General features: G+C 28.4%; 8 protein-coding genes across 9 annotated transcripts; 3 read left to right on the top strand and 5 right to left on the bottom strand.

Moving 5' to 3' along the window:
• Positions 1–3,843: 3,843 nt before the first annotated feature.
• Positions 3,844–6,949, bottom strand: LOC105852319 (uncharacterized). The gene is made up of 3 exons (XM_027335649.2): positions 6,061–6,949; positions 5,905–5,936; positions 3,844–5,632 (listed from the first exon to the last, which is right to left on the bottom strand). Exons 1-3 carry the CDS (start codon positions 6,389–6,391, stop codon positions 5,405–5,407), a joined length of 591 nt encoding a protein of 196 aa, XP_027191450.1. The 5' UTR covers positions 6,392–6,949; the 3' UTR covers positions 3,844–5,404.
• Positions 6,950–14,133: 7,184 nt separating this feature from the next.
• On the top strand, positions 14,134–15,649 carry LOC101507623 (transcription factor MYB59). The gene is given in 3 exon segments (XM_012717286.3): positions 14,134–14,358; positions 14,437–14,566; positions 14,976–15,649. Coding segments are annotated over 3 exon segments (783 nt in total). The 5' UTR covers positions 14,134–14,207; the 3' UTR covers positions 15,478–15,649.
• Positions 15,650–19,054: 3,405 nt separating this feature from the next.
• Positions 19,055–21,720, top strand: LOC101507943 (uncharacterized). The gene is made up of 9 exons (XM_004505833.4): positions 19,055–19,248; positions 19,327–19,412; positions 19,534–19,581; positions 19,809–19,897; positions 20,015–20,068; positions 20,667–20,734; positions 20,860–20,909; positions 21,038–21,135; positions 21,373–21,720. Exons 1-9 carry the CDS (start codon positions 19,187–19,189, stop codon positions 21,475–21,477), a joined length of 660 nt encoding a protein of 219 aa, XP_004505890.1. The 5' UTR covers positions 19,055–19,186; the 3' UTR covers positions 21,478–21,720.
• Positions 21,721–22,215: 495 nt separating this feature from the next.
• LOC101508578 (aquaporin TIP1-2-like) lies at positions 22,216–24,079 on the bottom strand. Its single transcript, XM_004505835.4, has 3 exons — positions 23,834–24,079; positions 23,260–23,510; positions 22,216–22,854 (listed from the first exon to the last, which is right to left on the bottom strand). Exons 1-3 carry the CDS (start codon positions 23,964–23,966, stop codon positions 22,480–22,482), a joined length of 759 nt encoding a protein of 252 aa, XP_004505892.1. The 5' UTR covers positions 23,967–24,079; the 3' UTR covers positions 22,216–22,479.
• Positions 24,080–29,566: 5,487 nt separating this feature from the next.
• Positions 29,567–31,220, bottom strand: LOC101508258 (ATP synthase small subunit 6, mitochondrial). 2 transcript variants are annotated; one of them, XR_001144161.3, is made up of 3 exons: positions 31,015–31,112; positions 30,849–30,891; positions 29,567–29,769 (listed from the first exon to the last, which is right to left on the bottom strand). XR_001144161.3 is itself a non-coding variant. In XM_004505834.4 (2 exons), the coding sequence occupies exons 1-2, from the start codon at positions 31,133–31,135 to the stop codon at positions 30,845–30,847; spliced, it is 168 nt and encodes a 55-aa protein (XP_004505891.1). In that variant the 5' UTR covers positions 31,136–31,220. The 2 variants fall into 2 exon arrangements, 1 of the variants encoding a protein (XP_004505891.1); XM_004505834.4 differs by lacking the exon at positions 29,567–29,769 and having other exon boundaries at positions 30,845–30,891; positions 31,015–31,220.
• Positions 31,221–38,882: 7,662 nt separating this feature from the next.
• LOC101508892 (uncharacterized) lies at positions 38,883–41,909 on the top strand. The gene is made up of 2 exons (XM_004505836.4): positions 38,883–39,106; positions 40,528–41,909. Exons 1-2 carry the CDS (start codon positions 39,071–39,073, stop codon positions 41,359–41,361), a joined length of 870 nt encoding a protein of 289 aa, XP_004505893.1. The 5' UTR covers positions 38,883–39,070; the 3' UTR covers positions 41,362–41,909.
• A 2,515-nt stretch (positions 41,910–44,424) lies between these two features.
• On the bottom strand, positions 44,425–46,476 carry LOC101509208 (large ribosomal subunit protein uL23-like). The gene is made up of 4 exons (XM_004505838.4): positions 46,372–46,476; positions 46,212–46,264; positions 45,174–45,537; positions 44,425–44,725 (listed from the first exon to the last, which is right to left on the bottom strand). Exons 2-4 carry the CDS (start codon positions 46,222–46,224, stop codon positions 44,641–44,643), a joined length of 462 nt encoding a protein of 153 aa, XP_004505895.1. The 5' UTR covers positions 46,225–46,264; positions 46,372–46,476; the 3' UTR covers positions 44,425–44,640.
• Positions 46,477–48,397: 1,921 nt separating this feature from the next.
• Positions 48,398–59,266, bottom strand: LOC101509756 (nodulin homeobox-like). Its single transcript, XM_004505839.4, has 18 exons — positions 58,968–59,266; positions 56,989–57,037; positions 56,753–56,878; positions 56,517–56,675; positions 56,202–56,285; positions 55,997–56,125; positions 55,404–55,622; positions 53,625–53,750; positions 53,227–53,322; positions 52,754–52,912; positions 52,178–52,469; positions 51,948–52,073; positions 51,803–51,872; positions 50,270–50,333; positions 49,327–49,854; positions 49,208–49,242; positions 48,980–49,086; positions 48,398–48,897 (listed from the first exon to the last, which is right to left on the bottom strand). The coding sequence occupies exons 1-18, from the start codon at positions 58,976–58,978 to the stop codon at positions 48,602–48,604; spliced, it is 2,676 nt and encodes an 891-aa protein (XP_004505896.1). The 5' UTR covers positions 58,979–59,266; the 3' UTR covers positions 48,398–48,601.
• Between the last annotated feature and the right edge of the window lie 12,823 nt (positions 59,267–72,089).

The raw sequence follows: 72,089 nt of genomic DNA, 5'->3' as shown, positions 1-72,089 counted from the left end.
TCAAAATTAACCTTGAGTTAAATTTAAAAATAGATAATTATTCAAAACTCCATTATTGTGATTGATATTGCTATTAAACATATTTTTTCTGCTAACTCACAATTACAAATTATTGATCAATATGTAACCATTATTGATAATTATTCAAACCCCCGTACTCTTATTGCATCCCAAATTCTTTTTCACAACTTTCCCCATCAATTCCTTCCTTCCAAAAGAAATCTCCCAGTTTAACAAATTAGATAGGAAATATAACGTTGTTTATCGAAATCTCCTCACATTGTTGCCTCAAACTTTTCACCATGTTTTCCTTCCAACAAAATCATTGAGGAAAATAAAAAAGGGAATATAATTTTTTTTAGTAAAATAGAACAAGAGTTAAGATGAAGGAAAATAGAAGAAATAAATAGAAATCGTGACGCATTTTGGACAGCCTCCGTCGCCATCGTGAGTTGTTGCAGTATGCAACCTCCGTCGTCGATAGTTTCTTTTGCACAAGGTTTGAAGGTTTGAGTTTGTGATGAAAGCTTGAGTTTATTTTGGGTCTGTGCGATGAATGTTGAAGCAGATCTAAGTTTTTTTTTTTTTTTTTTTATAATTAAAAAGTAAATGAATTTTGGGACGAAGAACCTAATTTCTTTTAATAAATTTATTTTATGTTTTTGTTATTTTTTTAATAAATTAATTGTTTCTCTATTTTTAATAAATATTTAATGGTGAGTTAGTGAAAAATATGCCTAGTTGCACATGTCGTATCATGAACAACAAAATTTGAGGAGACTAAATTAAAAGTATTTTCAAATTATAAAATTAAATTAAGATAAAAACATTTTAAAAGAACTAAAATTAAATTGACTTACATTTGTAAAGACAAAAACTAACATTTCTCCCACTTATAAAATCATGTAAAATATGAGAATGAAAAAAAAAATATGACGCTAGAGTTAAATCATCATTATTTATTTTTAAATTACATATTATCTTTGAGTAAAAAAATATATCTACCAAAAAATATTAGGAATTATAAAAACTCTGAAAATAAAATAATTTTTTAAAAGAATAATAGATACGTAATTGATATTCTTTAATTGAATAATTAAATTTAAATGATTAATAAAAACTAAAAGGTTAAAATAAAAAAAAACGGCACCCCTTATTTTATTATGTTATATAAAATGCCAAGGCCTTGGGACGAGATAAAATTAAGTGGTCTATCTAATTGGCTGCTCTTTGAATTAAATGTGTCTATCTACAAATTGAATATGTATCTTAAGAATCCATATCAATATCTAACTATAGCAGCCACAATCGTCTATGCTACAACTTGTTCAATTATTGCAAATGATTTTTGTTTAAAATCATTGCTAAGCTTAAGGTCTAGAGTGTAAACTGTTATTTTATTCCTTTTTAAACAATCTTATGTTTTTTTAAACGGTTGATTAGTCATTATATTATTATCATTTTTTCGTTAGTTTGATTATAAATATTGTATTTCTTAATTCTTAATTCAAATTAATTGAATTATCTATCAACCCTTAAACAATTTTGTTGTAGAAAACATAGATCAGCCAGTCAATAAATCAAGAATATTATTGATTTATGTAAAAAAATGCAAAATGATCAACTGTAAAATGGAGAATCATCAGACAGTAAAACAAAGAATGTTTTCTGTTTTCTGCCAAATAAAATTTAAGTATTTCAATTCTAAACTGAACACACACTTTTGTTAATGCATTTCAAAGATAGACTCCTACGTCCAGGGGGACAAAATCCAACTTGAATTATCAATTATTATGAGATGAAAATGTTTACAACTTTCTTAAAGTTTTCTACTACCAATTTTCTACACTGCTTTTGTTAAACTGCAACTTGCATTCTATATTGTTCTTTATTTTTCTTATTTTATTTTGACTTATATACAAGTTGTTTACAATTTATGAGTAACAAATAAAATAGTTACAATTAACTAACTGAAAACTAATTACCAAAAACTAACTCTATCTCCAAAGTCTTTTAATGGAGTACTACATATAACAAATTTCATATTAAATTTTGTAAGCAGATATATTTAAAGTGTTAATTCAATAGTACGATATTAATTTTGTTATCAGAAATACTATATTTAAATTATCTTAAAAGTAGTTGTAAAATAACTATTAATATTATAATTCATAACTTTTTCCTTTTCTAATTGTTTATTTACTTTTTAATTTATTTTCACTAGAAAGCAAATAAATGTATTCCGTATTTTAGACTTTTAGTTATGGTAGTTATTTCTTTATCTAACATCAAATTAATTTTTTAATATTTTAATGTGTTATTTTATATGCATAATTTAAATAACATAAACTTTTAATTTAACAAAAAAAAATTAAAACAATTAAAACAAAGAGTCAAGAGAAATTGAGGAAGATTTCGATGAAGAGGATACTAACTAGTATTTTTTTATTGTTATTTCTAATCAAATTACTTAGTATTACTTCTTTAAAAATCTGTTTTTGAAGAAAATATTACGCTTCATTTATTACGATATATCTATTTAGTCTCACTTTCCTCTTAATTTACAAACTATTAATGCAACTATTTTTAAACAATTTATGTTTTTGAAGAATGTTCCCCATTAGTTTTTTTTCTTGACAAGATGTTTTCCACTAGTTAAAGTTCTATTAAAAATCAAATTAATACATGCTTCATATGTCTCACATCAAATGTCTTTTAAGTTTATCTACATTTCTTAGAAAACACATTGAGTGTAATAATTAATTTCCTACAATAAATGGAGCATTTTTATTTTAGTGAAGTATCTTTATCGATAAATATTAATAGGATAGTTATATGGATTGTACTTAAACTCTAGTTCAATAAATAAATACATCGCTACAATATTTTATTTAAGTTTGAACTTAAAACTTTACAGATGTGTAAATTAATTATTGTGAAATTTATTATATCTTTTAATATATAAAAAAAATAATTATATAAATTGGTATATAATAATAAATAAATGTATATTAGAAAAAAAAATATTTCATTTATATTCTAAAATAATAAATAATATGATATAATAAATATGGTAAAATTAGACAAAGTGAATATATAATTTACTTACATATTTTATGTTGGTGAGAGTGAAATTAGACTGATATTTTCAAATAAGGTTTTAGTTTCAAGCTTTACGATAGAAAAAAAGTTGTGTTTGAAAAGTGAGATCTCTATTGAAGGTGGTATCTGATATTTACAAACAAAGATTAATTATTTATAAAATTGTAGTTTTTTATATAAATATAAATTATTAAAGAGAATACAAGAAATATTTTACCTCATACTACAGTTAATAAAGTCCAATCCAATATCATAGTGGGTGACAACTACCGATCTTTTATGAAGGATTACAAAGAGCTTCCATCATAAAATTGTAGATGTTTTGCACTAATGACATGACTATCAAAATGTCAATACTTTATTTTCATAAATCTTCAAATTTATTTGTTATTATGATGTTTTAAATATTTTTACAAATATATTTCTCATATAAAAGTGTGAGACATTAAATAATATTTAAAAAATAAATATTAAATAAAAAAATTATTTAAATAATAAATGTATTTTAAAAATCATAATATATTTTTTAAAATAAATGAGATTAAAAATTCTTCAAATTTTTTTTATAATTAGAACTGGAGAAAGTATTATTTAATCATTTATAATTTTAAAATACGAACATACCTTTTCTGTCATGGCGAATCAAAAATTATATTTTCACATAACATTTTTATATAAAGAGATTTGAGGTACATACCCATATACATGGTCAAACCAACCATAAATGTTATTGAAGATTTATGATGTTTTAGATTAATAGAAACTCTAATCTTATTAAAAAAGAGATAGCTAAAGGCTATTTATACAAAGTGTTTACAACTATCTTTCAGGTAAGCATACTAACTACAAAAAGATAAAAAGGGGAAAATAGTTACAGTAGAAAAACAAACAAAATTGAAAATTGACTAAGTAAGAGTATCTGCATCAGTCCCTCGCAAGCTGGAATTATATATGTCAATGAGGGGCAGCTTGAAAACAATAGAAGGAAAAGAAGTAAGTGGTAAGACTTTGGTGTGAATGTCAGCGAGTTGAGCAGAAGAAGGAACATGTAGAAGGTGAATGACGCCATGTTGCAATTTCTCACGAATCAAATGACAGTCCAACTCAATATGTTTGGTTTGTTCATGAAAGATAGGATTTCGAGCAATTTGAATAGCTGAGTTACTATCGCAGAGAATTGGAACTGGTGTAGAAAAATGAAGCTTAAGATCTTGAAGGAGATAAATTAGCCACTGAGTTTCACAAGTAGTGTGAGCTAAAGTGCGATATTCAGCCTCTGATGAAGAGCGAGAAATAACAATTTGCTTTTTAGACTTCCATGAAATAAGAGAAGAACCAAGAAATATGGAGAAGTCGGTAACTGATTTTCTGGAATCGGGGCATGCTGCTCGGTCACTATCACTAAAAGTTGAAATGTTGAAGAAGAAGAGAAGAATGAACCTTTTCCGGGGCAGCCCTTAATATAATGAAGAATACGAGTAGCAACATGAAAATGTGAAGAAATAGGATTTGATACAAATTGACTAAGTTTGTGAGTAGAAAAGGAGAGATTTGGCCTGGTATGTGTGAGATAAAGCAAGCGACCAATGAGTCTGCGATACTGTTTTGGATCTAGCTAAGGTGAGCCATCATCTTTAGACAACTTCAAATTTGGCAGCATATGAGTAGAGGCAGGCTTGCAATGTAGAAGTCCCATGTCATTAAACAATTCCAAGATGTATTTGCGTTGATTCAATGAGATGCCCTTCTTTGAATGAGCCACTTCAAGATCAAGAAAAATTTTGAGTGGACCAAAGTCCTTAATTTTGAAAGTAGAATCAAGAAAAGCTTTCAAGGAATGAATTTGATTAATGTCATATTCAGTAAGCACAATATCATCTACATAAATTAACAAAATAGTAATATGAGAGGCATAACTCTTAACAAACAAAGAATATCAGATAAAGATTGAACACAACTCAAAGAAATGAGGGCTGAAGTAAGCTTATTATTCCAATTTCTACTAGCTTGTTTCAAACCATAAATTGACTTTTTAAGTTTACAAACCATATTAGGCTTAGGGGAGTCAAAACCAGGAGGAAGTTGCATATAAACATCCTCTTGGAGATCCCTATGCAAAAAGGTGTTGTTGACATCTAATTGATGTAAATGTCAATGCTTGGCAACAACGATAGACAAAACCAATATGACAATTGTTATTTTTACAACAGGCAAAAAGTTTCTATAAAAACAACTCCTTCAAGTTGAGTGTAGCCCTTTGCAACAAGTCTAACCTTGTGCCTTTCAATAATACCATCAAATTTTAATCATCAGAATTTGCCTTGGTTACATTAGTATAACAAGTAGAAGAAGGGTGTCCTAATCGATAGTGCCATATATGAGTCAAAGGAAAAATAGGAGTAAATGTATCTACGACATGGATTAATGGAGCAGTCCTAAAAGCATCATGAGTATTAGAGTGATGACAAACTAGTTCATATAGGCCATGGCAAAGAGTGGCATTACCAATCATCTTCAAAGTTTTCAAATCCTGAATAACACAAGACGTATTTGAAAAGGTTAAAGTACATGGTGTAAACTCAATGAGTTTACTAATAGAAACAATATTAAAAGAAAACATAGGAATATAAAGAACATTGTATAAGGTAATTGAATCATTAAAAACCACAGTGCCACTATAAGAAGCTGAAGTGAAATTTCCATTAGGAAGCCGAACATAAATAGATTTTATAAATTTGTAACTTATATAAAACGATAAAGAAGTGGCACCGTAATCTAATATCCAAATAGAGGAAAATTTACCTTTTGTATTAACCACTTTCTTGGTTTGGTACCTAAGAGGAAAACCATGGAGAAAGAAACACTTATCAATGGTATGATTTGTTTTCTTGCAATTAGTAAATAACCTAGGGTTATGATGTTTTCCAAAATTGGGTTTAAAATTTGGTTTAGGTTTACCAGGGAAGTATTTGGCAGAGGAATTTCGGGTGTCAACAGCCAAAATAGTAGGATCACACAAAATTCGATTGTTTCCAACGTTCAATTGACGTTCTTGTTGTAAAATCATGGAATAAATATTTGTAAGAGGAGGAAGAGGATCAACAAGAAGAATTTGGGAACGAATCGCATAGTAATTGTCATTGAGACCTTGCAAGAAAGACAAAATAAGATTGTGATCTCGATATTGAGAGACTGTTGTAAATGTGTCGCAACAACCAGTTAAAGAAGAGGAACACGGCAGAATAGGACGAAAATTGAAGGGCTCGTCAGAGATTTTCTTCAGATTCATGAAATAGGTTGTATCAGAAGAATCACCTTTCTTGATGGAAGAGAGATATGAAGTGATTTGAGATATTCTAACAAAGTCACCTTGAGAAAACCAATTTTTGAGTTCTTGCCAAACAGAAGAAGCGTCGTCAATCCATAAAATGCTACTCACAATCTTAAGAGAAATCGAATGATAAAGCCAAGATATAATGAGAGTATTGCAACGCTTCCAAAACAAAAAAATTGGAGCCTTGAGAATCTGGTTTCTTCATTGTGCCATCAATGAAACCGAATTTGTTCTTCATCTCCAACGAAATGCACATAGCACAGTCCCATGCATGAAAATTCGAACCATCCAAGACCGGTGAAACCAAAACAAGAGAAGGGTTTTTATTTGGATGAATATAGAAGAGACTGATAGGTTCACGATTTGAGAGAAGATGAGGTACAAGAAGAGGAGGAGGAGGATTTTGTTGTGGGTCTTGAAGGTCGACCATTGAAACATAAAAAAAAAAAAAAAGATGCAGAGAAAGGAGAAAAATGGAAATAAAAGAGAAAGATAAAGGAGAAGAAAAGAAATAAAAGGGAAAGGTAAAAAAAATTGTTTTATATATAATTTTTTTTTCAACTAATACCATGTTATAGAATAATGAAAACTCTTATCTTATTAAAAAAGAGATAATTAAAGACTATTTATAAAAAATGTTTACAACTAACTTTCAGTTAAACATACTGACTACAAAGAGATAAAAAAGAAAAAATAGTTACAGTAGAAAAAAAAATATAATTAAAATTTGACTAAATATGAATATATATCTGCATCATATATCATATGATAAGAATAAATAAAGTAACATTAAATTAATATTTGTTAAATAAAAGAGAGTAGAAGTTATAAGGTGATTTTGTGATCTAGAGGGATTTGAATAATAAGAAAATGAGTTCAATTTTGTTTTTCCAAAAAAATTATTTGACAACTAATTACTAATCTCAGATATTTTTTAAGAATTGTTAAATAAAAGATGAAAAGCCACGTCTCTTCTCATGTGTTTTGTGCGACTTTTCCTTCGTAATTTCGGAATCTACAACACCACTGTGATGTAGGATATTACAATAAATTAGAATGGGAATTAAATAATATTTTAATTTTGAAAAGATGGAAGATAGTGTAATTGAAAGTGACAATTTGTTGATAGTATTATTTGTTTTTAAAAAGAAACCCCACCACAAAATGCAGTGAGTGGTGTTAGTTTAAGAGCATGTAAATGATGAGATATCCCACTCCACAAACGTACTTATCAAGTTAATTTCAAATCCATGAATTACATTCCTCAAATTGACGTTGTTGAATTACACCGAAGCATGCCTCAATTCTATATCCAATTAGAAACCATTGGGTGTCTCCTTAGTTTAGTGTAATTAATATCCAGTTTCCACCTCCACCATCAGTTTTGGAATGAGATCCAACTTTGGATCTTTCCTTTTTTTAAATAATAATTAAAAAACTTTGGATCTTTCAAGAGGAATCTCATAAGCATAAAATAATTTTGGAATATTGTGATTTTTTTCTTTCTCTATACATATATAATTACACACATATGTGAGATTTACTTGAGATATAACGTCAAACTTAAAAATATAAACATTTTTTAATTATACAAAGACTTAGAAACTATGTGATTTTATGCTAATGTGATAAATAGATGTAGAAATACATCTTATCGTCCAATAATGGTCTACTGTTTAACCTATTTTAACTCAAATTATATATATATATATATATATATATATATATATATTTTTTAGAAGTCGATTTCATTAAAATAATCTAAGTACACATTATACAAAAATTTGTGAGACTTATCCGATTTTTTAAATAATTATGAAGATCAATTATTATTATTATTATTATTATTATTATTATTATTATTATTATTATTATTATTATTATTATTATGTATTAGATCTAGAGCTTTCTTTTAAATTATAAGTTTGCTATTATTTTGGTAATTTATAATTGTATTAGTTTAGATTGACATATTTAAATGTATTATTATGAAATAGAATTGAAGTATAATGTCATATAAATTCAAATTTTTTAAAATGTCATCTTAGATATACAAAATTATACTTAATTTCATTGACATATTAATTCGATAATTTATTTAAAGAGATTTCTTATTATTTATTCGAAGATATTGATATGTAATAAACTTTTAAGTAGGTTAATATATCATACCAAATTTTAATGTAGAAAAATAAAGACCAAATCAAACTTTCACAAAAGCTACACTCGGACATAAAAATTGCTTATAATAGACCATATATCATATTTAGACTTTGAATTTTTTACAGATTATACTGAAGTCTTATATGGTCCGTTTGGTGGTAGGAGTAGGCTAAACAGAGATAAGATTTAAAAGTCTAAGTCTTGATGTCAAAAAATTCAAGGCTTATGTTTGTCTAGTCTTAGGTTTACTTTTTAGGTTTGAGTTTGACTATGATTGAAGTTTGATATGACTTATTAGCATACTTAAAAACTTATTTTATTTTAACATCATTGAATAAGCATTCATAGACATCTTTAAATACACTAAAGAGTTAAAAATGTCAATGAAATTAAGTTGTATTTTGATATTTTAACATGACATTTTGGAGAATATGGCTTTATCCGACAACCTACTTTAATTCTATTTTATAATAATATATTTAAATATCTCAAAAAATAAACAAATTAATATGCGTAAATTATTAAAAATTTAATATTTAACAAAAAGATCAAAGTTTAATATAATAATTATATAATAGTAATAAAAATATTATTTATATTTATTTAAATATGTCAGTCTAATAAACCTAAAAAACTTTTTATGTAGCGTGTAATCTAACATTTTTAACTAAATAGATTTCTTTTAGAAGCTTTTACCTTCTTTTTATTTTTTTATAAAAAAATTATGGCCTAGCCTAGACCTGATGTGAGCTAGGCTGTAGACTCTTGTCGGTCAATCTAACATATTCCCACCCCTAGGTGCACATGATATTAGACACGGTAAAATAATTGTATCATATTATGTCTTAATCTAGTGTACGATGAGATAACATGATATTATAAGTTGATCGTGAAAGTTATCTCATCATATCTCTCTAATTATGATAAAAAGTAATGTATTGATTTACCCTTACACAATATATTTAAAATATACAAAATTGAAATATAATAAAAAATATATATATAAATAACTTTTTCATATTTAATAAAAAAATATTAACAGTCAATTTTTAAAAATATGTATGATTTTACAATTGTTTTTATAGAAACAAAAAAATTTAAAACTAATTGATATAGAATATTTTAAAGTTATAAAAATATAAATATTAACATTAAATGTATATTTTTTGCATGGTTTTGTCTTTTACATATAATATATATATATATTATTTCTTTATTTAAGTAGCTTATCTAACATATATATAGTAGAACTATTTAGTTTATTGTGATTCTTTTTAAATATAAATTATTTATTTATTAGTGTCAATTTTTTTTTTATAAAAAATATTTAATTAATGATTTAATATTTCATATTAATTCAAATAAAATATGTAATTATTTCATCAAAATAATTTATCATTTAAATATAATATTTATATTATATTATATATGATGAAATGTATATAAAAAATATGATATGATAAAATAAAGTTATCTTATTTGTTATTTTTCGTGCATCAATCACATGGTATGCAACGTGTATCGTCTATATCATATATTCCTATTATATTTTATATATCATATCTCGCACATTAAATAGACTCAAAAATTAGGTATTCTGTTTAACCAATTTTCATTTTTAATGATAAAAGATATGATTTTTATAAAATAGATATTCGACTTCGGGTAAGTTTTTATCTAGATCTTTTAAGATTACAATTACCTTACTTTTTGTCCTTATGAGTTGGTCATCTTTCTATTTATTAATTATTCCATAAAAAAATTATAAAGCTTAAATGTTGTGGTAATCATTAGAGGTGGTATTTGGATTGGTGAGTAGCAATGGTCACAGTGGTGATGATATTGAGTGATATATACTAGTGTTAAAACAAAATAAGAATTATAAAATTTATTAAATTATTGTAGTTTAGTTTTCTCTATTTTCACCCATTCACAAAATTAGTTTCTCTATTTTAAAAGTCACTAGTTTTGATTTCTCTATCAGATGTTTTAAACTAAAAAATAATAATAATTTAATGTATTTTAAATAACGTGAGATACAATTCAATGATATAACATTAATTATTTATATATCATTAATTAAATTATAAATATAAAAAAAAATTGTAGTTGAAAGTTATATAACAGATAAGTTTTATGATATTTTATTCCAATTTTATAAGTATAAATCGTGCTACATTATTGTATCACTATACAAAATTGTCTATTTTTAAAATAAAATCAATTTTGTGAATTAGTAAAAATATGCAAGTAAAAAAAATCAATTAAATCTGATTTTGTCCAAATAAGTTTTATTTAAATTTTACTTTTGAAATTAAAATAACCCAAAACATACTCTAAAGTGCTGCTGTTCAATGTCGTGTATAAAAATGTGGATATGTTTCTCTCTTGAATTTAAAATTAGTTTAATCGCAAATCTAAAACCTAAACTTGTAAAAATACTTTGAATCACCTACAAGAAAGTCAAATATTATACTTCCAGTGGGTTAGCAATAAAAAAAAAACATACCAATCAATGGGTGAGAATAATATACAACTCTAAAATATTTCTATAGACGGACTCTTAATTTTCTAAAAAGTACATAAATTTTATAATAATTAAAAATTTGAAAATAAATATAATATTTTAATAAAATTTACTAAAAATAGCGATTAAGACAAGACCATATTAGTTAATCCCACCCATCAATATAATTTCAGAGTAGTGAGAGGCTCATACACAGATCTCAATCCTTAGTATCGACTCTTTCTCCAAATTCTCAATAATTCTTCTTCCCTCTATTCAATACATTTTTCTCTATATATCTCTTGTGTTTGGTGTAGAGGATTTACACTACATAGACATTCAAGTTCCCGTAACAATATTTTTGTCATTTGAATTAAATATTTTAAGATAAGAGGGAAAAAAAAAACTCACAATTTTTCAGTTTATAGAGTAATTTGTTGTAACATTTTCATGATGTCCTCTTATCCTCCACTTTTAAAGTTTGATCCGTCTATTTCAACTTTCACTTTCTACAAATTAAATTTGGGCCTCGTGATACAAAGTCAGGGAATGCAATAATCGATCAACAGAGAAAGAGGAAGACAATATCAAGTTGCTTACTTAAGTCATTTTCTACCACTCATTAACTCTTTTGGATTACCTATAATTTTATAAGAAAATTATAACTTAAAAGACGATTCTCCATCTTAAATGAAATATAAATAAAAATAATAATTGAAAGTTGATATTTTAATTTAAATTAAATTCTTAATTAGATAAATTAATTTTTCAAAATTAATTTTTTTAATATTTTATTTTGAAATAAATATTTTATTTCGGAATATGTATATTCTGGAAAAAATAAGAATCATTTAAGTATTGATTTTGCTTCAGTACGGTAAAAAGTAGTATATAATAGATACATTAATTAATAGTGGATGAATAAGTTGATGGCATATAACCTTATAGCAAATAAATGACTGGTGTATAAACTAGTATATTAAATTTAAAGTATTTAAAGAAATTAGAGGTTAAATGAATTAATAAATATAAAATAATATAAAGTGTATATATATATATATAGCATAAAGATCTGTTAACTCCAATAGTAATTATGTGATGAATTATTCTGTTTAATAATTTAATATAAATGATAAATTTTATCAATCCAACTGTTAAATCAAAAGTTTTTATTGAATAGATTAATTTTACAAGATTTTATAAAATTTTAAAATTATTTGATATTTTATTAAATAATTTCGAATAAACGTATAACAAAATTTTAAAAATATAAATAAATATTAATGACAAAATTACAGAATTACAAATTTTAAAATTTCACAAAATTTTGTATACTTAATCGTTAATATATTATGTAATCAAAATTTGATGAATTGAGTAATTATGCTCCCTTAGTCACCAAAAGAAAATACATCTTCTTCCCTAATGGTCGATATCAATGATAACAAATACATCATGGCCCAAAAACTAGAGAGAAAGAGAGAGAAATTCTGTCTATATGTGCCAACTTGTGAAATGTGATAATGAATCCAAAATAGTAATAAGGAGCCTTTGTTGCTACTTGCTTGTACTATTCCATTCCACTTGTAGTATATGACGTCATCATCCTGAAATGCGCATATCAAATGATGAGTGAGCATGCGTGCACCACATGTACGGTCGATATGCAAGATTGCTTATATTATAATTATTTTATCAATAAAAATTCAACTCCATACTTTTTTTATAAACATAAAGTGGAAAAAAGTACAGTAATATTTTGTAAATTGTATTGAAATGTAATATAAAAAAATAATAAAAATTGCATTGAAATTTGATAACCACATTTATTTTTGGACAACTTTATGTGTGCTAAATTAACACTTATTGTGAGACGTAAGAAGTATATAACTAGCATCCATTTGGACACTAATCTATCCGTCTTTTTATTTTTATATATTGATAGAAAATAGAATTTTGTTAACAAATACCTCTAAGAACAAATAATAAAAAAAATTGGTGACCACATCATATGAGTATTATACCTTGAGAGAAAATAAAAATAGTGATGCGATGGATATGATAAGTTGATAATATGATAAAAAAACATCTTAAATAAATATTAAATCAAAAATAGAAGTTTTGAGTTCAATACACAACTTACAAAACAACTTTTCAACTTTTTAAGAATTAAACACATCATTTTCAAAATAATATTTCTATATTTTAAATAACTTGAGCTTAAAAGTGGAAGATAAAAATAATTGAAGATGTAAATTTTTTATTATTTAAAAAAATTATTTGATTGCTAAAGAAAAAAATTTTATTCGATAATTTAGTATCTTTTTATATAAATTTATAAATACTTGAAAATCTCAATTATTTAATTAAATAAAAAAGATTAAATCGTAAATAAAATAATTTATATAAAGAGAAAATTGAAAAGAAAAAAAAGATTCCTTTTATAAATGTATAAATATCAAAGATATAAGAAACATCGTAACACTTAATTTAATTGAAAAATATCGAAATTATTAAATTGAACACCATGTCTCATATTTTAATCTAGGACTTCATAATTGCATGTAAGTTTCTTTAACATTTTATTTTCAGTAAAAAAAAAAATTTGCCACACTAATATGCTCTTCTGTTGGTTACTTTGATAAAAATAACAAAAAATCCAAAACTTAATATAGTTATTTAAGAATATTTAATTATTATTTTTAAGTTAAAAGTATATTAAGATAATAAAAATTTGAAGAAATAGAGTTAATCCAAAAAAAATAAAAAGAAAAAACAAAAACACCGTAGAAACTATTTTAAGTGTTATGAAAATTTTCCCTAAAACAAGTATTATAGACATTCACGTGCTTTAAATTTTTTATTAGATAAAAGAAAATAATTAAAATAAATAATAAATTTGAAAGAAAAAAAGAATTTAAAAAATTATATATAAGTATATATTAAAAATGAATGATTATTATATTAAAAAACAGGAAGATATTATGGGTTTGTGAGAAAACAGAACGCATATAAATAGTGTCCAAGTGTCCGCACAGGTTCCTTCAAGCCTATCTAAGAAGCATAAATCCTGTTTCCTCTGATAAAAGATTGAAGACTCTAATGGCACAAGATGAAATATCACGAAAAGGGCCATGGACAGAGCAAGAGGACTACAAATTAGCATATTTTGTTGGGTTATTTGGTGATCGTAGATGGGACTTTATAGCAAAGGTTTCAGGTTTGGAAGGTGGCGGGAGAGAGTAATAAATAGGTATTGCTTAGAAGGGCATGCTGCAATTTTCTATGAATCATTAATTCCTTTAACCACTTCAATCACTTTCTCTTGTAGGTTTGAATCGTTCAGGTAAAAGTTGCAGGTTACGTTGGGTTAATTATCTTCACCCTGATCTCAAACGTGGCAAGATGACTCCACAAGAACAACACCTTGTCTTGGACCTTCACTCTAAATGGGGAAATAGGTTTGATATTATTATATAACAATCCTAACTCCTTCTTTTTTATATCAAAATCAAATACATCAATTTTTATTTATTTAAATTACTCTTATACAAAGGAACGGAAAAAGTGTTATTAACTGTCATACGTGTATATTTATAATTTTTTTTTTCTTGTTCATTTAAACTCTTATTACTTTCGTAGTTTTTTTTCTTCTTCTGTTTACTATCTTATTTATTGTCAAGTCAAGTTTTAAATTGCAGTAGCATTGCAATTTTTGATATTACAAACAATAGTAGTCAAATGTAATTTATACAAAGATTTGACCACTATTTTGTAATATTAAAGATTGCAGTATGACTGCAATTTAAAATTGTGACGTTCTTACTCAAGTTTGATTCACATAGCTTTGTGTAATGATATGAATTATAGATGGTCAAGAATTGCTAGAAAGCTACCGGGACGAACAGACAATGAGATAAAGAATTATTGGAGGACACACATGAGGAAGAAAAGGGCACAAGAGAAAAAGAATGAAACACCTTCAATTTCATCATCACCTGAATCTTCTAGTTGTCAATCTTCACATTCATCAAATAATAATAACCATGGTGTGGATTCACATGATGGTTCTAAAGATGGTGGAGAAGAAAGCTTTTATGAAAACCAAGTACAAGAAGATATTGAACAGGGTTACTCTATGGATGATATATGGAAAGATATTGCTATGTCAGAAAATGACATTAATAATCTTGATAAACCTGTTTATGATGGACATAGTAGTGAACCTTTAATGCCTTCTACATCATGGGAGGATTATTCTTCAGACCCATTATGGGTTATGGATGATGAAGAAAACAACTTTTTATTCCCTATAGGTGACCAATATTTTTCCTTCTACGATCAACAAGGGAGTACATTTCTAATCGGTTAATTAATCAAGATTATTCTTTTTTCAACATTTTGTTCATATATGTGTGTTATGTTACTATGTCATAAGAAAGCCTAATTAACCCATATATTATAATATATGTATTTCAAGTCTTAAGCATCGTTGTGTAATCAATCTCAAAAGTTAAATGACAGATGTTTGAATCTTTTAATCATTTAAACGGATGTTCGATCTTTGATAAATGTGTGTGAAAAATATATATTAAATGAGATTAATCCCTTAAAATGATCTTGATAGACTAATAAACAGTATTATACAAGTGATACATCGGTTTAATTATCAAAATATTTAAATGTTTGTGCTTTTACTTTCAAGAAATGTTCCAACATAGAAGTGGTATGTTATCTAATGTAAAATATGAAGCACTTATTCGAATTTAAATTTCAATCTGATTTGGATACTTATCATTATAGCACTTAATTTCAATTTTTTATTAGCAGCCACTAGTTAATGCGTGAATAATCTATATATTCAACATTCCAACCAGAATAGCATAAGATGCATAACATACAAGTCAAGCCAAAGGGGATTGATTGAACATATCCGTCACACGTGTTGTGCTAGTGGAAAGAGACTTGAGTTCCATAATAATAAAAAAAATCTTAGATTTGATTTTGGATGAGTTTTAGGCATAAGAGGTCCACTCCGATCTTCTTCAAACGTAATAATTTATTGTAAATTTTTTATTTTTATGAGTAAAACGATACTTTGATTGACACCGTTGTTATACGAGATATATATTTAATTATTTTTTATTTTTATTAAATTGAAATTATTATTCCAATCATAGAAATAAAAATATCTATAATATCTACGTAAAAAAAATAGACGATATCTGTAATTATATCATAGAAAATTTAAACATTATTAAATACTGTTTTAGTTGATAGTGAACTTTATTCTATATTAGAAATATATACTTTTATGTGTCTTAAAAAAGATATCAATATTACTATAATTAACTCACACATTAATACTACCATAATTAATTCATACATGAAATTTTAAATTTAAATTTATAAAAAATATATAATTTATTAATATTAATAATTACCAATTAAATTAATGATTAAACTTGTTACTTATCGACATCTCCTTTAATACTTTACTCAATAACCAATATTGTATAGAAAGATAATTTGGTTGAGAAATAAGAATCGCATTGTGTCCATAGGTTATTTCAGATAAGTGAATCATTCTTAGATAAATGGCGGTTGATACTTCATATTTACTATATGATAGTTAAAAATATTAAATAAATTTTTACTTCCTATTAAATTTTAATTTTATAATTTTCAAAACTTTTCAAATTTATTACTTTATACATCTTCTATATGCATTTTTTTCTTTAATATTCATCTACCTTTAATAATTAATTTTCAAAACTAGATCAAATCCACGCAATAATCAAACAATTAAGATTGCAAATAATAAAATTAAATTTAAATGATATTGTTAAGTTAAAAGTTTTATTTCAGATATAAATCAGAAACTTCATATGGTGTAAGTTAATTAGAATAAAATTTGTTATATAAAAAAAAATTAAATTAAACGATTTTATTGGAAACAAGTGTGAGTGATTAATCTTAGAGCTATTAATTTCACAAACTCACTAATTATTGGCCCCAGTCCACATGTTGGAGGGGCAAAAAAAAATTGATAGATTAAAAGGCCTCTAAAACCAAAAAATCCTTAAAAATTTATGGGTTTAGGTGGGTTTGTGGGCCCACGTTTTAAAAAAAAATTTGATATTGTTTTGAAAAATTGAATTTTTTTTTTTTTTCTGAAAAATAATTTTTTGATTTTGTTCACAAAATTTTTCAGGAAAAAAGTAATTTAAAAATTTTTCTAATACTTTTTTGAGAAAATAAATATAAAAAAAATTTCAAAAAACATATCTCAATTAACAAAACATTGGGTTTATGAGTCCGTGAGCTCCTCCCTTAAAGACACTAAAATAATGGGCCGTTACCTTAAAAACTTTATTTCAATAGGAGCCATAATATTAGGGGTTTAGTATGGGAATTTGAAAAATTTATCCTATACTCCTATTTTTATACTTATACCCCACAAATTTATGAAATGCCAAAAATACCCTCATTTTGTTTTTTTTTTACAATTTTATCAAATTCAGAGTCATTTTTTTTACAAGTTTTCCGATACAGATGATATAGAAGGTACCGGAAAACTAAAAAAAAAAGTATTACTTAAAAACTCTTTCTTCAACTTTTCCGGTACAAAAGGTTTTCCGAATAATTTCAATTGACAAGTTTTCCGGTATACACCTTTTTTTAACACACAATAAATAATAACTAATACACCATTAATATTTTTAAATAATAATACACCATTAATAATTAATAATTAATAATTAATAATTAATAATTAATAATTAATAATTAATAATTAATAATTAATAATTAATAATTAATAATTAATAATTAATAATTAATATACCATTAAATAATTAATACATCATAAATAATTAATATACTGTAAATAATACACCTTAAAAACACTATAAATAATTAACATATCATTAGTACACCATAATAATTAATAATTGATACATCATAAATAGTCGGCTACGAAATATTGACGAACCCTTTCCAAAACGGCATCATACCGATGGGATTCAAATTCAAAGTCAGTATTATTTCTACAACTTTGCCATCTCTACGTCTAGTCCTAAAAAAATATAGTAAAAATTAAATGAATTAAATAAATACTAATATAATAAAAAATTTAAACAAATAAATTAATTTTAAAAAATATTTTTAAAAAATCAAACAACTAACGGTAACTTTCGGAAAAGTCACTATGAAGTTTGTTGATAATTTATTTTTTCCGGATAACTTGAAATAAGTTTTCTAGTAGTTCCAGAGAACTTTAAATAAGTTTTTCGGTAGTTCTAGAGAATTTGAAATAAGTTTCCCCGATAGTTTGAGCAAATTTCAAAAATGATTTTCGAAAGTGTGTTTTATACGGAAGTTTTTTTACAAATTTGTCGAAGTAATGTTCTGTACCGAGAAACTTGAAAAAAGTTTTCTAAAAAAAATGAATTTTTTGACACTCACTTGTGTATTCCGGAAAGATTGAAATGAGGGAAAAAAAATGGTGATTTTTTGTATATACAAGAATATTTTAGTCTTTTCTTTTAAATTTTAGGGGTATATGAATAAAGGAGGGGTATAGGGTAAATTTTATTGAGATTTTTGACAGAGGATTTGAGACTTTGGGATTTTTTGACAACTCTAGTTAATCTTGATTAAGAATGAAGAAAATGTTGGATATATAAAAGATTACCCATACATCATTGAATTATAGTAATATTCTGAAAATAATAAATTGTGTCAAAATCTCTTAAAGATCTTAAACATTTAACTTCTTGTTGTTTACAAATGGTACATGGTACGAGAACTAAACAGAGATATTGTTGAAATTTAATTCAATTGTGTGATCAAATCTTAAACCTTATAAATATCTAATCTACTTAGGTGGTGAGCGGAGGGTTTCCCTATATCTAATCTACTTAGGTGGGGGATTTAAGGGTAAAAGTTTATCAACATTAAATAACATTTCAGCTAACAATTAAATGGTGCAAAGTGAACCACCTCCACAGGTTATGAATGTTAGGAGTTGGAAGGATTTTTGGTAGTTACTAGTGAAAGGCGAAGATCGTAAAACCAGAATGCCTCAACGCATTTCAACACTCTATCTCCTCGCTTACAACTCTTGTCAAGCAGTTGGATGGTGAGTCACTTACTTGTATTCTATCTTCATTCTTTCCTCTTTAATCTCTCTCATTATTTTACTTTTCGCTTTTCACAGGACCGTTTCGTTAACCGTAATTCTCTATAATCTTCTCTCCACTGCCTCCATCACCGGAACTTATGCTTCTGTCGGAACCTTAATTAGTCAGTATATTATTATTACTAGTAATTAGTTACGCGTTCCTAATGAATTCATTCAATATTTTGTAAAAAATTAAAAAAGAGGGAAAATTGACTGTATGATTAACAATTGATTTTGCTGAAGCTTTTCTGCAATGTGCTGCATTCTTGGAAGCTATACACGGTGCCATTGGTAGGTTTTACTCTCACTCATTCAATGGCTTTGTAAATGTACCATGTTATTAAAGGCGTGTTTAATGTTCGACATTTACACATATAATTAGGTTCAGTTACTTCCATTTTTAAATGATTATCGGTGTCAGTGTCGTGTTCGTATTTGTATCATAGGTAACATGAATTATTTATTTCAAGCATCGATCATAACTCAGAAGTCATGTTTTGTGTGAAATTTCATTCCAGGGCTAGTGCCGAGTGGAGCGTTGCTTCCTCTGCTGCAATGGGCAGGAAGGGCTCACTTTGTGCTTATCATTCTTAGGGGAATTCAGGAGGTTCTATTGCATTCTATTCTATGGATAATTTAATTTTTGTGAGAAGCTCTTGTTTGTTGTGAAATTAGTTGATTCATGAATAACCAATGTTTTTATTGTGTGCTTTGCTTTCTCTAGGTCCAGGAGTTACCTTCTGTTTTTATCACTTTTCTAGTATGGAGCATGTCCGAGGTGATTTATTTATTTACTTTTTTGGATTGGATGGAGTTGTTCATTTAACTTTATTACCGCCATGAACAAAGTTTTAAATTGCAGTTGTGGTAACAATCATTGTTGCATCACAATACTAGTTATTGCTGAGATTCGTAGTCAAGCGCAGCTGATACAGCCTCAATCCTAGTTTCGTAGCATTCACATAGACATATCAAAATCATGATGTTGTAACCCAAACCTAATCATGACCTAGCTTATTTAAACAATTATAAAATATAAATTACAGGACTACCTAAAGCAATTTATGATTTGTAGTGTTAGTGTTAGGTATTCTACTCATGTATTCATCAAGGATTACTATTTTATAATCTATACGAATTGTTTTAGCATAGAAATAATGGGAAAATGACTTCATAACACGTGGGAAACTCAATCTTCTTGGCATTTTTTATTTGATTTCACTGTTAGTGCTCCCAAACATTCCTTTCAAAGCATTTGATGTCTTCTATAGTGTAAAACAGGTTAGGTTAGGTTTCCTTTTTTTATCTTGTATTAATATAATATAACTTGTTAGCATGACTTCAAAATAATTTTGCTGCCATATTTGGAGATGCAGGTCATTAGATATTCGCATTATACTTTCAGCTGTTTAGGAAATTGTCCTTCTTGGATCACTTATATCAGGTAATTTTCTATCTAATTATTTTATACTCCATTTTCTTAAGTGGTTGAAATGAGGTTAACAAGTTATATTATATTAATACAAGATAATTTTCAAGTATATGCTTGCTGATTTATCTTTTAATTAGGTACACTGCGTTTATTGTGCTGTATCCTGTGGGAGTGGGTCCTGGTGAAAGTGAGTTCATATACCTATATCTCCCTCTTATTTCTATGTTTTATTTATCAATGAATTTTAAATTGATATCTCTAAGTGTCATCTCCATTTTTATTAACTAGTGCAACTGATTAATCAATACAATGCAGTGTGGTTGATGTACCAAGCACTTCCAATTATAAAGAAGAAAAATCTCTTTGCGGATTCCTTTTCAAGCCTCCCATTTAGTTATTATGATTTCCTTAAGGTAACCTTTTATATGTAACCTTTTAACACATGTCAATACTCAGTCTCAGAAATTGACTCAGCGTAGAAATTCGTTCAGTTTCATTGCCATATAAAATGTTATTTTGTTCCTTTCGATTCAATTCTGTCAACTTAAGTGATTTAGTTCTGTTTATTTTATTTAGGCCTAGTTGTGACACATCTAGACCTATAAATTGTTTATTTGTTCTTACAATTTATGCTTCATTTCTCTCATCAGGTCGTACTTGTAGTTTATCCATTCTTGTGGTTAATACTATACCTGCATTTGTTCAAGCAGCGGCGTTCAAAACTTTATAAACACCGTGACAAGAAAAGAGCGTGAGGGGTATTATTCGTTGCTTTTGCTAAAAGACTAAAGATATTAACTTTCTGTACCACTGGAGAAAGCATTCTTAAACTTATTTGCATCTAAACTATTTCCTTTTGACTGAATAAAATTGTAGTACCAAATAATGGAATTGTTTTTTGCAATAATGATTTAGATTGCAGGAGCTGGAAGATTTGTATCATAGTGCATATGTTATTCTGCACAGAATTCTACATAATGGATTTTGTTGAAGTTGAAGTTGTGGGATTTTAGAAAAAATGAGGAGAGAAAATAAAAAGAGTTTGAATATTATTGATAATAGTTTTATGTGAATTTGATTACAAAAGACTCAATATTAATCTCTATTTATAGAGAAACATAGACTCAATCCTAAATCAAAAACAAATAATAATAATAAGAGATATTCTAAGATATATCTAATTATAAATTTATCATAGGAAATAACTCAAGATACTTTAATATAATATAATAAATATTATAAGATGTTTTCTAATATTCTAACAGATTTATATTGATATTTTTAATAAATTGTATCATTAGTCGTGTTAGCTACTTCATAATATGTTACTAATGTTTATGGACTCTAGGATAGTAATTGGTGCTTATATTCAGGTTGTTTCCTTGGTAGACGCTAGTCTGACATAGACATCTATAAAATGCAGTAATTTTCTCATCTTTCAGAGATAATCCAGTAAGAGGTACAAAATGACTATAATTGGAGATAGATAGAAGTTTGAAGTTTAAAAGACATGACGATTACTTGATTAAATAATCTTATAGAACAGAACAAATGTAACTAAATAGAAAACATTTGAAAAACAAGGAAATGCAAACAACAAAGTGCACCCAGATAATAAGCTAAAAGAAACCCAACCCCTGTTCAATTAAAACGTGAGGGGAATTTAGGCCTTAATAATCAGGAGGAAATTTTCCCACCCCAAAGTCACTTTGGAATTACATATCTGAAGAAAAACCTGGGGTGGATAAAGTTCTTCTCTAATAATCTGCGACCGGTAACTGTTCATAAGAGCTAGGGGTGATGAAGAAAATCTCATACACAACTGCAGCGACAGCAGAACCGATCAATGGGCCGACCCAATAGACCCAATGATTAGTCCATGTCCAGCTAACAACAGCAGGCCCAAAAGAGACTGCTGGGTTCATGGAGGCACCATCAAAAGCACCACCTGCTAATATGTTGGCCCCTACAATGAAACCAATGGCAATTGGAGCAATTGTTCCAAGGTCACCCTTCTTTGGGTCTACTGCAGTGGCATACACTGTGTAAACCAAACCAAAAGTCATCACAATCTCAAACACAAGTGCATTTGTTGCTCCCACTCCTGAAGACAATGAGAATGCAGATGTTTCCTGCAATAGATATATACACAAATAATACTAAAATTCACCACTAAAAAGGAAATTTAGTTACATAAAAATGGCAACAACAGAATAATTGAAATTGGTAGGCATATGACAATTTGGTCTTTGAAAGAAATTAATAAAATTCTAAAATTAAAAATCCTCGATTCTGTTAGTCTTTTTTAGTGTAGTCAATTTAGTCATTAAAATCATCTAAGAGAGACTAATCTGATCGAAATTTTTTAATTAGACAGATAATTTTGAAAATAGATCATATTATGTGATACCTACAAATTCATATTATGTGATAGACTACAAAGATCATATTATGTGATACCTACAAATTCAGAAAATAGACTACAACTAATATGTCCTGATTTAATTTAGAATGAGTATACATGTAATGTATCTTACCAATCCACCAGTGGCAATTTTAAGGAGCAAGCAAGCAACAACAGAACCAAGCAACTGAGCAATCCAATACAAAAGGCCTCTAATAAGTGTAATGTGGCCACCAATGAAGGCACCAAATGTAACAGCAGGATTGACATGTCCACCAGAGATGTTAGCACCAACAGAGACAGCAACAAAAAGAGCAAAAGCATGTGACAGTGATGCAGCTACCAACCCAGCTGGTGTTGCTGCACCATTGTTTGTAAGCTTATCTGTCAAAAAACACACCCAAGAGTCCACAAAGTTAGTTACTGCATCTGCATGCATGGTTCAAATTGTATTTAGGGATAATGTTGTAATCTAGACCGAAATATTTAAACACAACTGGCATACCATAAATCCTAAACTTAAAATTACTAAAATGAAATTGCAACAGCTAGCTATACAGTTGAGTACGTAGGTACAATTGACCGAACTCTTTTGTATTTCTTATTTTTATTCTTTTTAAATGGAATTGATGTTTTAACAAATTGTCAATGCAAACCAAAGTACAAAGTTACTCTAGAAGATTTTTTTAAGTAATAAAAAGGCTTACTATATGCCATGCCAGAGCCTTCCCCTGCAAAGACAAAGATGAGCATTGAGATGAACTCAGCAAGTGCAGCCTTAAGTGCATCAGCTTTGCCAAACTCAGAAGGACTTCCAATTGCAATTCTAGAAATCGGCATTTTTTTCACTTTACTCTGAGATTTCAAGCTTAGAATAATACTACTAAAAATGTCTAGCACTTTGTGCTTAGTTAATATTTATTATGTTGGTTAAATTTTATTGCTTCAACTTTAGCTCAAATGTTGGTTATATATAGTAAGAACATGCAGCACCATTTTCGTTGTTTAACATTTTGCACAAACATCACGAGGAGAAATGGAAGGACAAAAAAGTGGGTTGGGAGCCTCCTCTTTGCTCCGGTGATGACACGTGTACGGTTGATGTGATGTTTTGGGGCTGGATCACCGGCCGATGACAAATTCATGAGTGTGGGTCCTTTGTTTAGCTCTACGACCAAACCGACTTGAGATTGTTTATACGGTGTTGATGTGGATCGGATATTAACCTACATGTTTTAAAAATACTTATTTAGTCCTAACAACAATATATATTATTTAATTATTTTTCTTCTAACTTTGTTTTTTAGTAGTGTCCAAATTTTGTGACTATACAATACTTTCTCTACATTAGTTAGGATAATTGTTCTAGTTTAATGATTGATATTTTTTTTAATGATATAAAGTTTTAGGTGATTGAGTTTCAATAGAATATTAAAAAGTTTTAAGACTTAAAAATATTATACGAGATGATAAAATAGATTGATTTCATCTGATAAATGTATTTTTTCTATTATTTTAGATGGAACGATTTAGATTATAAACTCTAGCACGTAAGGTGGTCTGGCTATTTAACTTGTTTGTCTTTTATTTGAAGTTAATTTTTTATTGACTCGATTACTTTTAAGCCATCATTAACTTTTTTTCTTCTAGTTGTAGCCTAATAAACTAAGAGTTTTATTATTTCTACATTGATAATAGAATTACGTTAGATTTTTAGTGGAATAGTTTTGAAGGTTTTGTTTTTGTTTTGATAAACCAATTTAAAAAACAATGTGCATTTTTTGTTATTAAAAGGTTAATCTTTACTGAAAAGAGTTTCAACCATTCTACCTATCTTGTTTAGATTATCCTCATTTTAGAGAAGTTGATGGTAGGACAGTGTTCTAGACTAGCACAATGTCCAATCCTTAACTAATATACTCAGACCCAACACGACACAATCCACAATGACACTTAGAGAAAATTTTGGATCCGCAACCAACCCTAACCCCAATGGCTAGAAGCTGACAAATACAAAGATTATGGTGAATATCTCGCTGACCAGTACCCAACCCTCACTATAAATATAATTATTCTAACACATGAGTAGATATTGTTGGAAATGATGATGCCTTTAATGAAAAATTCATTGGAAATAATGATGGCATTTATGAGAGCTAGTGTTGTTGTGAATTGAAAAAATTGAGAAGTCCCACATTGGAGGGATACCACGCGCGCCGCCGTCCGTCCGGCCTGGCTCGGCTCGGCTTTGGCTTTATGGTGTATTATTATTTTGCCTGAAAATTAATTAATCAATTTTAATTAACTGATTGCCTGCGTTCTATCTCTAATTGAAACGTTAATTACGTAACTGCCCTCCACCTAGTCATATCTGATCCAGTCTTCCTCCCTGAATTCGTGCGTCTGATTTTGCCTAGTCAAAACCCTAATCTTTGGTCTCACGTTTCCTAGCTGTCCGGTCAAAAGTCAGAGTCAACTTCCTGAGTTTGGGGCGCACGTTTTGGGGGCTTGGAGCGCACGTTTCTGAGAGCACTACTTGGAGCGCACGTTCTGGTGATCCATGGATTTCTCAGTTCCAGTTGCGATTTTCCTCTATAAATAGAGAGTTCTCCTCAGTTGGAAAATCACACCAAATGTTCTCTGCATCTGAGGCTTTTCTCTCTTCTCCCCCTTCTTACTGCTTCATCTCTTTCTTCCTTTTCGAGTGGTCATTGTGCCATATTACGAGTGTCAGTCGTGAGACTGCCATATTACGAGTGTCAGTCGTAAGACTGCCATATTGAGGGTGTAATTCTAGAACGGTTTTCTACAGTGCAGTAGAACTCCGATACAGAGTATCTGGGCTGTTTTATCCTGGAGATTTCGTGGTTGATAGTCTGCCTTGCACAATTTTGGACAGTGCCTCAAAACGTCTTAAAGAGAGCGACCTAGTCCGCGACTCAACCCAATAATACTTTCGGTGGCATAAATTGTTTTCAAAGGTTTTCGAATTTCAAAAACAACAGATATACCTTTTCTATTCCAACATCTCACTCTCCTAAAACACCATTTAAAAAAAAACTCAAACACTTGTTTATTTGAGGTTAAAGTGTTTACAAATACTACCTCACTTAGGAGACAAAGAATTTCTCGCGAACCAAGTTCGATCATCCTTCTCAATTCAATCTAGATTAAATGAATTGACCATTTTACCGTCAATCTTGATTGACAAATTCACTATAAATATTAACTATTTAGTATAAATTTCTTTTAAGATCGTTGTTATTTTAGTTAGCAGATTCATTATCAATATTAATTAACTATAGAGATAATTTTCTCTTAGCATCGTTGTTTTGTAAAATAAGTCTAATTATTATTATATATTTAGTGGAAACTATGAGAGGATAGACCTAATGATTCCACTAACAATGAGAGGGTGTTTTATTTTTTATAAAGTCAACCTCCCTAGTCTTGGAGTGAACCAGGCCCACTAAATGAATGGCTCTCATTGGCTGTGTTAGCCTGTATATTTGAAGTGTGCTTATCTTGGAAGATATCTAATGCATATTTTAGCTTTAGCATTGCCATGTAACGTTTATTGTGTTGAGAAAGGACAAACCGACAAAGTAAATTGCTTTATGTCCATGTCTTAAAGATAATAATCTGATTTCAAACAAAACAATGATTAAAAAAATTGTTCTATTTAGTTTAAATTTTTAAACTAAACGTATCAATTTTCTTTAACCATATGTTCACTTACATTTGAAATCGGTGGTTTTGTATTGGTTTGTACTCAACCTAAGCATTGATTTGTTATGAAAAAGCTCAAATTAATTATTATAGCTAATTTAAAATTAAGCATATGCCTCCCTCCCTTCACCAAAAAAAAGTAGGTATTCATGCATCGAATTTGCCTTTCAATTTTTTATTTTTATATCATAATAATGCCATGGATTTATTGATTAAACTTCAGCCTCTAATGTAGCTACCAACTCCTGCTTATTTACAAGCATTGTCTCTTGTGCCCCCTCTTATTGCCTTAATTTGTTAGCTTATCTGTTTTAATTTTTTTATTAGGACGGCTTAAAAGGACGAACGACACTTTCAATAAAATTGTCATTTTAATATATCTGGTCTTGTAATAATGGGAATTAAAAGACAGATGGACCACCTTGGGAGCCATTAACCAATGCAAGGGAATTATTTTAATTCATGTGTAAGTGTAACCTTTGTTTGGTGTGTACGAGTATATGAGATGAATGAATTAAGAGAGAAAGAGGTTATCTCCCACTTTTGGTTTACAAAAGAAAAATAGTAGAAAAATCAGTGGCATTGTTCATGATTATTCCTCATCCTCCAAAACAATAATTAATAATAATTTTTCATTCCCTAATTTTATATTTGTGAAAAAAGACTGTCCCTCATCTTGTATCAACTTCCCCTTTGGTTTATAACTTGTGCTTATTCAAAAACTTCTTTGTTTGTATTAGCTGAATTTGTATATGGTTGTAGTATCTTTCTCCAAAATTATAACAAATAGCTTAATTAACTTTCTTGACATCTAGCTCCCTCTATTCCCATATCAGTTAGAATTCCATTAATTTTAGCAAAGAGCATATAAGTACAATAAAAGAGGGAAAAAAATACAGAATTTAATTTTAAATTTAAAAAATGATGACTTGTTAGTCCAATTAAAGTTGAACTGGTATTTACCGAACCAAGCAATCAAAGCCTCTTTTTTTAAAAACACAAACCCAAAATGAAGAAGAGAAAGGAATTTTGGGCGAAATGAGAATGAAATCCGTGTATTGAATTTCATTATGCTCAACCTTATCTTAAACAATAAAAGCAATACATTCCATTTCCATTTAATCTCTTTTCATCACAACCGCGGGCACCAGTAGGACCTAGCACCCCAAGAAAAAGAAACACAACCAAGAAGCCTGTTTGAGAATTCAAATTAATCAGGAGCAAATGCAGATTGTAAGTTGAATGGCTCCTGAGAAGCTTCGATCTATAGTCGGTTTGCTATGTAATATTACATGGAGGAAAAACAATGGCGTTGACAAATAATCTGGATACAGAATTGATTGCATGATATATGTATTGTAGAGTGATACATCAGTTATACCCGTCATTCATTTTCTTCTCTTCATTTAGATTTTCCAAACAAATGAATATATACACAAGAGCACAATTCTCCTAACAGAAATATCTCACTTAACAGAAATATAGACAAGAGCACATGCCTCTAATTATGTGAGTTCTCATTTTGAATACAGAACAGGACACCCTCTTTACACAAATATCTCATTTCATGATCATCTTACAATCCCCAAAGACTTGCATAAAACTAAATGACACATACAAAATATACACATTTTAGTTTAGATGCCTCTGATTATCTGAGTTATTTCAAAATTAAAAAACAGAACAATTCACCTCCGAAAACAGCAAGGATTGGAATCGTTACTGCTATCTATGTAAGGATTTTTATTTTTCTGCTCTAGATTTGTATATTAAAATCCACCAAATTGTGTATTGAATCTAACTACTAACTAGTTGGCAAACTTGTATACTCTAATACAATGTTTGCATGAAGAAGGGCCACTTCTTTCATGGTTCAGCTTTCTCTGTATTATCATGTATCAATGTATCATATATTTTCTCGGTGACAGAACAAAATGCAAAGACATATATATTAGTCTCATCTGCTAGACAGAACTCATTGGAAGAATCAGCAGAGAGAAATATAGAACTTCAATTACAAAAAACAGTGGGGAGAAATTTCAAAATTGACTTTAATGAAGAATACTAGTGGTTTTAATGGATGTGGAAATTGAAAAGAAAACAAAAGGTAAATTTGTAAGTGACTCTTGCTATTATTTTTCAGGCTCATCGTTATTTAACGAAGGCCATCAAAGAAAAGAAACTCTACTCGTGATACCTTGCGGATGATGGCCTTTCAACAAAAGTTTACTACTGTAACTCTCAAAGCTTGATCTGGTAGTTAAATCTCACCCATATTCAGCCAACATGGTAGTCTATTTTATTTAATACTCAATTATCATAAATTTGACATTATATTTCCTCGAATAAAATCACCCATAACCCCACATCCCCAAGAATATATTTTCTCATCTGTTCAATTTTTTTTGAGTAATACAACAGGATTCAAGTGGTAGCATTGTTCAACGAAATCTATCTCACCCATTAATCATACCTGGACATAGAACTTCCATCTTCAGGTACCTTATTCTACAATAGGATAACCCATTATGGATAACTAAATGAACAGAAAGCCTACATTTCAATTGGGAACTAAATCAAATAGCTGGCACCAATGAATGGTGTCTATGTAAACAATCCCCCTCAAAATCTTATATCTACAAAGTAATAGCTGAATAGTGATAAACTAATGTACACCAAAAGAGAAATTCCAAGTAGGATAAGCATCACAATAGAGAAAATCAATAATTGCTTAGTATGAACTTTTCAAGCAGATTTAGGTAAAGGACCAAAACTGAAAATAATAATATGATGATAGAGGGAGTATATAGAATATCTCTCTTCTGTTATTACAATGCAAAAAATCAAGACAAGTAATCTTGACACAACTAACATGAGGTGCAAGGCCAGTGCAGTGTCCCCATTCCGAAATTACCTGGAATAGCCAAATGCCCAATTATCAAAATCAATAAATGTAGATGCATGCCTATGATGATAACCATATAATAATTACATATATACAAGAAATCAATTATGTAGAAGAAAAAACAAAATAAGATCAACTAGAATAAAAAGTTATAACTCGTAGAGTAGTAGTTCCTCAATTCAAGTTGTTACTTCTTGGTGATTAATATGTGCATATGATCCATTTCATTGTTAATTTGTAATCTATGAAGCAAGGACACAAGACATGACACTGACACATCGACACCCGTAATAATTTGAGAAAATGAATTAATTGAATATAATTAAAGGGTCGGTGTTGGACACCGGGACACACCTTCGGTCAGAGGTGTCGGTGTTACAGAGTTTGTAATCCATTACACATTACACCAGCATAAGAAAGAAACACAATATCTTCCCAGAGTATAACTTCATAATAGAACAAACACTTTCAACATCCAAAAAACAAAAACATAGTTCTTCTTTGAAATTCGCACGAATTTTGTGATAAGCCAAAGGCTACTGAGTATTAAATAATTTGCTTCCACCAAGTTGAAAATTATTAATTCCCACCTAGAGTATCAGTTCTGAATGAAAATTAAACTCACATTTCTCTGAATGTGTAACAACAACAAAAATACTTTGAAGCAACAATACTCCTGATCATAAGCATGTCCCGGTATCCGACACCAACACAACACCAATACATTAAAATCGACACATTGATTACATTCAATTAACTCATTTTCTCAAATTATTACCATGATCGATGTGTCAGTCTAGTGTTAGTGTCAATATCCATGCTTCATAGACAAATAATCCTAATGAAAATGGACACATTCACTGCTTTGATTTCTAACTTAATCAAGTAATGAAGTATCATTTTTAAATGCATCAAAACATAAAAACCCTGGACTATTGTTTTGTTTCGTTTTTCTCAATTACTTCATACACAAATTTTATCATAAAAATTAAAAAAACTCTGGCGATCTAATTTTTTCTTTGCTGATTGCTAAAAAATTAATACTAAAAAACGATAATCACGATTTGGTAAGTAGATGTAGGGTTTACCTCTTGTGCGCCTGAACGAATTTCGAATTCTTAGCATCTTCCTCTGCCACAAAAAAAAAAGTGACGGTAAATTAGGTATAGAAAAGTATCGAAAAAACATATTTATTGAATAAAAAATAAAATTGAGAGAGGTAAAAAGCGAAGATGAACGGTGTGGTTTAATTACCGGTAAAGCCAAGAGATAACTTGGTGATAACAGCTCCGGTGACTGCGAATCCAACGAGGAATGGCCAGTTACGTTTCCATTCTCGCTTGAAGAAAACGGGCCATGGATCGAACTTTCTCATTTTTCGATTTCGCTGTTAATGCTACTATGCGCCTATGTTGAATCTTGTGCACTTGCAGCTACTTTTGTTCTTCGTCAAAGCAAATGTCACTGATTCCGTATCAAGGCAAATTTAATTGGGCTCTATAATAAGGCCCATGGAGTGATAAAGATAGTAGCCCAAACGAAAAGTTTTTGGAACATCTATCAAATTTTACTTCTACCCTACAAATACAATGAAATGACATACATGCCTTTGCATAAATATTAAAACTTGCATTTTTTTACTCTTTTATTATTTCAGTTTTTCGGTACACAAGTAAGTACTAATTTTTTCTTAAAGTTTTTCAGTACATAAATTATATTACGAAAAATTTATTTTCAAGATTTTCGATACCTAAAAACTTATTTGAAATTTTCCAAAATCATCGAATTTTTTTTTTTAAATTTGCTTTTCGATAGTTACCGAAAAATTTAAAACCATAAGATTTCCAAAAGTTTTTTTAATTTTTTTTATTCCTTTGTTATTTATTTAATTTATTTTTTTAACTAATTTTTTAAAAAAGATGTGTACCAGAAAACTTTTTTACTAGTTTTCTGGTACATAATAGTTTCCTGAGACACAACTTTTTTAACCTTAAGTACCGGAAAATTTGTAAAATGTTTTTTGATAATTTCTGAAAATCCTCTACGTACCGAAAAACTTGAATTATTTGATAATTGGTAAAATAGTAAAAGAAATTAAGGCTAAAAATGGCATTTTTAAAATATTGTGGGGGTATAGGTAAAATTGGGAGTACAAGGTATAACTTCCAAAGTTTTTTTAGTTGCGAATCAACCGCAAAAAACAAAACTAGCTTCCCGGTAGTATATTTTTGAGTGAAATATGCTACTGAAAGATAGCAGTGTATTTAACATCATGTGAATTAAAATGGATTGTACATCCCATTTAAGTGATGGACAATATTATCAACACCAAAACTGACTATTGAGTTGTGCATCTAATCAAATAACACAATAGGGGGTTTAAAAAAATTTAAGAGAAAAGCATAAGGAAATTGTATACTCCATTTTTTGGGTGAAAGCATAAAAGAACATTTTATAGTCTCACGTGAACACTTGACATTATACTTTTCTCTTTTTTTTTCAATACATGAGACATCTAATTAAATCTATTAAGGATTGTGGAGAGAATTATGAGGGAAGACTCTAAGATAAAACCACTAAAACAGCTGGGGTAAGTCTTCATGAAAAATAAAAAATTTATTTATTCATTTTGAAAACTCTAGATGTGTTGGACCGGTCTGTGAATGAAGAGGGCAATGTGGAAGCTATTGTGGATGTGGGCTAAGCCCACTTAGAAAGGGCCTAAGAAGTGGAGGTGATTGTAATATTTAGGTGATTGTAGTAAGTTTTCTTTTTGGAATAATTTATTATTTAATACAACCCAAACACACTCTAAATTATATCTTTTCCACTTTGTATGTTTTTTCACAAACATCTAGCTGAAAATCCTCATTAAACGTGTGGAGATACATTAATTTTCTTGTTCCCACCATATTTTAATTGCTTACATAATTAATTAGATGCGATTGCTTGGTAACCATATACTATTAGGTGCGATTGCTTGATTACAAAAAAAATATATAATATCAGTATACATTGTATTAACTCTTCTAGCAAATTAAATGAATTCAACTTTGTAATCAGCAATTATCCCTAAGAACTTATAATGTCAATGTTGCTGCTATATATTCTTTAGTATATAGTATCTTTGTCATTATAGTTATATATCTTGCAAGTCAATTAATATACAAGTCAAAGGCCGTAACTAGTGTTCTAGCGTTGAACAATAATATTTCTAATCTCACATGGTTTTTGCGTAATGTTAATATAAATTGGTATATTCAATTTAACAATATTTATCAGTTAAATTAAATTTTCTAAACTTTAAACGGAATTTATAATGTAAGTACAAATGACTAATTTTGAGGCACGTAACATTGTAAAATTTAATATTTAGTTGTAGAAGGGTCAACCTTCAGCGGTGCACTAGTGAACAAAAGCAAAAATTAGTATTGTTAATTGTTAATGCTTACACGTTAATGCATGTGTTGAGACGCTGGATACATTGTATTAAGAGCGTGTGACGAGTTTTATTTCAAGTAATTAATTTAAACCGTTTTGTCCTACACAAACTAACTTTATTGTAACTAACAACTTTTGTACGTTTCCTAAACAAATTAAACCCATAATAATTTTCCGCTATGAATAAAATACAAATTATCATACTTTTTTTTTTCTAGATGAAACTTTATTACAGCGACAACAATAGCACTACATTTTTTTTTAATAACTGTCTAGTTGTGCACGATACTTCGATTATGTGGCACATGGATGTACTAATATTAAAAGTTTAATTAAGGGTCTTTGATTAGAGAGAAATATTTTAAATTCAAGTTGTTTGTTTGATTCAATTATTTTGAAGGGACGAAAAGAGGGGGTTATATAGAATGAGTGTCGACCTTAATGTGAATGATAAATAAATATATATAGAATAAGAGGGCATGAGAAAAGATGCAAAATCAAGAAATATTTATTAAGGTTCAGTTAGGCATTATATAATCGTGTACTGCACAGCACAATCTAGTATACCCATTGCTAGATAATGTATAAAATTGAAACCATCGTGTGCTTTACAATAATAGCCATAGGCATAGCCAGGGTAAAAATACATAAGCTCCAATTAAGATTTGAAAGTTTTGAGTAGGGACTTAAATATTTAGGTTTGGATTGTTTATTTTTAAGTTTTAGTTTGATATTTTTTAAAGTTTTTTTGCAAAAAAAAATTGGCATGTATAACAGATAGAACCCTATGTATTTAAAATGTTAAGTGGTGTATGTAAAATTTAAGAGTCAAAATAAATTTTTAACAGACATTTGAGAACATAAAGATTTTAAAGTTTATAAAGATTTGAAAATTTATGATTTCAATAAGAAAATCATAGTCTTGCACTATAGATGAAATAAAATGAATTTTCTCCTTTTACATTGTTTTAAGTCATGCATAAAGATGAAACCTATTATGGGAATGAACACGAGGAATGAAATTCAATTTTTTTTTTTTTTTTTATATCAAATGTGAGTAAAAAAGAAACTATATTTGGATAAAAAATTAGATATTAAGTACTACATTAAATGAGACAACTCGTAAATTTATTGTCTTAAGGTTTTTTTGTTAAAATGTAGTGTGAGATCTATTTGTGTGATTATTTTTAACTTAATGTGATGATCCTCTATTTTTATATCAAATGTGAGTAAAAAAGAAACTATATTTGGATAAAAAATTAGATATTAAGTACTACATTAAATGAGACAACTCGTAAATTTATTGTCTTAAGGTTTTTTTGTTAAAATGTAGTGTGAGATCTATTTGTGTGATTATTTTTAACTTAATGTGATGATCCTCTATATCTCTTCATGATTCAACATTTTTGTGGACATAGATGAACAATTTATATTGATTCTTTTAATATTTAGTGAAATGTTATGAACAATTAATTTTTTTTTTTAAATTAATGTAAATCAATATATTTTAATTACAGAAAATGTTAACGCAATACAAAACTTAATATTACAATAATAATAATAGTAATAATAAAATTTGTTTATATTTAATTAAGTAGGTCCATCTAAAAACTTTTTTTAGAGACTTGTAACTAGAATGATCTTTTTAATAAAATAATTTTGAAAAAAAACTTTGGTCTAACTTATATGTTAAAAAATCTAATTAGATATGAGTATATCGTAGGTTAACAATAAGTATATGTCGTCTCCTAAATCTATTTTTACTCCTAAGCATAATATCCATTTTTTTCAAGATAAAATGAAAATCAATCACTATGTAGAAGAGGGGAAAGCAAAGTATTTAGAATATATTGTCAAACTTTTTATGAAGCCATTAAGATTGGTCTAGTAATGAGATTTGGGCACTATATAGAAGGCTCTAGATTCAAATCCCAATTGCCTCTCTTGCACACACAACAAAAGTTAGACATTTTATGTATAAAGAAATCACATGCATATGTAGTAGCTTTTTTTCTTTACACAAACATACATACTTCAGCTTCGCATTATTATTAAGGTGAAGTTTAACTTGTTTTTAAAAAATTATAGATAATTTTATCCAACAATAAATAAAAAATTGCCACCTAAATAATTTTGTAAGTGGCACTTACGAACTGATGTTTATCCCACATGTGTATGGCTAACTTTCATTAAATAATTATCAACAAATTTTCAAATGGTAATATAGAAAACATGTACCTATTATTAAACTCTTCTTACAACTCTATAATTAATGAACTATATATAATAAAAGAAGATGAGAGTATGTGTATGTGGAAAAGAACTGAACAAGCGATGGGCGAAGAAAGAAGGGAGAAGTTTAAACAATTAGGGATCATCTTTAAACAAAAGGTTAAATAATTTTTTAGTTTATATGGATTCTTTCTATCAGAATATTTTACAATATCAATTACTCATTTATCTTTAATTTTTCAAAATTTTATTTTAATTTTTTTGTTGGATCGAAATTGTATATAGTATGAATCTTACATGTAAAATTTTACACAAATATAAAATTATTTAATATAGTATTAAGATATTAATTTTAATACATCTTAATAATATATCAAATGATTTTATATTTTTGTAAAATTTGACATGTATGATCTACACTATATAAACTTTCAATCTAATAAAAATATTATAAAAAAAAATAAAATTAAAACAAACAAAGATGATTGTCAAAGATTGATAGATGTTTGAATTGAGAATATCCAAACTTCTATAATTATATCATATTTGATTTGTAATCTCTTTAAAAAAAAAATTCAAACAATAGTTTCTCAAATGTTTTATATCAGTTTCAGCTTTTAATTAAACTCATGTGTAACATTTGGAATTTTGAAGAAAAAAAGTTGTAGACATATTTTAAACATTATAAGAAATTCTTATATAAAAATTTAGAATTTTTTAAGAAGAAAATGAGTTAAATATAAATTTTAAGTGTCAAAAGCTTAAAAAATTATATTTAATTTATTTGTTATTAATTTTTTTGTGAGAATAATTCTTATAATATTTGTGATTTAAAAAAAATTATTTAAAAATTCAGATGATACTGATGATCAACATATTCCAAAATTGGTACCTTTGAATGAATTCTATAACAATAAATTTTTATATGTACGCCAAAAAACTTAATCCTATTTTAATTTGGAAGACAAAAATACCAACAAATAGAATCAAGTTTTATGGTATATTTGGTTTAACGGACTTGGGATGAGGAAAAATAAAAGAACCAGATAGAATTTAAATACATAGGGTTGTGGCTTGTATAAAAGATAGAACCGTATTTTAATTGTGTTTGATTTGTGAAACGGAAGAGATATATTCTAATGAAGTGGAAGAGTAACTTTTTGTAGGCTAAATTACATCTGTGGTCGCTTAACTTAATTTTAGGTAACGTTTTAGTTCTTTATCTTTTTTTTTCCCGATTTAGTCCTTTATTCCTAAAAATATCAAATAAAGTATGAAAATATGAGTTTATTTGAAGATTTGCGTTACGAATTTGATGAAATTTGTATTATATTGAAGAATATAATTAATTTTATAAGTTTTGATTGAATTTTTTTTTGAATTTTTGTATAAAAAAGGATATCATTGTTGAAATTTTAAAACATAAAATATCAAATTGTCACTTAAAATTAAAATAAAGGACCAAGTCGGAAAAAAAAAAAAAAAAAGATAAAGGACTAAAACGTTACCTGAAATTAAGTTAAAGGACCACAAATGTAATTTAGCCTTTTTTTACATAATATTTAATGTCAAATTAAATGAAAGGGTATCAATCTATTGAAGAAAGTGAAAATTATTTTGTAATTTAAAGTTGTAAAATAGGTAGATAATACTATAAAAAAGGAAACAAAAAGAACCATTAATTATAAAATTTAATATATAAGGAAATTTGACTGAGCATTTATGTGCATAATTGAAAAAAATTATATATATACATAGGGTTGTGGCTTGTATAAAAAGAATTAGAACCATTTATTTTAAAATTTAAGAAATTTGACTGACCATTTATGTTGCATAATTGGAAATATATATATATATATATATATATAGATATATATATAGGATTGTGGCTTGTATAACAAGAATTATAGATGTCAACGAGTTAAAAAAAGTTATTGATGTAAAATAACTTCATTATAAATTTATAAATTTGAATTAAAAATAGAATTAAAAATAGAATCAAAAGCAATGAACTATAAAAAAAAAAAAAAGACTAAATAGATATTTGATCTCTTAACTTAATTTTAACTTAATATCAGTTAACGTTTTAGTTTTTTATTATTATTATTATTATTATTATTATTATTATTATTATTATTATTATTATTATTATTATTATTTTCAATTCGGTCATTTATTTTAATTTTAAGTGACAATTTAATCTTTTATATTTTAAAATGTCAACAATGTTATCCTTTCCTTTTTACAAAAATTCATCAAAGTTCTCAAACAAAACCCACAAAATTAATTATCATCTTCAATATAATACAAATTTCATCAAATTCACAACTTAAATCTTTAAATAAACTCATATTGTCATTTTTTATTTGATGAATTTGATATTGTTGGAGATGAAAATATGAGTTTATTTGAATGTTTGAGTTATGCAGTTGATAAAATTTCATTATATTGAAGATGATTATTAATTTTATGGGTTTTGTTTGAAAATTTTGATGAATTTTTATAATTAAAAAGATAACATTGTTGACATTTTAAAACATAAAAGATCAAATTGTCACTTAAAATTAAAATAAATGACTAAATAAATAAATAAACAAATAATTAAAATATTAATTGAAATTAAGTTAAGGGACCGCAAATATTATTTAGCCTAAAAAAAATTATTAGAGAATGATTTTTTTTTTTATTAAAATTGAATCTTACTTAAAATCTAATTTAAATTATGTATCTTTAAAAGAAAATTTGCTTAAGTATTTTTAAACTAATTATATTCATTCCGGAAGTTATTTTTTATGAAGTAAAAAAAAAAACAATCCTAAAAGCTGATGAAAAATTCAATAAAATATTGTGTAACTCAATTTTAATTTAAAAACGAATTTGGATGAAATATATTTTCAATGATGTATAGATAGTTTTCACTTATATACCTTCTTACCAAAAACCATGAAGAAATATTAATTTTATTTTCGATAAAAATATAATTAATTGATTTTAAGATTGCCAAAATATAATTATTTAAAAAACCCATTATAGCCCAAAACCAAAATAATATTTCTAGTACTGCAGCATAGTGATATGCTTCTTACCTAACACTGTTTCATAATCCCAAACAGGTGGAATTATATCTTCACTAAATGTATTTAATTATTATTTATGAAGAGATATTGACATTTTATATCAAACCGCGTAAACACTAAACAAAAGAGATTTATTTTTTTTATAAATTTTAAATTTTTAATTCGACGATAAGAGGGAATATAAATTAGGAAGGTTTACCTGAAATAAATCATTGACCATAAAAATTAAATTACATAAAATAGACACGATTCCTAAAAAAGTGGGAGGATTTCAGGGATTTTCAAATCATATATTTCTTACTTAAATTTGGAAACTCCAATTTCTTCTCTGATGAAGATTTTAGCATTAAATTGATATGGACTTACTTCTGCGGATTTTTTTTACAAACCTTGGCTTGTTATTACCACCTTTTCTAATTATTTATTATTATTATTAGTATTAAATCTTATAAATAAAAGATGGATTTTTTTTCTCTATAAATAAGAGAGTATCTCTTTCTTGCCAACACTTTGAATTTCAATCTTCACTCTTCCCTTTCGCTCTCAAATAGAAGCAAAGTATGGAGGAACTGGATTCAGTTTTCATGTACCAAGAGGTGTGTGTTATTGCATATATGATTTTTTTTTTAATATATAGTTCATCTTTTCCATTAGTAGCTTCTTTCATATATTACTCTCTCTCTCATGATTAGTATTCTTTTTTAGCATTACTTTGGACTGTTTATCACTGTATGATTCACTATTTTCTTTTTTTCCATTCATTTATTTGATTTGAATAATTAGTCTTTTGGCAGAAGAATCAAAGTAACAAACCCGTAAAATATTGTTTTTTTATTTTTTTTTAACTTTTTTAGAATAAACGATAAATATTATTATAATTATTTATAGAATGAGGTTTTGAATTTGAGTCTGAACTCGAAATAAAATATCAATTAATTTAATAATATTATTATTTGGTAATTAAATTAAGAATTAAAAACCTATTTTTTCTATATTATAATTGAGTAATATGATTCATTAAATTGGATGGAGGCTGTAATTATTGGCACATTAATATTTTGTTTTTCAATATAGACTAATAAGAGGAGAATAGTTAATATTAGCATTATGTAGAAGGTTTAGATTGATTATCTTTCTGGCCGTAGCAATATTTTGTTATATTTTATTTAGCTTCCCACTAAATTTTACATTACTAATAATTTTTTCTCATAGAACTAAAAAGTTAAAACCAAAGCAAAAATTCTTATTACCTCACTCATCAAATAAATTGTATATCTCAGTTTTTTTAACACATTAATTTTTTTAACATTGACAATGTCAATGTTGGCCTTATTCTTTCCTCTATATGAAGTGTCTTGATTTCATTTTGTCAATAAAGGCACTTGCTTTTTCAATTATTCTCTTATAGTATTGAGAGTGTGTTGACATTCTTTTTGAAGATCTACTCTATATTCTTGTATTTTTATATGACTTAGACTTGTAATTCACTAAAAAAAATTACATTAATATTTTGTCTTCTCTACATTTGATTAATTAGAAAAATTTGCTTCTCTTTCATATTACATTGAAAGTTGTGTTTCATCTATGTTTTAAATAGAGATCAAATTTGTCTGTCTCTCCTATGCACTCTTTTATATATATAAAATAATACACAATAAATTTAAAATTTATTTATTATAATCAATACAATAGAATAATAATTATTAGATAATAATAAAATTAAAAATATTAAAATTATATTATTTATAAAAAAGAAAATGAAATTTTCAATATATAAAAAATTATTAAATAAAATAAATATATATTATATATAATTAAAAATAGTAAAATAACTGTAATTTTACAAAAATTACAAAGTAAAATTTCTACAAAATCACTCTAATTTGCCATTTACCACAAAATCAAACATGCAATAAAGTTTGATAACATTAAGTCATTAACTAGTTTGATATAGAAATGTTTCCATCAATTTGTTCTCTACAAAACCATCTAAAGTATTCCTTGTTTGATTTTCCAGAGAGAAAATGAACTAAGACAGAAGCTTCTAGATGCAACAGTTGAACTAGAAACAATGAAAAACATGAAGACAGAACTCTTCAACTTACTCAAAACAGCTTATCAAGAAAGAGATGAAGCAAGAAACCAGCTTCAAAAAGTAATCAACTACAACCTCATTCCAACAACAACTCCAATCCATCATTTACAAGAAATCTTTGTTCCAAATCCAAGCATTACAATCACAGAATCTAGTAGTCTCTCACATGGTTCACCACCAGTAGATTCATTCTTTGAACCTGTTTCTTCACCTGAATTCTCAAACAGCAAAATGGGTTATCTCAATAATCATCATAATTTTGTTCAAGTTCAAGACTTTAATTATTTGAACATGGCTGTTCCTATTGAAAAACCAATGTGTGATCCTGGAACTGTTGTTATAGATTCTTTAGCAGCAGAAAGAGTTTTGCCACAAAAGGGTAAACTTTTACAAGCTGTGCTTGATTCTGGTCCTTTGCTTCAAACAATTCTTCTTGCAGGACCACTTCCAATTTGGAGAAATCCACCACCTTTGCAAGATATAAAGTTTCAACCTTTGAACATCAAAGAGTGTGATAATAATAAGAATGAGACTAGAATAATTGAGTCTATTTCATTTCCACAAAAACAGAAGATTTCTTCAATTTTGCAATCTTCAAATGGTGTTTCAACTTGTTCTGCTTCTTCAATGGTTAATTTTGCTGGTAATCATCATCATGGTTCATTGAACAATACATGGAAGTTTTGTTCTAGTTCTAATTCTTGTTCAAGTCTCAGGATTCAATTAGAGTCGAGAAAGAGACAAAGGTATCAATGATTTTGATGAAGTTTTCTCCTCATAGGTTATTTTTTTTCACTTATGAAAATGGAGCTACAACAATTGGTGTAAATGGGATGGCAGAACATCCTTTTGATTGAACACTTTTTAGTTAGGATTTTTTTGGTTGAGAATGTTGAGATTGGTTCCTCTATGGCTACAATCTTTATCCAATTTTAACACTGCAACATCATACTGCAGCTGTAAAGGAGCTAAGCTCGAAGATGTTGAAGATGTTTTAGTTCTTTAAATTTGCAAGTTTAGGATTTTTTATTTTATGCCACTAAATCTAGTTTTCATCTTTGCGATGCAAACTTTTTACTATTACGAGTATCAAAATAACAATTTGTTATTTGGTTTAAATTTAGCATGAATTTATACTCTATCTATCTTGGAACTGTATTGGTGACAATTGGTGCAAAACTTTAATAGTGAAGTTGTTGATGAAGATTTTATGTAGCAAATTCCAAAACGTGTTGTTACACTAACCTTTAGGTTCAATTCGCCCCACCAATCATGCAAATGAGATAACCATTGAATCTTCTTTAGAGTGCTTTAGAAAACTTTGATATGATTTGTATTATCACATCAAGAGTATATTTCAATAGTATAGAATGTTTTTTTTATCCTTAATTCATGCATTAAAGAAGAATAAGATGACTTAGAATATAAGAATGAATGAGAAAAGTGGAGGGCAATCTCCAAATTTTTGCGTTTTCATTATGTCCAAAGTGACACTGTTTATAGAAAAATAATGTCATTTGAGAAAGAGGTACAAATTTTGGTTCTGTCATTCAGATTGTGAAAGAGTATATAGATATAATGTTCACATATTGATTGAATGGTTGGTTGCAACAGTCTAGTGGTTGTCTTGCGCCTCTGTCTCGCGCATGACTTTTCGTTTTATTTAACAGTTGTGCCTTATTGTTGCGCATACAGAACACAACCAGTGAATCATCAACAACATCATGTTAATTAGAACCAATTATATATACATATATTTATCAAGATTTTGAAAATATCTCATAATCTATCTTAAAATAATTGACTATTTCAATTTTCAATGTAGTTCTTTTTATTTATACATTTTTCTAAATATATATAAAATGATCAAATGATTCAATTATTTTGAGACCGAGAGTGGGTTGTAATTTTTTGTTTATTACATTTTGTATGTCACAAGAATCTCAATATTTAAACCTTTGATAGTTAGTACCTAAAACAAGACAAAGCTAGTTGGCAACCAATACAATGAAGATTCCTTAATATCATCTCCAAGTAAGAAAAATGAAGGTGAACAAAAACCAAGTAATGTGGACAGTTCCATTTGTTTGGGAGAGTTTGAAGAAGGGGAATGGCTAAAACATCTTCCAAATTGCAAACACAGTTTTCATGCTTCATGTATTAACAAATGGTTTCAAAATCATTCATCAACCTCTAAAGACATTTTCCACTCGCTTTGACAAAATTCTTGTTATTATTATTTGATAACAGACAGATACATGTCATGATAACTTAGTGAAGCAAAATCCAGATGCTATTTTAGGACTGTTTTTCTCAGTTTCTATATATACATCACAGTTGAAATTTGTAGATCAAGCATTAGATAAAAGTTAAGGTAAGGAATTCATTTTAATGCATCAAAGAAAACCATTTTAATGCCTACCTAAATGAATTCATTTAGTTTTCTAGTAAAATGCATCAAAGAAAGCCATCTTATTATAATCATATACTTTTGGTGATATTAAACTTTTTCAATTAAATAATGTTATGTTTTTAATTATAAACCATTTTTTATATTCTAGAAACCATAAAAAACAATAAGATATGTACATATTTTTTTATGACGACCAAATTACTCCATAATTTACTTTGAACTAAGTCATTTTGTTAAATAATTTATTATAAAAACATTACATTTTATTGATCTACACAATAATATATTTTACTATACATTTATGGCATTGATAATACACCATTATCCAATAAAGATAATTTGATAAAAATACTATTATCTCTCTTTCATTTATACATTTTTTTAAATACATGTGAAATAATTGAATAACTATTATTTTAGAATGGAGAGAGTAATTAATTAAATAACTTCAAATAAAAAATGATAATATTTTTAAAAATATAAGTAAATACCAAGTTTCAGCCATCAATCTAGCAAAAAATCATGTATCTTATAGAAAAAGCAAACATATAGAGACAAGCAAACATATAGAGACAAGGTTCCACTTTTTAAGATATTAAGTTGTAAAAAACAAGTTCAAGCTCATATATTGTCAAACTGAAGTGCAAGCTCCAAACTACTTATATTATTAGAGAACTAAGACAGATGTCAGATGTAGTATCACTTAGATACTTGAATTAAGTGAAATTATTAGATTTGTAATTCAAGTAATGTAACAATTGGATGTTATAACTAACTAACCAATCAGTTAGTTAATTGGTTAGAATTCAATTAGCATATGTATTAATTGATTAATAATGATTCATATATAAATAAACTTACAAGTTATGAAATAAAAAAACCTTTTTTTTTTTTATCTTTCTGTTGTTTAGTTTTACTAATTTATTTGAATACAAATTACAGCAATAAGCTAACCAATTGATACCAGATAACAAATATAACCATAATCAATTGTTTGGTTAACGAAATGATTTCAAAGGGATCATGGATACTTACAAAATAGTTTTAAATACCTTTATCTATTTGTTCCATGTCAGTCGCGGATTTTATCAACTAATCTGATACCAATGGGTACAGTTTCGTTTTTCGTGTACTGGGGCATTATTTTTACCCTGTGCCCAACAAATGTGGTGATTTACAGACTAATATGGACCGTGAAGCACAAACTTTAATCATTCATCATCAAACTCCCCCAACCTTGTTGCCCCCTCTTAATTTTAGTGCCTTTGTAATCTTTTCTTTTTTCTGGGAGCACCCTATTAATTTTAAAAAATAAAAAATCCCACCCTAGCACTGGCTATATATCCCTTATGCGTTGGTTCAGCTTTGAAAAATATGTTTAAACAAAACCCAAATTCTGAGAAAAGTTGAAAATTTTTAATGTGTGCTCATGTCAATCATCAATTTAAATAACTCTCCAGTCAAAATTGAAACACAAGGTCTGATAAGTGTCATCAATTGAAACAAAAAATACAAAACAACAAAGCACAAATTATAGAACTTATCCCTTTTCCAAAAGTTTCCATCAATGATCACCATAGAACTGTCTAACATCTAAATAGAACCAGAGAAAAGCCAGGTACTTAGATAATCCCAATCTTGTTTGCAACATCCAATGCATCGTAATCAGGAGTCAACCTAACATAGGCCTTTTTGGTACCATCAGGCCTGCAACAAATTCAGAATTCAAGTTTAGATATTGTAGCTGCAAACTCCATATTGAACTACATTAATTAATTAAATTGTACAGATAGTATTGTTCTGTGATATCCCTAAGCATTTTTCAAGATTTCATAACTGAAATTATCAACCCTGTGCTTTTGGACTCAAATTATTAAGTCATTAGGGCGGAAATGGTAGTAATATTGCCCAAACATATTCAGCAATAAAACAGAAAACTGTAAAAACCCAAATGATAGGGCGGAAATGGTTCAATAAGGCTGAGAAAAAGTAAATCTAAAAGACTAGAAATCATTTCAAAATTCATGTATCACCCCAACAAAACCTGCAAAGGATAGTGCGGTATGGAATTAACTACCAGTCTAAAACCGCTATTAGCCAAGATGAGCTATCAGACTATTTACTCGCATTAAAAAATCACTGCATAAATGCTCACCTGATCAAGGTGTTAACCTTCTTTGCCTGGATGTCATACATTTTCTTCACTGCATCCTTTATCTTCTTCTTATCAGCGCGCAAGTCAACAATGAAAACCAAGGTGTTGTTATCCTCAATTTTCTTCATTGCAGACTCGGTGGTAAGTGGGAACTTCAAAATCTGGTAGTGATCAAGCTTGTTCCTTGGTGTGGCACTAATACGAGGGTATTTTGGGTTCCTATCCTTTGTCTGTGTCTTTGGGCGATGGAAAGTGACAGAGGTACGGATCTTCTTGGCCTTCTTCTTAAAGGAAGGGCCTGACTTGACTGCCTTGGCAGTTTTCAAGGCCTGTGCCTTTGGATCAGTCTTCTTAGAAACATCAGCTGCACAAAAAGCCCCCCAATAAGTCACATAAAAAACAAATATCCAACAATTTTTTCTGCAATAGAATCTTCTCGCAAATTACATGTTTTATGAAACAATTTAACTTACAAAAGGTAGGCAATTGTATTACCAGTATTTGTGACAGCTTACAAAAACAGACTATGACGTGTCCATAACAGCTTATTTCAATAAGCTCGCTAATAACTTATGAAAACAGCTTATAAATCATGTTTAAACAGCTTGACTTTATTTTATGTTATGAAAGCTTAATTAATTTGTTTAACCTAACAGAGCAATAATACAAGAGCTTAACTATAATTCATGACGGAAAGCTTATAATATAACATTAACTATTTTAATTCATAAGATTTTCAAACATATAATGAAGTACTATAAATTCTTAACTATAACATTAACTACAATCATATGGTGAGCCAAAATAAATTCTTCCAATTTCCCTAAATTCAATCAAAAATAAAACGAAATGACAAATATTTCACAGAAAATCACAGAAAATAATGCACTACTCATGTTTTTCGATTCACAACATATTGATTAACTTTAGTTTAAAGTTTTCAATAACACATATTTTCCACTAGGAAAATTATCGTTGAAATGCGCACAAAACGGAAACGGAAAATTGAAGAGACAAAATAGATGAACGTGAAGTTACCTTTAGGAGCCATGAGTTGCGGGGAGGAAAGAAACTCTACCTGTTAAATAACCCTAATTCATGAAGAAAAAAATATAAAATAAAAAATCTGCGATATTTTAATGAATGAACGAGTGAAACAAAGCAATTAGCAGAGAGTAATAGAGGAAGTGTCACATACCTGTGCGTCGGAGGAAGAGGAACAAGCCGGTTCTAGGGTTTACCGGTTTGGCGTGTAAGAAATATATACGAACTATTTTCTAGTCGAGTAATGAAAACGGGCCCGGATCGGCCCATTTTGTGACGGATCGAGTTAGAAGGATCCGTTTCAAATCCAGTTGGAGTCATGGTCCAGCCCATGTTGAGTAGAAACTTTATGTGGTTTATATGAATATAAGGAAGAGAGAAATATTAAAATTTCCTTTTGCTAGTTTGGATTAATAGAAAATTAAGTAGAGATAAATTGGGATTAAATTTGCATTAATAGAAATAAAATCTTTGAAAATTTGTGTACAAATTGAAAGAAAAAATTATATTTTAAATAAATAAATATTTTAGTTTTTGAATTTGTAAAGATCGGTTTTAATTATTCTTTATATTTATAAAATAATTTAAATTAAAATGTATCAATTAATATAGTATATTTTTTTCCTTCAAATTTTGCACTACAAATTTTTAAATTTTTTTGTTTGTTTTAGTACATAAAATGACTATTTAAGTCAATATAATATACAAAATGAAAGACATACCATAAGATTAAATAAACCATTATTTTTACTTTTAAACAATGTGAAACAAAACTTCCTGTATAACACACTATACTCATTACCAAACATAAAAACTACCATGTTTTTTAATTCTACTCACCTTATTTGTGTCTCATTGTTTGGCTTATTGTATTATCATCTTTGCAAGTTGCAACCAATCTTAAATATTCTTGAAGGTGGTATAATTTTGTATTTAATAGTACATTTTACTTATATGTTTATTATATATGTATTGTATAAATATATTTATGATAAATAATATTGACTCCACTTCCCGAATCCGTCATTGACCACATGTAGGTGATTTGAAATAAATGTGGACGACTCCAACTTTGCAACACAATCAAAATAGTGGAGGACTTGATAAGGGATGTTAACATCTCATTATTTTTTTCATAGAGATCAAATATAGATTAATCAAAGCAAAACAAAAAAATAATTACATGAAAGTGATAATAAAATTGATTTAACTGCTTTTCTAGTCATTTTTTTTTTAAATTCTCAAAGAATATAAACCAAATAATTTATAAATAAGTTTTTCAACTGCGAAACAAACCCTTCTAAGGATTAATTAAGGAAAAGTAACAAGGTGGAAGATGCTATGCCACTTAAATCATTGCTTATCGGGGATATGCCTTGGAGCGGTGGCCGGAAGGGAAAACAATGGTGGCCAATGTCCCACGCCGACAAATAGGTCAATTTCTTCTTTTTCTTTGAGGTGTTTTTACTATTTCATAACTCAACCTTTATCATCAAATCTTAGCCATTATAAAAATAAAACTAAAATAAACAAAGTTATATCAATTGTAATTAGTTGATTTTGCATTAGTGTACAGTTTCAAATCGGTATACCTAAAACATTGCCTTAATAACACTTACTCTTCCTTCCCTTCACTTTTCATTTACCTTTTTTCCTTTCAATTTCCCGTCATTCAATTATATTCCGTTCATCATCACTTGAAGCAAACATTTCAGAAAATAAAGTTTTTTACTATCTGGAGAGCATGTTATTTACAATTCCACTCCGAAAGACGGTAAGAAGTCACGAGGAATGCAAAGGACATAAATCTTGAAGAACAATTTGAATCTACTCCAATAGTGCAAATTTACCTTGATATGAATTCTCATTTCAATCAAAGAATATATCGTACTCTACTATCCTTTTTCTCACAGTCATCTAATAGTATCTTATACTAAATTTTATATTAAATTTTATCAATATTTTCCATAACCTAGTAATTTGGCTAGAGACATAAAAGAGTTACATGTAGGAGATCTAGTATTCAATCTCTAACTATGTTCTATAAAAAAAAATAAAAAATCATCATTACTTTTTCTTCATTAGTTATTTGATGTAGTCATTAAAATAATAATAATACATTTAATTTCTTGAAATGATCATTTAAATTTCTTCGATCAATCAATTTACACATAATAGGATATTTGTAAATCATCATCAAATAAATTTCCTATTAATTAAACCAATTTTAAAAAATTTCAAAATTAAAGGTTTCATAGTTCACACAGTTTAAAATTTTGATATTTTAACTTGTTTTAAGTTAAAAATAAAAAAAAAATGAACATTTCAAAAAAGTTGGTTTGTATGGGGTCACTTTACTGCTAGTATTTTATAAAACCTTGTGCTCACTCAGGCTGAAGTACAAGAATTCTACGTGAATCCCACAACACTCTCATGGCACCTAACTTTTTTTCAGCCTCTGCAAATGAAGTACCAATAGCTTCTGATGTGTAGGGTAGCTTCATCCCTTTATCAGCATATAGCTCATAAACATCCATAACATAGATTCCTAATTCCTCCAAGTTCTTCCCATGCCACTTGCCCTTCACCTGAACTACCTTCCCTTTGCCAATCTCCTCTCCTCTCACATTTACAAGCACAGCACGCTGACCGACATTGCAGCGAACAATTTCTAGTGGACCTGCATCAACAAATTCGCAAGTTAAGGTTCACAATTATAACCAGAATTTCTTCTCCGGGATTTAAGATGTTTTCTTGCTCACCAAGATTGTCAGGTGAGTCAGAGGACACTTTTACTGGCCCTTTTTGCTTATCTGGCACTGAATTATCCTTGGCTGTCCGGGCTAGCTTAGCTTTTCGATTGTTCAACCTGATACGGCAAACATGAAATTCCACAACAAATCAATTTGGCAATAAAATAAATTGACATATCAATGTCCAAAAACTGCAAATAAATATTTAAACTGAGAAGAAAGAGGGTGTAAACTAACCAATTTTTAAGCTGAGAGGGTGTAATCTCTGAACCCTGGTAAACATAAAGAAGTAACGTCTTAAAGAAGTAAACGAGTCAAAAAAAATAATAATTATCGGTTTAGCTGAATTTACATACATGTTGACTTAATTTATCAGCCCATGATTTAAGTGAAGCTGCATTTCGCTGCATATCCGGCTCATCCAAGAGTGCTCTCTCAATCAATTTCACCATTTTATCATTCATTATAGTTCGCTTCCGTTTTCTCCTTTGTACAGTTTCCACCTTTTCTTCCTCTGGAGTTTCTCCAACTGCAACCTTTCTATGACGCTCCGTGGATTTTGACTCGCCTGCATGATCAAGGACATTCTTTCCTTTTGCAGAACTGGTATCTGAACCACTTGTTTCGGCATTCTGAGCATCCTTGTCTGTATCTCTTGCTCCTCTTAACACAGTTTTACTAGACATCCCTTTACCATCTACCTGATGTTGCCTATTTAAGTCGTCTCCCAGAATTGTGTTTTCTATTCTAGTATTATGCTGACCTATGCATGGAAATGAAGAATTCTCGGACATTCCCTCCTTCAAGTTACCGACTTTCTTATCAACTTCAGAAGATTCTTTTACTTGCAAAAGCGATGAGCGGATCCCAATACTCTGAGCCTCCTACAGAAAATCGAACTTTATTGTTCAAGTCATTACGTAGATGACAAGCCAAAACTAAGTAACCAAATAACACAATTTGAGTATTTGATTTTTAACATTCAAAGGTGTAACTAGTTCCAAAGATAGATCAATTTTAATTATATTTCCATTGGCACAACAACTATCATAAATCATAACTATTATAAAAAACCAAGTAGGCCTACGATGTGATCCCATACTGAGGTTAAAAAAACTTCGCACATGTCTGATAATGTTCATTGACGAGTTTAGAAAACTTATCCCAGTCCCAGGATAATGATTCCTCAAATTTTCTATCCTGAGTTTCACCAGCATAACAGAAGCAAAAAGCTTTTAAGAAAATAAACTATAAACAAACTACATTGTTAACAGCTTGGATATAAAGAAAAATATTTACTTGAACATGATTTTCCCCAAAGCCATTAGAAGTAAACTGTTCTTGTATTTCACGAAAAAACACCCTGCAAGCAAATTTTGAACATATAAGATTTTTCAACATATAAGATATAAATAAGGTTTAACTACATTTTTTATCCCTTTATTTTCACCTGTTCAGGGAATTGGTCCCCCCATTTTAAAATCCCTCAATTTTGGCCCCACCCTCAAATCTCTGGCACAAAAATGGTGATGTTGACATGTTTTAAATGGTGTTGCAAACGATCTGATAATGTAGAATCATCCAGATCAATTATTTATTTACATCTCATTAATTAAATTACAAAAATGAATCATTCATGAATTTGAAAATGAAATTATTAGGGGGGTTTCTTGATAAGTGTTGATCATTTCACATCATCAAATTGTCTGTCGTGTTATTTAAAACATGTCATGTCATTTTTTAGTCCAAAAATATGGAGAGACAAAAATAGAGCAATTCTAAAATAGAGGGACCGATTACGTTTGCGGAACAAAATAGGGCGACCAAAACTACAATTAAGCCTATAATTTATAATAAAATTGATTTTACAACCAATAAGAAATAATGTGTTAGAAATAGTTTGGTAGAGAATATGCTTCTCAATTTTTAACAAGGCTTGCACAAATTTGAATTTTCATAAACTCCTTTCTGTGCCATAGATAAATTTGCAAGTGGATATTTAAACTATGATGTCAAAATTTGACTTTATTGTTGGCATGTCCCCACCGTGTAAACTTTATTCTGAAAAGCAGGCAGTTACGAACATCTCCTCAGATTAGTTTCTACTTTCTATATTATTATCATGATTTGTATTAGAATTAGTCAGATGTAAAATATGCTGTTGGGATTAGTCACATGTAAAATATTCTATTGTCTAGTTAGTTGCTAATGGGATTAGAATTAGCAATCACATTAACTTGCATTTATTTTAAACATATTATAAATACAAATTTGGGAAGGAGGAAATTTTTATTAATCAAAGTGACACTAATATTTACAACTGTCCTCGAGGAGATTTGAACTTGGTACCTCAAATTTCAAGGCTTAAGCTCTTACCACTGAACTAGCACCTCAAATATTTAAGTTACATAATATTTTCATCTTTATTTATCTAAAACTCGTAACTTCAACATTGAGTATTTCAATATTTCCCATCCTCTCCCCCTAATATTTGTTGGTCGTCTACCAGTGGTACCAAAATAAAAAATGCGAAAGATGAAGTTTTCCCAATTTCCTCTGGTGCCAAAATAAAAAACTTGTCTATTTTCCACAATAAGCTTTGGAAAAATTTAAATTTTATTCTAGCGACATAAGGAGATGCCTTTAATGCCACTCTGATCATCAAAGAATCATTATATATGTGGCTAATACACAATTAGGAGTGGAAATAGGTTAGGTTTTGCAAGGCCCAAGCCTAGCCTGATAAAAAAAAAGGTCTAAGCCTGACCTGTTATCTTCCATAGGCTTACTATAATTAACACTAAAAAGAGAACTAAAATAGGGACAAGTTACCTTAGAAGTTGGACATCTTCCTCGTTTAAAAATTTCGGCATCAAAGATTCTGCATGACTTAACAAAGAGCCTACAAAAGAAAGTTATTTGTAAGAAAGTAAGAATATATTGCGGATAATTCGAAATAATTTGAGAAAATCATTACGTAGGTTCTTGCAAACAGTAGCAGCTTTAGGAGCATCAGATGGGAAAGAAAACCCAGGCAGCAAATTAGATAGATCCTCTTGCAGGCACTCCAGGACCTTGCGAATGAAAAAGTTCCTCTCCTGTTCTGCAGAGTAAACTTAAAATGAAAATTGATACAAGGAAATATATACAGCTGCCAAACAATCAAATTTATAGTAAACATTAGCATGTATTTGGCAAAGAACCAACCTTCACAATAGGTGGGAACAAAACAATGAAGATTTGCAATGACCTTGACAAATAATGATGTCCTATGATGTGCATAAGAAGCAGAAGGCGTGATGTTAGGTATCAGATGCAATTCCAAGACTGTTGAGTTCTGTAGATCCATTGATGAACTATTATCCAAAATCCATCCAGCTGTAGCAAATACATCATATTCAACACTTGCATCCTCCTCCATTTCTATGACATTAGATGAGCACCAAGAGGATAAAAAATCCACATGGGAGAGTGATATTATTGCTGTCAGAACTTTAGTCTGGAATCACATGCAAAGGATCCAAATCAAATTCCTAAAGGGTCATTAATTGCAAATAATGCAGATGAACATTTGACAAATCAAAGAAATTGCAGATAATACATCAACTGTAATCAATCAGAAAAACGAAGGGACATTAATTGATTGTATGTGTCTCAACTAAAAAACTACAGTAAATGGAAAAAAAATAACCACCAACAATAAGCATTACAGAGACAGAGCGAGTGGACTCCAAATCAGTAAAGCAAGTTATCCTTAATATTATTCACATAATGATAACTTACAAAATAAGTTGTGATGAAAGATCGAAAGTGTGAATCATCCGTGAAAATGTCAGCTAGACGCATTGCATTAAGCTGTAAAAGCCCTATTGGGTATCTTCTATTAGTAGTAGTGAGATGCCCAGGGTTTCTTCCAAAAGCAGTCTTCAACAAGTCCAAAATCTAAATCATGAAAATAAAACTAGAATTAGGAACTAATAAGAACCAAAATATGAACACGAAATATTATATTAGATTGATACTACTGAAACAACTAAACCAGAGAAATAAATCCCTATCACAGAGCAATAATAAAAATGGATGGAGATAGCTGTAGAAATGACAATGGCACTCTCAAGAAGAGAGAAACCTTTTACTGAGATAGGAACCGTTCCTACACCCAGCACCTACAGTTTCCCACTTCATACGTCTAAATAAGCCATTACGTTATTTGCTCCCCACCAAATTAATAATTGGCCTATAAGCTAAAAACAAACCTCCAAAGCAACAGATTTAGCCAGATCTAAACTTTGTGCGGAGGTGGCTACTTGATCAAGATAAGAAATGCTTTCTGCTTCACATAAACTCAGCAGCTGCATAAAGAAAGTGGCGACAGTGTTATTCATTCATAATAGGCATAATTTTGAAAATAGGAAGACAAAAAAAAACTGCCAACAGCACAAAGTTCCCACCATCATGATGTCTAGGGAAGGTAAAAAACACATGGACTTACCTCCATGACAGAAGACTGTTTCTATAACTAGAATATGTGAGCAACAGGTAACATGGCAGCAACCAAACAGTTGTGCCAAGATTTACCCTCTAATTTGAACAAATTATGAATTAGGTAAAATTCAAAAGCAGGCATATGTATCAGATTTTCCACATGACTCACAATGGATAGTATTTTGGCTTTCAGCCTAGAAATTCCAGCCACAATCCTAGTTGGAAAAGATGGTTGAATGTTTAACTTCAAGATAGATTGAGCAAGGAAAAGAATGCTTCCCTTTCCACACAGTTCCTGTAACCAAAAATAAAATAAGCATACAGTTCATATATGCAAGTATAGTGGGTAATTCATTGCATCAACCAACCAAATAAGTAGAATGATATTAATCATCTATTCATCTTTCATAGTTTCTAAGCTGCAAGTAGCCAGTTCATCAAATGAAGTAGTTGGCATCATGAATTCACACTTCTCCCCTTGGTTATACATCCTTATTGGTGTACCACCTTTCTCTTCGGGTAGTTGATTGATCAGCTTTTAACAGAGCAACAAAAAAAAGTGTTTAAGTTGTATTCTAGATAAGCAAGGTGAAATGGCTGGGATGAAAATAGATTCGCAAACCTAGAAGTGTTTAAGTTGGAACTAGTGTATACTTATCTTCCAGTAAATTTATAAAGTTGGAACTAGGAATCGTGTCTATTTTAGATAGAAGTGTCTAACTTGACACTAGTGTATACTTATCTTCCAGTAAATTTATAAGGCATATAATATAACTTTTATCTATCTAATGATTGAATGAATATTATCTATAATGTTGATCTTACATCTCAAATTTAAAAAAAATAAAAAAATAAAAAGACAACAAAAAGCATAGATGTAATAACCAGTTTAGACCAGCTAGTCTGATGGTTTGGGCTGGGATTATGTAGGTCTGGGCCACTAACTGGATCGAAAAATGTATTAAAACCAACGAAAACTGATTTTACTAGGCCGGTTGGTATAAAACCAATGGCTCAGATAGTTTAAGCCAAGTCATCCTATTTTTATATGTTTTTGCTTTTTTTATTTCGTGTGTATGCATCACCTTTATACAATTGTACATGAATATATGTGTGTGTCTATGTGCAATTAGAAAAAACCTATCAACAATTCGGAGTGCTAGCAACATGCTTTCAAAATTGGCATCGCTATTTTGTAGTGGACTCCACATACATTTGACAACCATATATATTTTTTTTAGTACAATGCACCCATATAACTTTAATCAATAAAAGATTGGGTTAGAAGGAGTTTTAGAGAGGTGTCCCTAACATTTCCCATTAATGATTATTAATTTTGTTAAGTGGTTATTTGTTCTCTTCAAATAGTTAGCAATTATAAATGATGTTATATTCTATATTAAAATTGTAAAATTAATCATATATTTTCAAATTTCTATTCTGTATGGCTTTCATTTTTTCAAAAAATTCAAGTATGAAATTAACAGGTTATGAATTTTTTAAATTTTATAATATATATACTGGTTCAAACGATTCGACCAATTTCACTGATTTGATTTGTAATTGCTCTGGTACCCTAACTAAGTCAATGAACAGTCCAAATTTTTTAATATTGACAGAAAATGTGAAATTAGATAGTTCCAATTTTCTTTTAGTTCAAACTTTTTTATATTCACAAAATACATATTAGAGCATTTGTTGGTATATCTAATGGAATATAAAACAATTTTGGACCATTGTAAATTTTTATGCACCTATCTGACACAACTTTTAATCCAACTGGATTTCATGGGAAAGTCATCCCATCTCATGAAAAGTTATTTGTTAGTGTAAGATTGATTTTGATTTAAACCAGTGTGTTACTCCAAATTTTGATACACAAATTTAAAGACATAATCACATCTTGATGTGTTACTCCAAATTTTTAAAGAAGTCTAATTAGGAAAACCTTATTCATGAGCAGGCGCTCCTTAAACAATTTCTGCTGGCACAGTGATTGAATAAACTGTAGAGAAGCCTCGCATTGCTGGCAGAGAAAATACACTACTTGTTCAGCCGAAAGATTTGATTCCATGGAAAAATCTTTGTAGCAAGCTATCAATGTAATCTCAAGACTCCTAACAACCACGCGAACTGATCCAAAAGCTGCATCCATAAATAAGTCAACCTATCACAGAAAGAATTATAATTAGCCACAGTATAAATGGGATATATTATATAGTAACATTGAATTTGTGTCATGAGAATAGAGATTATACAAGAAAAACAATTAACTAACTGGAAAACAATTCTATATGACGGTATTGTGTCCTTTTTCAGGATAAAGAAACAAATTGACACAAAAGTCCCATTTTATAGTTCATCACATTTGAGAGATAAGTATAATGGAATTTAAATATTTACCCATAAAAAGGATCTAAAAAAATGTAAATGATAAATATATCATGAAAAACATTTTCTGCCAGCCATGTCCAATAGACACTGACAGAATAGTAATTTTAAAACTAGCAACTAAAGCAAAAAGTAGAGGTGAACTTGTACCTTTGGATGAGCAAGCAAAATATTGGCAATATCTTGCGACTGTGTCGATATAAACGCTGTTAATAGATGTAAGTTGCATGCTACGAGAGCGGAATGTGAAAGGTACCTAAGACTAAAAGCACGATCTTCCTGCAGCACGAGCGCAAACTCAATACAGATAAACGGTACAGTATATTAAAATGCAGAGATAAGAACTGAAGAAAACCTGTCTGTGTGTACTAAGAATAATAAGCATGTAGAAAACCAAATCAATCAGCTGTTCCACCACTTTCACATCATGTAGAAAAATCTGTAATCATATTCCACATACCGAAATCAGAATTTACATCTAACTTTTGATGGTTAGCAGATCATTATTTAGTAGACAAAAGACATTGTTCAAACTTTTGATGAATTTCAATAATATTCAACTTTTAGATAAGATAACATGCCTTTTGCATAAAATCAAACGAGCACAAAAAACCACAAGAAGCAAAATACAATAATTGTTAATAAGATCATAAGGATTACTACTGTTGACCTGATCAAGTTTAGGAAGTCGGGGGGCTAAATCACACAAGGAATGCAACAAGCGAATACCACAGAGCAAGTATCTGAACGTAGTTTCCCCTCTTCTAGAAAAGATTAGTGCTGAAGTAAGATGCAATGGAAGAAATCTTGCAAGCTTGGCCATATCAATCTGTTCACAAATAAAATTTAGAAAGAGAAGTCTGATGAAAATATAAAATAAAATCAAGATGATAAGAATTAGACGACCTTCAGCTGCACTCCTTTTCCAGTAAGATAGTGAATAGTAAAATTTTCAGCATCTTTCAATAATCTATAGAGGTCCCGAGAGTTGAGTCTGTGCAATTCATTCACTGCTGATATCAAGTATGTCGCCTGTTCAAGCAAATAAATGGAACTTATTCAAATTCCTATCGTGAAAAAAGTTGACGTGGGGGAAAAAAAAGTCTCATAGATCTTAGTCACATTCAGGTGGTTGTACTTGCCTGTTTACTGCTTTGAGATGGTTCTTCCTCGGCAATCCTCATTCGAGTTCTGGCAAATTATTATGAATACAGAACAGCCGTGTGTCAGCAAAATAAATCAGAAAAATTTGATGAGTGGATATATAGCACAAGTAATCAGTAATCCAGTATGCATGAGCAAGCATAAGATGGTCTTAAATTTTAACTTTGGAAAGAGAAGCAGCTAGTTTATGATAGTAGGCCTACACTGCATCAGAAGAAATAAGTAGGGTCCTATCTTGTAGGAACTATGTCAGAAGAGAGTTACTAGTCTCTCAGACACTTGGGTATCAATACCATTGTTAAAACACTTTAAAACCATTCACAAGCTTTTGAGATAGTTGGTGCTAGATATGGTATCAAAGACTTCATGAACAAGTGGTCTAGAGTTCAATCTTTGTCACACCTATTCTCCTAATTAAAAGCAGAATTTCATCATAAGGTGACTCGACCTGTGCATTATCAACATTTTGTGACCAAAAGACTATTGCATGAAGGACCATTTTAGATATATAATGTCAAACCATTCATTTGTGTTCACCCAACACCTTAGACTATTACAACCATTGTTCCATGACAACCATTTCTTTAGTCTCCATCCTTGACCTCTGTTCCTATATTGCATTGGTACAGAACTAGGGGTTGGGAGTTCAATTCCATAAAATTTATACTCGCTGTGACTTCTTTCTGATTCAGTTCAATTAGTTTGTCAGAGCCACAAAGAATGACAGAAGGTATCATCAAGAATGATCTAATATTTTATTCTGTAATAAAAGCACAAGCTTTTTAGCACTTTTTAATTACTGTAGCTTGTACAGTCAAAGAAGAATTGGCTTCCTTTCTAGAAAGCTTCAGATATGCACTATATGTATCCTGACATTGAAGATTGAACATAAATCTAAAAGTGTGGGAGCATGAAACACATGACTTACCAAGCAACAAAATAGCATCAGAAAGTAGTGTCTATATCTGACCAACTCCACTTTTCACCTTCAAAATTTTAACTACTCCAAAAGAATTTTTTTTACACACTCACTACTTTGCTTTCATTGAGCAACCTAACCTTGGAATGCGTAGCTAAAATGTTGGTTCAAATTAACCAATAGGTTGCAAAAACTCTTCCATTACCATCACAAACTCATAACACATGTCCTCAAAGCCAGAATTCAGCTATTCAATTCAAGGCTGTATATAAAAAGGGTAGATTAACAGGGGCGTGTGTCAATGTGAGATTTATAACTGCTACAACCCTTTATTGCTTTAATAATACTCACTTCCCTTCTATATGCATATAAGGAGATTAAAGGTAGACCGCTATACGTGGACTTGTTTGTATCAAATCATCCCAACTCCTTCAAGTTAAAGTCAACAACACATACATTCTTAAGATGTTTTCCATTTATTTAAGTGACTTTTATGTAAGGTTATTACAAATTTTAGCACAATAAGTAAAATAATATTTAGCATGAGAAGAAATTAGACTTGTATAGTACTACTGCACAAAACTTGCTATTTGTCATCACTGAAATTCTGGTAGATGGGGATGCCATGTCCCCCTTGTGCGTTATCAGCTATGTATGATACACGTACATTTAACCAATTTAAAATACGGCTTTTGCACAATATGTAGCCTCGCCATTTACTTTATTTTTTGGCAAAACCACCTAGAAGGCTGTGCATCAAATGCTTTAAATAATCTCAGGCATGCATTCATGTCCGCTCGAGAGTTTCCTAACCAAGAAGATTATGCAAAATATCTTCTTTTTCATACAATAAAGAAGATCATACAAAAAGAATGCGTTCATATTTCTTACCACTGTTTCTTAATTCAATACAATAAAACCAAAATTTAGGTCACACAAACCAAATCACGAGAAGTTCACAATTCAGGTTGGAAAAAAGCAAACCCTAGGTATTTTACATCATTTGCAATTTCGTTGCCAACAAAATATAATACTGACCTGAACGCCATAGATTAGCTACTCATTAATGCAGTATCTACCTGTGTTGTTTCAAAACCGATGTAGCATATGCGGGTGGAGAGAGAGAGAGAGAGGAGGGAGGGGGTTAGTTCAAAGGGGCATAACTAATGTGAAGGTTTTATCGAGTCATCCAATACCCAATATCTTTACAAGTAGATCTGCGCACAAACATTACCTCACATTTGCACGGGTTTTTCCCTTTGACTACAACTGGTCCCACCTTGTTTTCAATAGACCTGCACTAAGATTCTTCCACGTAATCGGAGATCTAGAGTGACGTGTTTCGCAATGACGTGCAAAAAATCACTTTTCTATCTTTATGGTCCACGTGTCGTATTATATGCTTAATCAGTTGACATTTTAGTAGGTTAGAATTTTAGACTAACATTTGAAATCAAGTGTGTGTATATATATATATATCAACATGACACTGACATTAAGTCGTCATTCTGTCCATGTAATTGACCTTACATAGTCAGAAAAGGTGCTTATTGTTGTAATGTACATTAGTATGACAAAACATGGTTTGGTTTTATTGGTGTCAACAACATCCAAACCAACTCTAGTCACATTTTAAAGATTTTATTTTAAAATAAAAATAAATAAAAACAAGAAAAAGAAAGATAACAAAGGGAAGGGGGCAAAATCTCCAAAAAGACAGATAAAATAAAAATTATTTACTAGTTAATGTCCATATCTACCCAAAGAGACTTCTGAAAATAATCCATAAACAACCATGGACACCAAAGAGAAGCCACGAAAAAAAACATTTACCACATAGCAAGTCTAACAATAGAGATTTCCACCTAAATATTAAAGTTTAGTTTTCTCTAAATGCTTAGTTATAGTAAATGCTCCTAACATAATCTGAGCACAAAAAAACATTCCATCCCCATCATGTTGTGCATCACTCAAAATCATATTGCACCTCTACTAATATTATGCACCATAATGAGCCATGAATTTAGTAACAATGCACAACCAGAAATTAGTAGAGTTAAAATGAGCTAAGCTAGGCTCGGTTCAAAGCACATTTTCTGGACCCAAGCTCCAATCATCTCAAGCTCACATGTTGCTCAAACTGAGTAAAATACCAAGGCATGTAGTACTTGAGCCTTTATGCTTAATGAGCTAAGTTTGTATTTATGATTCATTCAATTTTTCTCATATATAATATAATTAGTTAAAAGATAATTTGGTCAGACCAAAAATATATGTAATGTTAACCTATTAAATTAACATATTATAATTATACTACTATTGACACATGCCATGCAAAAGCGTGTGAGGAATTACTCTTGAATCCATGATCATACAACTACAGATTGATGGCCAAGCCTATATTTACTTGCATAGAATCCATGTGTATTCAAAATCGACTCTTCAGACACTCGTCAAATAAGCTCCCTCTGTTATGAAGCGTATCATATAAGAACATGCTCTCACAAGAAGAGATAATTTTAACCATACAGCGAAAATACAGTCAACGGTATATTTAAATATATTTTTACCATCTCTATGCATGATCGTATCATCTATAGAATAAGTCTTATTACATCTCACACTCGCTAGAAATACCCCACATATGTATGTATTTAATGACTTGAACATGCAAAACCACAGGTTCGGCTCATTTAATAAACAAAACAAAACTTTCAGCTGTTGAGTAAAAACAACTTTACCTCGGGTTCTTGAGAAAAAATGAGCCATTAAAGAAATTATTTCCCTGCTTTACCTTAACATCTTCCATATCTACCCATAGGACATAACTATACCATATCCACTGTTGAGTAAATGAATTATAATAATTTTAACCCTCATAGGTAGTACCAAGTGTCAACATAGAACAAAATTTCATTCTTAATTTGTTCAAGAATAATTAAGCTTCCATTCATAATTTCCTTAAATATGTCATCAATAGTTAATTGTCCATAAATTTTTAATGGGTACAGAAATAGTAATAGTAACTGATGACGCTTAAAACCTTTATGAATATAAATATTGTTTGATATTTAACAAATAGCATGGTATATAATTAGACATCGTCTTGATAAATATGAAATTTTTTACTTGAGATAAAAATAGTCATTGTACCAGGGGAATAAAATTCTTACAGATGTCTACTATTTTAACTGTTTTTCTTTCTACATCCAAGTCTATGTGGGAGGTTGAAATGTTGCCAAATGCCACCCCAGCTGAACAACTTTGGTTTCCTTCAATTACTTATTATTGTGCCCCTGCCCACTATGTGAGCCTGAAAATTAACTAGTTCCTTGCATCATTTCCCTTTCTCTTTTATTCTCTTCCATCTCACCCATCCAAACAAGCTTCTTATAGGAAAACTAAAGGATCCTAATATATCTCTGCCCCATCATGTAGGAAAGCTCTTCCCATTCTTTCCAGTTCCCCAGTTATGCAACCTCTACCTATTCATACTTTTTTATCCCCCAATTGTTGACACTACAGTTTCTCCTCTTCTCAATCTATTACTCCCGCCAGAATGATTTATAAGCAAAAATAGACTAAATCATGCATATTAAGAATGATAATCAGATCATTTCATTTAAAAAAGTATATTGTCATATTACCCAAATTATCCTTCAAGATGGTAACAAATTGATTCATTGGAAACAAAAGTTAAATTAAATGAGGGATATTTTGGAGATAGTAGCAATAAATAGACTATAAAAGTTAAAAAATTTGCTCATATTTCATTCCAAGATAAATAAACTATTTTTGCTTATAAATCATTCGGGAGGGAGTACAGTCCAAAATTGTATTCAATATATTTCCTTCGTATACGCGTTGAAAATTGAGTCTACATTTGACAACTAATACATTCCCCCTAAAGATCTCAAGAACTATTTCCACCAAAAAACATGAAACTTTCAAGTTTCAACTTTCAACTACACTTATAGAGGACCTATAACGCTATAGCATAGTAAAATTTGAACAAACTATTATTGCTCTGCAATATGCTATTTAATACAAAGTGTTTTCAAATAGCCACTATTGCGGTGCTACAGCACTATAACATAGCAAAATTTCAACAAACCACTATTTTCCACACACTAACTAAACTTCATACTGAGCCAAGAAAATTCTACCAAGCACCTAAACTGTGTTTATCACAGTTATAATTTGCAAAAAACAGAGGGATTTCTTAAATGCTTCTATTTTTACACTAATGCCCCTCTAAATGCCATTTTAAGAAATAAAAATAAATAAATTCCAATGGGAGTTGAATTCTATTCTTCAAAATCACGCTTCAACAAATTAAGAGTTAAAAGAAAACTCGATAACTAGTGAAGTATGAAATGATAGGTGTGGATTGATGAAACAATAATTATGTTCAGATGATAAAAGGAGTAAACTAACAAGAATCTGTTCGTGCATGATTGATTTTAACAATGACGAATAGTATCGAAAGTGAAGACGGAATCAAATAATAAGATAATGCGGAATCAAGGAATAGTACCTTTTGAGCGCAGAATTTGAGGAGTTGCGGACGACGGTGACGGAAGAGTGAGGGGAGGGAGGGAAGGAGGAATGGACTATGGAGTGGAGAGCGAAGAATAGATTTTTAGAATTAAAAAATTAAAAAATCAAAAAAGAGATAGATGCATGAATCGAAAGGAATCAATTTTTAAAATGCTATAAATATAAAGTTTCACGGTAAATAATTTTTACCAATTAACCGTAACAGTTAAATCAATGACAACATTTAATTTTAATTATAAATATTTCAAAACTCCATGACTCACCAATTAGTTGATTTAATGAGTTGACCGTGTTAAATTTGTTTAGATTTACATAGTATATGAAAATTAAAAGAGGATTTTTCCCCGTAAATGTGTTAATTCAAAGTCTCGTTTGATTTAAGTTAACGGTTAAAAATTAGAGTGTCTAGATTTAAATTTAAATGAACAAAAATTATTAATTTAATAATTGTTACTAATTTTGATTATTTAAAAAAAAACACCAACACATTTAAATAAATTATTATTTAATAAAAATTATTTAATATTATTTTAAAAGTTATAATAGCTGAATAACGTTCACGAAAACTGTCACCGAAAACAACATTTTAAAATTTTATGAATTTGTTATCATTTGATAATAGTGAATGGTTAACATATTTTAAGAAAAATATATTAAAAAATAATATAATATTTATAAATAGTTAAATGATGTCTTTGCTTATTAAATAATTTTTTAAAGTGTATTTATTTATTAGTTAATAAAACAATTGTATTAAAAAAATTTAATTTATCGATTTAAGGTAGAAAATTCCAAATTAAAATGTATCAAATAATATTTTTTGAATTAAAATTGTATTATCACAGTGGATCATATCTATAGATTTTTAAGTTAAAATTATTTTTTATCCTTCTAATATAGGTTGAATTTAGTTTTAGTCATAGTAAAATTGTATTTTAAATTGTCCTTCTATTTTTAGATTCATCTACATTTAATCAATGGTGGTATCTTCTCATACAAAAATGATTAGTGGCAAAATGACTTGTCAAACAAATAACTTCCTTGTCATTTTTAATAATGTATCTATTTTTATTATTTGATTAATTTGACAATAATTTATAATTATGAACAAATAAAATAAACGCATTCAGCTTCTTCTTCGTCATTCACTTGCCTGCTTAACTCACTTAGGGGTGTTCAAAAAAACCAAAAACTGAACCAAACTGCCGAACCGAACCGAACTGGTTTTGAACTGAACTGGTTTAAGAACCGAACTGTTTTCGAACTGATTTTGTAAAACCAGAACTGAACCGAACCGGTTTTTCAATTCAAAAAACCGAACCGAACCGGTTTTTTGTTTAAAAAAACCAAACCGAACCGGTTTTTATTTCAAAAAACTTGAATCGAATTTTTTTTAGTCGTAATTAGGGGTAATTATGAAAATTTTGGCCTATATGAACAAAAAAATTAAGTTAAACCAGTTCGGTTTGGTTCAAAATAATAAACCGGTGCACCACTTTTATAAACCGGTTCGGTTCGGTTCTTTGAACTGAAAACTGGTTCAGTTCGGTTTTTCCAAACTGAAAAACAGTTCGGTTCAATTTTCAAATGGTTCTAGTGCAGAACTGAACTTTGCCCACCCCTAAACTCACTTCATCATCACTATTTCTTTCTCAACATTATCCTTACAATATATATCGCCTCCTCAACCCCAACCCCACCATCATCGATAATTATTGTCCCTTAGTTTTTCTTGAAAACCAACTTTCTCTAGTACTATACAAGTTTTTAAATTGAAATTTTATATTTTGTGAATATGTGTTCATTTTTGCTCAAAGGGAGAGATGATGTGGATATATCAATCCTTACGTTTCTTTAGAGAAATTTATTGAAGGAGAGTGTCATGCTCAAACACAAATTCATTATGGTGAGTCATTGTTATAAGTAGTGGATTGTAATCATCAAATTCATTGCCAATAAAATGAATAAAGAAAGTAATTATTTTAAAATGGAGTAAACTCTCATTTTTAGTCCTTGAAAATGTAATATGTTGTCACAATAGTCAACTATATCAGTTAAACATATTTATTTGGCACATTAAGTGCCACACAATTATACATCAAATTATATGTCACATCATTGATTAGGGTCACATTACCTATTTTTCTTTCCCCCCTTTTATCTCATCATCTTCTCTCTCTTCTAGCCAACGGCAACACATAAGACAACATCAATTAGTTTCTCTCACAATAATAATAGTTGTCAAAGTTGTCTCATCCGATATCAAACTACTATTATTGTGAGAGAGATCAACCAATGCATCTTGTGTGTTGTCATTGGAATGTGGATGTGGTGTTATCATAGTTTTTGTCTCATATGATGTGGTGTACATGTGGATCTACATTTGTGTGTACACCTAACTTTTAATGTGCCAAATCAAAAATGTGTAATTGAAATAGTTGATGATAATGACTAAAGTGATTAGTAGAATATACATTCAATGAATTTTTTTTTTTATTTCATTGTTTTCAATTACTACTGTAATAGCGCATTACACTTTTAAAACTAAAATGAATGTTTACTTTTTTAAGATAACACGGTAGTTCTAGAGAACGAGAGATGTATCTCCTATTAGTATCAAACTAAATAGACATCCCATTGTAGATAAATAATTTTAAGTGTATATCGTCTGTTATGAAGTGTGACAATATAAATACTATTTTTTTTTTTGTGGATCCCACTTATTAAATTTTGTCCTTCCATACTTCATCATTTTTAATTGAACACATTATTCTAAATAAAATTATTTTTAGATAAATGTTATTATTAAACGCATATTTAGTTATGAATCCCCTGTATATAATTCATTTAGTGCCCAACTCAAACCACATAAATGTTAATTCCAAATTGAATTACACAGCAGTGAATGAACAAATTGTGTGCGTAAAACAATATAGGAGGACTGAGTTTACCTTAGCCAAAGTGTTGCTGATTGTCCTTGATTATAAGAAAGTGCTATGAGTGAAAGAAATGGAATAATTCTTATATTTTTAACAAAAGACTAACGGAAACAAGGTTGATAGAAAAGCGAAGGATGTATGAAACATCGTGAAGAACAATAAAAGGATTTAATGAAACAATCCATGTGGCTTAAGTAGTATCGGTACGTACACCGTACTTGTGGTAATATGTTTTTATCCATTATTTTATTGTGAATAAGATTGATTATTTTTTATATATATTAATGTAACATTTATTTGTGTATTTCAATTTACTTGTTGGCATGTAATTAAACACGATTTATGAGTATTTTTCAAACTTATATTGTTATTTTATATTATAAATTGAAGAATTTAACTCTTTTAATTTAAGTATATAATTAAACTAATATTTTTATTGTTGTACTCATACCTTCATAAAAATAATATATTTTTTAATTGTATCACTCACGGATATTAAGATATATAAATAATGTAATTAATTTTTTATATTTTATATATACCACAAATCAAATTTATTAAATTGATTTTTTTTAACGTCAAACACTCAACTATTAATATTAAGTGTTTTGAAATAAATAAAAATATATTAAAGGCTAAATACCACTTGTAGTCTCTTAACTTAATTTCAGTTAATATTTTAGTCTCTTATCTTTTATTTTTCTCGATTTGGTCTTTTATTTTAATTTTAAGTGACAATTTGATCTTTTATGTTTTAAAATGTCAACAATGTTATCTCTTTTTTTACAAAAATTGATCAAAATTTTCAAACAAAACTCATAAAATTAATTATATTCTTCAATATAATACAAATTTTATCAAATTCTTAACTCAAATTTTCAAATAAACTCATATTTTCATTCTTTATTTGATGTTGTTAGAGATAAATGACCATATCGAGATAAAAAAAAAACTAAAACGTTAACTGAAATTAAGTTAAGAAATCACAAGTAATATTTAGTCTATATTAAATATTATAATATTAATAATTTTTTATTTATAATATAATTAAAATTTAAATATTTTTTTTAATAGTGACGGTGGAGTATGTCAAACTAGTCTATTTAAACGTGTACTTTACAAATTCAAATTGGCTCACCCTAAACACAATTTTGGGACTTGAGATATAAAAGAAGGGATATTTATTTCAATAATCCATTTTCTAAAAAAAAAAAATTATCATTGTACTCCTTTTTTAAACTATATATCAATGTACCTCTTTTTTTTTTCTCTCTTACGGGTTCGCATTTGCAAATATATTAAAACGTTAATTTATTTTTTTTTATATATATATTACTAACAAATCAGACATTTAACGGTATAAAAAAGTGATAATGAGTTGTATCGTCAAAAACATTGAAAAAGTGATAACGAGTTGTATCGTCAAAAAAATTGAAAAAGTGCTAAGAAAATAGGTTAACTGGTCATACTCAAAATAACATTGTCCAAATGTTACAATCAACTCTAATCAATCTATGTAATTTAAAATTTATGTTTATATATTTTTATGAATTATATTAATTATATATATAATTCTTTTTTTTAATTTAAAAAACAAAATTAATTTTTTTTTAAAAAAATTAACTTAAAGAAGTCGCATTTACAAATGCAGAATTTTTTAAGGAAGTCGCCATTTGCAAAGGCGACTTGTAAGAGAGAAAAAAATAGATATACTAATATATAATTTTAAAAATAAAATATATTGATTTTTTTTTTAAAGAGGGGTATTGGGAAAAACCCCATAAAAGAAACCATTTATTTATTTTTTTAATAACTGCATTATTACATATATTGCGAAATGCTTTTAACCACAACCACGCTTTTTAGTTCTTATTATCGCGGCCGCAACCTCACAATACAAAGCCTGATAAATTGTAATTATTGATTTTTTTAACAAACCAAAAATAAATATATTTAAGAAACATTATAAACACAAAAAATCTTAAAATAAGAGAGAAAAAAAAATAACTATAATTATTGCTAACTAAAGCTCTAAAAATGTAGCTTAAGAAACCTATCAAAAATTATTTTGAAAATAAGAGTCAAACACTAGTCAATATAATAACTGCAAAGGTTTTTAGTTAAGCATACTTACTTCCTTTGATTGTTTAACCAGGTAGCATTATGCTTAAGTACTAACTATTAATTAGTTACGCAATAATAAAAATTGATTTTAAATAAATAATTTTTATCTAAAAGTGAGTTAAAGATATATAGATTTATGTTTGAAAATATTGATATGAAAGATGTGAAAGTTGTAACAGCCCACTTAATTAAAATTTGGTTAAAGTAAAGATTTATTTAACTATTAACCTACTAATTTATCAATAATAAATTTTAGTTAAAATAGGAGTGGACAAAAGATAAAATGGGAAACGTCCAAGAGTCAAAAACGAAAATTTCTACTCATTTCCTTTCCCGGGAAAAATCATGATTCATTCCAATCCTTATTGGAAAAATGGAGGATTGGAACAGAGGACATGGCTTAAAGAAAGACCAAAGACTATTGGAAGCAACTCCTTCTCCAATTAGTACAAATTTCAAAGGACAACTCTTAGAAACAATTAGTTCTTTTAGATTAAAATTTATTTACCATGAGGGTTATTGAGTTAATATAATTAAAAAGCTTCATTAATTATAAAATTATTTTATGAGTTAAATTGGATTTATTGTCAATGTGAGAATGAGGGGGAATGTATCTTTTAAGCATATAAGAATTTTGGGAAATTTGCACCCAAAGTTTTATTTAAAAGTCATGCATGATGTTTGTTTTTAATCTTGTGATGATTGTGTTGATAATGAATTGGAATCCATGAAATTGTGATGAATGAATCATAGTTTAGATGCACAGATCCCACATCCAAGACTAGTACGCATGCCTCTGTTGTTTCTCTTATGTTTTCTTTTGTGTGCCTCAATTGTTTTTCTTCTATTTGCCTCTGTTGTTCCTCTTATCACTCGCCTCTACTATTTCCCTTTCTAAAGCTTCCTAGTTTGAACGTGGAATTTAAAGTACATATTTACAATTTAAAGAAACAATTAGATAAAGTTTTTAGAATTGATTTAAAATTAAGATATCTTCTTATTGTAATGTATTATTTAGTTTATGAAGTAGTTATGTGGATGAATGGTGTATTGCATTCATCAAGTCATAACATGTATGGTCCAAGTATACGGCGTGACACTTTGAGGATTGTTCAAAACATGGAATAATAGGTAAATAAAGAACAATTGAAACGCTGATTAAGGTCATGGTCAAACCAACGTTACTAAGATGTCTCAATTATATTGGTGACTCACGACAAAATAATTGAAAAACTTTTCTATAATTTAAGAAAAAGAAATAAGACATGCATTTTTCCAAAATTTTAAGTAAAAGAAGGAATTGTTAATTGACATATTTTATGCAAAATTAATGTTTAGCATAAATTGTCTATTATTTTGTGATTTATGTGCATTTGTAAAAAGAAAAAATTTAAACTACCCCTCTCCTTTTTAGAATTCAATTAGATTATCGTCTCATCCCTTATTTTTTTTATATTATATCAGATATATGTGACATATGCTTAGTTTAAGCACCATATGACAACCCTACCAAACTTATTTTTAATTAATTTTTGTTTCAATTCTATTAATTGATATATAAGAGAAATTGTCATGGACTTTTGGTATTGAAGTTGAAATTTTATTTTTAATAATTGATTAAACAATAGTTCTAAACTATATATTAAATGTAGTTACAAATTATATCAATAATGATATTTTAATATCTTATAATAATTGTCTCTATTTTTATTAAGATGTATGAATGTATTGTCATATTTTAGATAATTGATAATGGATTTTACAAAAGTAAGTTAAAAGATAAATTTAGAGCTTTTTTCTACGCAAAAAATATATTCAAAGTTAAATATCAATTTTAAAGACAGAATTAGTTACATATTATAGCTTCGTGTCATTATAGAGATAAAATTGATATTATTTGAGAACAATTAAATATGTCAAAATTAATTATAAACTATTTATTTATTAATAAATAAATAAAAACAATTCTAAACCTCTTGGGATAAATTTCGTTTGCTTGAAAAGTGAAATGAAAATATTCATATTTAGTGTGTGTTTGGTTCTTTTGTGATAAATATTGATTTTTTAAAATTGATTTCACCTAAAATTGAATTTAAATTGATTTATTTTGAATATATATTTATGTAAAAGTGATTTGAACAATAAATTTCAATGTAAATCACATTTGACCTAAAAATTATAAATTATAGCTTTAAGTAATAATTAATTCTTGAAGCAAAATAAATTTTAACAATAACACTCAAATATGTAAAAATCAATTTTACACATTCGGAATAAATTTTAGCTCTCTCAAAAGTGTAACAAAACATGCACTTAGTGTATGTTTGGTTGTATTTTTCAAATTAATTTTAAGTCTAAATAGTACTTGTGGTCCCTTAGTTTAATTTCAATTAACGTTTTAGTCCTTTATCTTTTTTTTTTCTTTTTTCAATTTGGTTCTTTATTTTAATTTTAAGTGACAATTTAATCTTTTATGTTTTAAAATATCATCAATGTTATCCTTTTTATTTTTTATTTTTGCAAAAATTCATCAAAAATTTCAAACAAAACTCATAAAATTAATTATCAAATTCTTAACTAAAATTTTCAAACAAAACCCATAAAATTAATTATATTCTTCAATATAATGCAAATTTCATTGAATTCATAACTAAAATTTTAAATAAACTCATATTTTTATCTCTAACAACATCAAATAAAGAATGAAAATATGAGTTTATTTGAAGATTTGAGTTACGAATTTGATGCAATTTGTATTATATTGAAGAATATAATTAATTTTATGGGTTTTGTTTGAAAATTTTAATGAATTTTTTGAATTTTTATAATAAAAAAGATAATATTGTTTATAGTTTGAAATATAAAAGATCAAATCATCATTTAAAATTAAAATAAATGACCAAATCGTGAGAAAAAAATAAATAAATGACTAAAACGTGAATGAAAATTAAGTTAAGGGACTACGAGTGATATTTAGTCTACTTTTAATGTGAAGTTAGAATCAATAAATTTTGTCTTTTCAAATGTAATTTTTATATTTTAATTTTTTGTTAAGTACACTTTTACGTGAAATATTTAAATATAATTTTTTATTATTCAATTCATTTTTAATTTAAATTAATTTTACAATTTAATTTAAATTAATTTTACAAATTAATTTGTTTAAAATTAATTTATGTTACTGTAAAATCAAATATACATGAAAAAAGAATATTAAATTATATTTTTGGTCCTTTTAAGTTTTTGAGTTTCATTTTGATCTGAAGTCACTCCTTACTATTTTTTGAGTTGTTTTGGTCTTTTAACATTTCATTCGTTAGTCAATTATGTGGAATTGACTGATTCCCCATTCTCCTCCAAATTAGGAATTCTCTTCATCTTCTTCATATTTCCATTTGTTCTCCAAATCCCAAAAAAATAAAACAAGAATATAAATGAAAATATATTGAAAAAATTAGACAAAATATTAATCAAAAAAAGAAAAAGAGAATAACATTTTAGAAAAAGTTGCAGAATCGTTCAAACCAAATTCAAGAAATTCAATAAATCTTAAAAACATTTAAATTCAATGCCCTTAATTTTTACAAATCTTTAACATAAAAAAGTAATATATTTACTAATAAAATAACATCATATATCAAGAATTTATAGTTTCTTCATACTCTAAATCTCTTGAGAAGTGAGTCCTCTTATCCATTAAAAAGTAAAGAAATAACATTAAATTCAGTAAACTCACTAATCAAAGATGAAAGTTTTTCTAAAAAAAAAACATTTTAACCAACACAACATCTCTCAATTCTAAACCCATAACCTTTCTCTTCACCCTTCTTTCAAGTGAAAATAAAAGAGGTTTTAACTTAAAAACCTTAATTAAAATTGTGAAGGGAACATGAAGATGCAGAAGCTAGATACAAATATTCATTTTTTCTTTTTTTCTTTCCAGGAATTTAGCAGAAACAATTAACTTAACTAACGAAAATAAAATTAAAAAATAAAACAAAAAATTAGTTATGAAACTTAAATAAAATTATAAAATAAGTCAAATGACCAAATATATAATTTCTTCTTGAAAGAACCATGTGATATAAGAACTAGAAAGTGACACACGGTACTGGAAGTTTAAAAGGCAAATATTAAAGTTCCTTTTTTTCAACATTAAGAGAATATCTAAAACATACTAAAAAGCAAAATCAGTAGTTACTTGTTGAATTGAGTTCGAGGCCACTTGGATGTGGACATGGCTGTTAACTACTGAACTAGCAAAACATTGGGGTCTATTATATCAACTTTTAAAAGTTATAGCATATCACAACTTTTTTATTAGTATAGTTTTTTAAAATATTTTAGTTTTTTTTTTAATTTTTAATAATATTTTATAATACCGTAAATGATAGGTAATTAACTTAAAATGTCTCATATCACTGCAAGTTACCACTCTCTTTTTCATTAAGTGATAATTTGATCTTTTATATTTTAAAATATCAATAACGTTATCATTTTTCTTTACAAAAATTAATTCAAAAATTTCAAACAAAAT

This window comes from Cicer arietinum, chromosome 6, assembly GCF_000331145.2.
Source record: "Cicer arietinum cultivar CDC Frontier isolate Library 1 chromosome 6, Cicar.CDCFrontier_v2.0, whole genome shotgun sequence".
Taxonomy (NCBI): domain Eukaryota; kingdom Viridiplantae; phylum Streptophyta; class Magnoliopsida; order Fabales; family Fabaceae; genus Cicer; species Cicer arietinum.
Note: the sequence above shows the minus strand (reverse complement) of the source record. Positions and strands in the feature narration are given on the sequence as shown.

Excerpts from the sequence above, each read along its gene's own strand:
- LOC105852319 (XM_027335649.2), bottom strand. The coding sequence starts at position 6,391 with ATGAATCTGAAGAAAATCTCTGACGAGCCCTTCAATTTTCGTCCTATT. Across the intron at positions 5,937-6,060 it reads CTCTGCCAAATACTTCCCTG|GTACCAAACCAAGAAAGTGG; the intron begins GTAAACCTAAAC and ends TTTTCCTCTTAG. Across the intron at positions 5,633-5,904 it reads GAAAGTGGTTAATACAAAAG|GATTTGAAAACTTTGAAGAT; the intron begins GTAAATTTTCCT and ends TGTGTTATTCAG.
- LOC101507943 (XM_004505833.4), top strand. The coding sequence starts at position 19,187 with ATGCCTCAACGCATTTCAACACTCTATCTCCTCGCTTACAACTCTTGT. Across the intron at positions 19,898-20,014 it reads TTCTTAGGGGAATTCAGGAG|GTCCAGGAGTTACCTTCTGT; the intron begins GTTCTATTGCAT and ends TGCTTTCTCTAG. Across the intron at positions 20,735-20,859 it reads TCTTGGATCACTTATATCAG|GTACACTGCGTTTATTGTGC; the intron begins GTAATTTTCTAT and ends TCTTTTAATTAG.
- LOC101508578 (XM_004505835.4), bottom strand. The coding sequence starts at position 23,966 with ATGCCGATTTCTAGAATTGCAATTGGAAGTCCTTCTGAGTTTGGCAAA. Across the intron at positions 23,511-23,833 it reads AGGCTCTGGCATGGCATATA|ATAAGCTTACAAACAATGGT; the intron begins GTAAGCCTTTTT and ends GTTTTTTGACAG. Across the intron at positions 22,855-23,259 it reads AAATTGCCACTGGTGGATTG|GAAACATCTGCATTCTCATT; the intron begins GTAAGATACATT and ends TATCTATTGCAG.
- LOC101508258 (XM_004505834.4), bottom strand. The coding sequence starts at position 31,135 with ATGAGAAAGTTCGATCCATGGCCCGTTTTCTTCAAGCGAGAATGGAAA. Across the intron at positions 30,892-31,014 it reads GTTATCTCTTGGCTTTACCG|AGGAAGATGCTAAGAATTCG; the intron begins GTAATTAAACCA and ends TTTTTGTGGCAG.
- LOC101508892 (XM_004505836.4), top strand. The coding sequence starts at position 39,071 with ATGGAGGAACTGGATTCAGTTTTCATGTACCAAGAG. Across the intron at positions 39,107-40,527 it reads CAGTTTTCATGTACCAAGAG|AGAGAAAATGAACTAAGACA; the intron begins GTGTGTGTTATT and ends TTGATTTTCCAG.
- LOC101509208 (XM_004505838.4), bottom strand. Across the intron at positions 44,726-45,173 it reads AAGGTTAACACCTTGATCAG|GCCTGATGGTACCAAAAAGG; the intron begins GTGAGCATTTAT and ends AATTTGTTGCAG.
- LOC101509756 (XM_004505839.4), bottom strand. Across the intron at positions 56,126-56,201 it reads TTCTTAGTACACACAGACAG|GAAGATCGTGCTTTTAGTCT; the intron begins GTTTTCTTCAGT and ends CTCGTGCTGCAG. Across the intron at positions 53,751-55,403 it reads AGCGCCTGCTCATGAATAAG|GAACTGTGTGGAAAGGGAAG; the intron begins GTTTTCCTAATT and ends TTTTGGTTACAG.